Below are 63,411 nucleotides of genomic sequence, written 5' to 3' on the forward strand. Positions count from 1 at the left end.
ATAAACAACCGCATTCCAGGGATGACCAGCCCACCTCAGACGAACACCTATCAGGGGTGGAGGGCGTTCAGTGGCCCAAGAGCCGCGTGAGAGCAGGGGGGCTATTGGGCACTGGTGCAGTGGAGTGACTGATTCTCTAAAGAGAGTCTGGACTGCATAAAGCATTTGTGTTTGTTTGGAGGAGTCTGCAGGAGAACTGCACTGATCTGCTCGTAGTTAATTTCTCTGATGCGTGCGTGCCATGTTTTGTATTATTGAAACTTTACTCAAAGCAGAAAATGTTCTGAAAAGCGCCGTTTTGTTTCGACTCTGAATTGCAGATGTGAACCGTCGCGAGGTTGTTTCCTGGAGTGTTCTCTTCTTTGTCTTTGTGATGATAAATCAGAACCAAAATGAAGAACCCTCTATAAAATAAACTGATCGTCCATCGTCGCCTCATGTGGCGTCGCTGTGATGACCGGCCACGGCGAGCAGGGAGGAAAAGTGCAGCGGAACCAGACACAGTTTCTGGTTCTGGCATGAAGAGTCGAGCTGATGCCAGCGCCTAAAGGAAAACAGCTCATTTTACCTTTCTGCTTCCATCAGTTGCCCCCTGAGCACATTTGTATTTTTACTGATGTTCACTGGTCGTTAGCATGTTCAGTCTAGTGGAGTTGAATCTACAACTTTAATGCAGCGAAGGAGGCAGAAGTTTTACCCCAAGTTGATGTTTAGTCTTTCTATCCTCATTTCTCTCGCTGGAGAATCAGACTTTTGTAGTTCTGACATGATCTGCTGCTCGACTGATGCGTCACATGAAGCGTCTTGTCTTGTACTTCACCAAAAAAAGGTTTGGCTTTGGGGGTTTCTGGGTTACTGAGAATACCCCTGAATAGAGAAGATGTGGATTATGCTGTACGAAGCCCTGGGGAGCTTTTAAAGAGATCTCTTCGACTGTTTTGCTCTTATTAGCCATCAGTCACCGTTAGCTTCTAGCTAAATTTACATGGCCGGCTCCTTCTGCTTTCTGGAGGGACAGAGAATTGATGCAGCCAGGAAATAATGTCCTCATGTGCTCCAGATATTTGTGAGAGCTCAGAAGGCAAAATACGGTCTTTAATTCGGTACAGTCGTATCGTTAAAGGTACTAATTATTTATCAGAGTGAAAACAAGTTATGCAACGGGTCGTGAATCCATCGGCAGCGCAATAATTCAGATACAATCGACATGTTGGTGAAAATGTTTATGGTAGATCAAAGTAGTTGAGATAATGTGTCGACATGGTTTGACATTCTGACATTTAACTTTGTTGCCATTTAATTTCAATTGTGCAGTGCGTCTCTGTCCCTGTGCTCATTGTCCCGCTGTCAGACAGCTGGTTTTGTTCTTGTCGGCTGGTAACAATCACATTATGAACTTGCTTTGTCCATAGAAAGTTTGCAGGCTTTTGATCTCGCTCCTTGTAGTCATGGTGTATTTACGCGTCACTCCAAGTCTTATCTGTGGCAGCCTTCTAACAATGACCAGGCCCAACGGCGTAGGCCAGCTTCCTCTCACGCCCGTTGTTCTGGCTGAAGGGGAAAAGGAGTGGACCTAAAAATGATTAGAGCCTCGAGTGAAAACGATCTGCTCGGTTTGCCGCTCCTCCACGGTGCTCAGTGGTAACGGGACCGCAGGAAGGCTCTGGGAACGGTGCCTCTCCTCCGAGCACCACCGGTGTGCCACTTGTTGCAGTTTGTAGATGAAAGGCCTATTTAAGCCTGTAATAAGAGGTCCGGTGCCAAGACTAATTGCTGTTCTTTTGAAATGGTTTTCACCTCCTGACCGCAGTCTGGAGTCAGTGTCTGAAACGCTGAGGTGGAGGGCAAAAGTTCCACAGCTGTTGAGTCACGTGGCTCCGAGGCTTTAAGACAAAGACTGAAAACATCATTAGGTGTTATATTTACGCTCATAATAACTCATTATACTGCAGTCATTAGTCCGGATTTGCTGGTTGCACCATTTTTAACATGAGTCTCTAAGAGAAAAACGGAGTTAATGCTTTGGGTGTGGTGCTGCTGAGTTCACTATGAGTCAAAGCTGAGAGAAGAACATGAAATGACGAGGAAACGCTCAAATGAAATGATGCAATGATGATGAAGGTGAGGGCCTTTTTTTTTTTTATTTAAAAAAAAAAAAGGCCCTCATCATGAAAAACTCTGCCGCTGGCTGTACGTTCACTGTTTAAAACAAATGAAAATGTTCAACTAGGAAAGGCCCCCTTTTAAAGGAGAGGGTAGATTTGTAAATGAAGATCAATTTGAAACCCTGCAATGATTCATCCTGTTCATACTGGCCCGCATACTGGATCCAGTACCAACATGCTCCCAGTGCGCGTTCAGTGCTTACACTATTTCCTCCCACATTAATGCCGGGGTTAATGAGGTAGAATTTTAACGCTAAGGGAAGAACTTGCTTTTAAGACGACGCCAGTTACGAACAATGACCTACTTACTCGGTCAGCTCAGTTTCAGTCGTAGTTTAGACGGTTGGTTTTGTCCCTATCCCGTAAATTGTCCTCCTTTAAAGAGACGTCTCACACCAAACACGTCTTTTTCCTCTGGCCAGTAGGGTTGTATCACTGTCTCACTCATACAGTTACTTGTGTCCTGTGGATTATCTTTGTGGCATGATTTCAGGAAAGAGACATTGTGCTTCAGGCCATTATATTCAAGAGTAAACAGACGTTTCTGCTGCAACTGTCTCGGTTCTGGCAACTTGCAACAAAACAACCCTCAGCCATTAAAAGCAAGAAGGAGTTTCTTTTTCAATTTTTGGGGTGAGCTGTCCCTTTAAGAGTGTCCTCAGGATGGATTCAAGCTAAAACTACTTCAACCTGACTTTTGTTTTAAGACAGAAGAATGTGAGCGTCTCTTTTATCTGTAGCAGCTTCTTCTGCAAGCGACTGAATGTCATCAGTCTTTTTCTGCCTCCTCCTTTAGCGCGGCCAGGAGACGAGCTGAAAGTGGAGCAGGGTGTGAAGGACATGCGCTCTCTCAGCCTGCCCAACATGAAGCCCTCCGGAGGTCAGAGCCCCTACATTCTCACCCCAGGCAGCGAGAGGGTGGAGCACGGATCTCTGGGACGGCGTGAAAGCGTTGATCTGCTGGTGAGTTTCACCGGGGCTGAACACGATATCAGTGTCATCAGCGGACAGCTGTCGCTGCATGTGACGGCTCAAAACAGACCAGGCTGCTTCTCAGACTGGTGGAACTGAAACACACCACCCCTCCAAACCACTCCGTACACAAACACAGACACACCCTGTGACTCTCACTGTTTTGACACACCCTCTACTATTTTCCATCATTTCACCTCCAGCTCTCCACGATGCCCCGGCCGCTGCACTATCTCATTGTAATCCCATCATGATCTCATCCTATTCCATTACCTTTATCTGCCCAGCAGAACCCAGCAAATGTATTTTTGGATTTCCACCTCAGTCCACTGCCAGCTGTGTTGTGTGTCAGCCGGCTCCGTGCCGCACATTGACTGATGCGCTTTCCTAGGAACAATTTATGCCACTCGAGCAATTCCAAAAACTACAGGAAGTGCAAGAGTGGCTAGAGGATCCTGCTCGACTTGGCTCAGAGCTCGCAAATAGAACAGTCAGTCATCGGGTTCGTGGGATTAACGACTGCGACGTGCCCGGCCCAGAGTTCTACCGTAGTTCTGAAAGATGAGGAACTCTCTTCCGGCTTCCAGCATGTCAGTTAGGATTTGTTTAGTCAGGCTACAATGTTATGAGGAGGTCATGGGATCACCAGCATGTTTGTTTGATGGTTTGTTCGCAGGGTATCTGAAAAACCAAAGGATAGCTTTTGATGTTAATCGGTAGAAAGATAAATGATTTTAGAAGGTGAGTAACTTTTGTAGGTGATCATTTTGATGATACTTTGTTCATATTTTGTACCCACATTGTCTGCGTGCCGGAGGGATGTGAGTACTTTCTAGCTGCTCTTTTTATCGTCTATGATTTTATTCTAAACCTGCAGAATATCTGACATTAGTGGGGGGAAATAACTTTCTATGAGTGAGAGCAACATTTTTACCATTGACATGCATGTTTCCTTCCTCACTACTACAAGAGTACATGCATAGTGCTACTTAATTCCTCATACTTATGTGCCCTGTTTCCTGTTAAAAGGAAGCTAGGAAGGCTTAGCAGCACACAGCTAGTAGGTCAAAGGTACAAGAAGCAGCCCGGCGCAGGTCGGGTTGGTGTGGCAAAAACAAAACAGTAAAAAAGCTGGGTCCAACTCTTGACCGTTAAAGAAAGCATTTAATTGGAAGTAGAGTAAGAGGCCACCCCTGAGGGCAGGAGGAGTCATCAACTTTTTAGATTAATTTTCACTCATGATCAGAAGCGTTGGTGTGTGGTAGCTTTAGCTGCCGTGTGATTAGCATTGGGCTAGCGACTGTAGTTTAGCATCTTCTCATCATGAGCCAGCGGTGTCAGGTGTTAGCTCAGCTGGCTGGGGATTATTAGTCGGCCTTTGATGTGCCTGGAACAAGTCATTGGTTGCTGAAGCGCCTGGAGGCGAGTCTCGACCCTCTTACAGGTGAGTCTGATTATGTGTATACATGCACGCACTGTAAACAGGCCGGCGCTGATGTCATCGTGGCTCTGGGCAAGGAAACAGGTAGAGGCTGGGTTCAAGCTCTTTCCTGCCATCTGTGGTGGTGAAGTCCATCAGGTTAGTCATCATTTACAAGGCAGCAGAAACAAACACTGCAGGTTGTTGAGGAAATCAGTTTTAGTCATCCGGTGTCTGACCTCCTCCTGCTGGATAGACAGTACTTCAAACTAGTAGAAGTATTTTTTTTTTATTAAATGTATCTGGATTGCAAGCAAAGGACTCTTTTATTGAGTGTGAACATGAGCCACACCAGTGCTGACAAGTCTCAAACAGGCCTCAAGGGGGCAATAATGAGCTTCGTGTGTCGCTGCTGGTAGAAAACTGCACTGCTGAATGCTGCTGTTGTTTTGTGTACTGTTGCACTCTGGGATTAGAGAGCACACAACAACATCGGGCGGGAGGAGAAACTTCCAAACTCTGATGGGCGTTTATTTCTGGCCTCCGGTGGTTTTTAGTTTGTGGTTAGGGGCAGATGTGTTTCTTTCAGGGCCGATAACCAGCCTTGTGTGTTGATCACAAGTGTTTATGTGAGTCCATTTGTTGAAACGGGTCCATGAACTAACAAGAGTCCTTTGCCAGCGTAGCTCAATGAGGTCTCTTGATGCTTTTGTCTTGAACCGATTCAGCTGCAGAGACCTTGAGATCTGTTCTGGGTGCAGGCCCATATTTTATGAAAGCCGTCTGGAGGACAACAGTTGGACTTGGACATGGAGGACATTTGAGTTTCTATAGCAGCAGCCCTGGCACTCGCAATGAAACCCATGTGTGTCTTCTTTTGATAGAATATAAGAGCTTTTCTCATTCAGATATGTTCCCAGTGAGCAGATTTATGGCCTGGCACTGCAGTGGCTGGTGCCAGGCGTCAGAGGAAAGTCCTGTGCTCCCTGTGCAGGGTTACTCTTCAGCTACCTCTGCTCCAATGAGGTATTTCAACTTTACTATTGCATGCATGTTACATTTTATAGTCCCTGGCAACATTGTGATTGGCTTTAGGGAACTTTGATGATCTGGATTGATGATTTTACAACTGTGAGCTTGAGCCAAGCCCACTGATTGGTCAAATACACATTCCAGGCCTGCTGATAGTTCCTATAAAGCATCTGTGCCTCCCTGTTATTGCGCCATCGGGCAAATAATACGTTCTTTTACACCCTCACAATATCAGCAGTGTATCAGGTCGCCTTTCAAACTGACCTAGAATTAAAGGTCAGCTTTCGATTTACAAAACACTCATTTACAGCATCAATCAGCTTGTATTTGACATGAGGAGAATGAGCTCCTGGATCGATCTAATCATGTTTGCCTGCAGGGTTCGTGTAACTCACCGCAGTCCAACAAATACACTGAAGAGGGTTTTATCTGCCCGGCAGAGGTGGACCTCCTTTATGTTACTGCCTGTATTTACTGCATGGGACCTTCAGTTCTTTAATGAAATAAATGGAGCCAAGAGAATAGAAGAACCTGCAGGGTTTTTATTTTTTTATTTTTTAGAGGATTCCTGTCCGGCAATTCATTCCTGACTTGATAGAGAGACACCACAATCCCGGGTTCTAGTCAGACCTCGTCCCTCTGCCTCCTGCCCCTCTGTTCCAGGAGTCATGTACTGGTCACTCAATCTTTTTGACATTTCAAGCAGATCTTTATCACTAGAAGTGCAGTAGGCGAGTACACCTCCTGGTCCCGTAGCTCCCCCATGTCTTGCCGTCATCAGGCGTGACAGTATGGGTGTGGCGCTACCCGTGCCAGTGGAAGTCCCGTCAGGAAAACTTAACACCGTCATGTGAAAAGTCATTTATTGGGAGAAGCACAGGAGGTGATGCCGGGCGTGAGTTTCACAGCCAGCTCAGTGTGTCTGAAGTTCTGCTGCTTCCAACTCTTTGTGTCATTTGATTGCAGCAAGTGGATCAAAACGACGCTGGCGTTGTTGCTAGCGTGTACCAGTGTATGTGCCCAGATGCTGATGTGTACAAAGCACAAACTTATTCACCGTCGTGTCCTTCCACAAGACAAAGAGCCGGCGGCGTTTAAAATGATTGTTTTCTGAATGGAGTTTGGATTTGTAGGCACTGCAGTTTGACTGGTCTCTCCCTGACATCACTGGCGAAAAGGCTGATGACCACTGGTCCGTACTGGTTCTATACTGGTCTGCTATCAAACAGAATGCTAGCTTTATCTATCTATATATATATATATATATATAAAGATTTTAGCCTTTGTTGAATAGATTTTAAAACCTTTTAAACGCTTTCATCTATCAAATTCGTTTCTTTTTAAAAAAATTTTCAAGTGTCCAACACTGCTTCCGTTTACATACAAAAGTACGCAGAGAAACTGTGTCCGCCATACATGCCAAGCACATTCTCCAGCCTTCGCCACTTCTGTCTCCGGGGAAAACCGCCCACTCAGGCTCTGACAGAAAGCATGTCACAGCTGTCTTCCTTGCCCTGGTGCTACACTTATATCCGTGACTCATTTGACCCGTGTGCTGAGTTGATGTAATTGATCCCCGGGGTCTGGGCTCAGGATGTTGTCGCTCCATTGGTGTCGCTGGAGCGCCTCAGATTAGAGCGAAACAAGATCGAACACATGAGGGACAGGTCAGAATTGTGACACTGCTGTGCCTGAATCACGGGAACTTCTGTTGAATGTGCTGCAGGCTCTGGCTCACCTTTCCTTGAGAAGAGAAACTGCAAGTTTTACAGTTGTCATAAAGGCATTGTGATTTCCAGTAAGCACGGACTGCTCCTCGCCCTCTTCACAGTTACGGCTTTTTATAAACACCCACGTTGCCATAGCACAGTGGAAGCACCACGCCAACGCTGCTGGTCTGTCGCGCCCCAGCCACTGTCAATGAACTCATAAAACGGGGTAAAGTCTGCCGACCTGCAGCATTTGATGCAGACATTGCAAATTAGCGACTGGGGTCAGGTTGCAGGTGGCAGGTGGATGTTTTCCACCAGGGAGTTGGTGTCAGTGATGGATCCCCCACGCGTGTGTCAGGCCTCCCACGATGAGAGAAGAGCTCACGGAATTCCAGAGCTCCATCTCAAAAGTAGTAGTTTCAGCCTGTGGTTAGTTAGTGAATCTTTGTTACCGTATAAAAGCGCTTAAAGCCATCTTGCGTTTTATTTTCCCTCTCAAAACGTTCCCATAATGCAGATTAAACTCTAGTCTCTCGTAGCCCTCTACTAACCTGATGTGGATAAATCATGTAATCTTTAATTTCATCCAGAAAATCCAGAAGTGATCGAACCAACTGGATCCACATATGATAAAGAAGGGGCTGGGTCACGCTCAAAGCAGTCGGAGGATCAGAGCCGACCATGTAACCACGAGGGCCGTTGCGTACTGTCATTATTTTATTTCCGTAGTTTTTTCCTCTAAACACATTTTTCTATAAATATAGAAAAGATAAAATAATAGATTAAATACTGAATACTTTTTTTCAGAGCTACATGAAACTCATTTGTCAAATCTAAGCGTTTCAAACGTCATCAGGCCCTGTTTAAGCCTCCATGTTCTACTAACTAGTATTGTGTACTAACTAGTATTGTGTACTAACTATCATCAGTGTTGGCTCAACATTCCTGCTTCTTCATAGTTTCATGTAAAGATTAAACGATCGGTCAGCTGATTGATTGATTGATCAACAGAAATATATTTGATATTTCAACTCTGATTCATAGTTTCTGTCTGTTCAAGGTGAAAATGGCAAAGATAATCCAGCTGCCGCCTCTCAGACATGAGGATGCGCTGCCAGATGGGAAACTGAAACTGAAACGAGGTTTTCAGACAAGAATCGTGGGAGTCCCCCCCCCCCCCCCCACACACACACACACACACAATTCACTCGATTTATCCACTTGACACAAAGTTTAGAAATGAGTCCCTAATGGCAGACAGCGGCGGCGCTGCTAGATGACATCCGCACTGACCTGTCGGTCTTTGCCTCGGGGATGGAAGGCTTTTGTTATGTCATAGACAGACGCACAGGTAGATAGCGTTGTTTCATAATAGACAAGGACTGTGTGCTGGGGAAACACTGACGCTGACAAAAGCCCGGAAAACCCCTCAGGGCTGACGACTGCCGCGACGCCGTCAGCCAACGCTTCAGCTGTGACGGGAGTGGAACAGTGAAATGTTAGCACACTGAGGCAGGAACAGAGCTTGCGTTCTCTCACGTCTGCCGCTGTAGTGACACTGTATTCACGCCGCTGAATCCGGCCGCCTCAAACTGTGCACCAGCGGGGATGGTAATTGACTCTCTTGCACAACAGAGGAGATGGTCTCTCTGGTTCGCACTCCACAGCCACCACTTGTCTGACGATCTGACGCGTCACAATGGAGACGATTGTCCGTCAGAGCAGAGTCGCTTAGAATAACAATGGCTGAATCAGCAGCGAGTCAAACGGGCGCTCGTGGCTGCTTTTGTTCTGAGGAGCGTTCAAGAGGGCTAATAATTGAGTCAATAACCAAGTGAGACGAGAGACGCTCCATACAGCAGAGGAGTGTCAGTGGTGGTGAGAGCTGGGGCGTTAATATTAATGTCAGCTGGAAACCTGCGTTCTCTTCCTGCGGGGATGTGATACGAAGGTTCAGAGGACAAAACTTACTTTTTCACTGTCCAAGTTCCTTAAGAGTCAAGATGTTAGTCAGTTTCTGAGAATGTTTACATGTAGTTTTACCACAATGTACTGCACAGAGCTGGTAAATGTAAGTACTTTTTTGGTATAATTCTGTACATTTCTTCTTACTGGTGATGGTTTGGGTTCATTGGTTTCATTTTATGCTCCAGAACATCAGAAATGTTTAAAATGAACACACAAGTCACCCTCCTAATTAGGTTGTTGTGTGTGTGTGTGTGTGTGTGTGTGTTTGTGTGTGTGTGTGTGTGGGGGGGGGGGGGGCAAACTGTTGTTCAGTCTTCACATGCTGTGGGAGGAGCCAGCTTGGAAAGAGAAGGAGGTGTGCAGAGAGACAAAAGAGCTGCCCTGATGCCTGAAGGTGGAGACTGTAGGATGAACACACCTTTACGATTACTGTGTGCGTGTGTGTGTGTGTGTGTGTGTGTGTGTGTTCGTTGGCCTTCAGTGGAGTGTATCTGCAGGATCAGGTAGCAGAGGGAGCTAGAAAGCCTGAACGATGCTTCACTCTGCCCTGCACTTGAGTGGTGACCTCTGGGAAATGGAGGCTCCCTGACTCTCAGGAATAGTCTTGCGCCTTTTTCCAACTTTTCTTTTTTTTTCTCTGAGGGGATTTTATTTTCTTCTTCGGGAAAATGGTGCGATTCAGTCGTCTTTCATCCTGGCGCAGCTGGGACCTGCTGCACGTGGACTCGGAGATTCCCGAGTCGCCTCCTCCTGACACCAAATCAACAAGTGACTGTCAGGTGAGAGGTTTCCTGCGCCGCTTGCCACCAGCCCGGGTATCTTTGAGTTTGATTCATGGACGTGATCCCAGTTCAGGCTGCTTGTTTGGGAATCTTCTCAGCGGAAACATCAGACCTTTCTTCTCTTGCGTGTGATTGTTTATTTGGAGGCTGAGAGGGCGATCGTGGCTGGGATCTCATTACAGTCGCGGCTGCAGTGGTGAGGGTCACCATTGTTTCCACAACTTTCATCAGGCACCTCCGCCTGAGCGTTTCTGTTTGTGTTGCTGTTCGTCCTGATTATTGAAACAAAGTTGGCGGACTGAAGTGGCCTTGAAACGTGTGTTGACTGGCGGGAGGTTTTTTTTTTTCCTTATTTGCTGTTTCCTGGTTGTACACACGTGCTGTGTATATATGTGTATGTGTGGGGGGGCGGGCGTACGCAAACCTTCAGGAAGGTCACGCTGTTTTTCCGTCGTTAATCAACCCACCTGATCAAGGGGGGTTGTTATCAGGTGACTAACATGAAGGCAGCAGCAGGGGGTTGCTGTCATGCTTATTTCAATACAGTCCACCCCACCCGCACCCCCCACCCCTAAAGATTTTCTCCTTTTTTCCAGGCCAAGGTTAATGCCACAAACCACTGTGATTAGATAAGACCGCAGGCTGAGGCTTGATATCATTAACCAGACTGCTCCCCACTAAACCCACAACAGTAGCTCCCTCTGCGCCGTAACAAAGAGGGCCAGGGCACCTCGCTGCCCCCCGCCCGGACTGACAGGTTTACACAGGTGCACCTTTCGAAACATAGTGTGCTGGGCTGAGCTGTTAACTGAAGCTGCACTTGCTTAAATCGTGTCTGTTTTTATCATCCATTTGTGTCGCACAGCCGATTCAAAATGTCACATCAGAAAGTTGTGGGTGAAGGACGGAAGCCCTGGGATCAGATTGAGGGGACGTGCAGGAGTGGAGGAGCCAGAAACACATGACTTCAGGGCAAACTGCAGAAGAATAAGGGCTGATATCAGTCAGTATAATCTAAGCATGGCTGAAACGATCCTGTATCATTCAGTTCTAGAATCAACATGTTTTTTTACAAGTTTTCATCCCATGAAACGTCAGAATCGGCCCGGGAAATAAAAGAGCCGTCAGAATTTTTCCAACTGCCTTCAAATGGATTTTTTTTTTTTTTAGTTTCTTTAAGAAATCAGAGCTGAAAAATATCCAGTTTTCATTTCATTTCATTTATAGTGAAATAAAACATCTCAGCGTATCAGAATGGAAACAGATGAACAGCTAAACAGTTTCTGTTTGCTTTATCTGCACAAATATTCAGACTTCTCCTGCTCTGTGTGTGTGTGCGTGCGTGCGTGCGTGCTTATCTAGTAGTCATAACCAGCCTATTAAATGTGCTGAAACAAGCAAGTAAACAAAGGGAGTTTCCTGTGTGGTCGTTATTGGGGCATTCCTTCCTCCTCTTGTTTTGGCGAGCTAGCGTGGCATTGTTCACCGGTCTCCAAGCAATGATGGACGATAACAGAAAACACAACTTGTTAATCTTTTTCATCTCCAGGACCCTCAGGTTGACCCTGAATAAGCCACAGACCCCCAACCTGAAGTGATTCAGCTCCAGCGGGAGATGTTTGGCCTCACAAGTGTTTAAACGCCAGGAATCTCGGGTAGCCTCACTCAGCTGTACGGTTCGTGTTGCCAGATTTTGAAAAGGCGAGGCTTTTTTTTTCCGATTAAAATTTGGATTTTATTTCTTCCAACTTTGGCGTTAAAATGACATATTTAACGGTCACATCGGTGCGTCAGGTTCCTTGTGTTGGACTCCCGGAGAACCCCCCCCCCCCCCCCAGTAAAGAACGAAACCCTCTCATCCGTCTGGTGGCCCTTTGCTCTCTCCTGGGCAGCATGGCAGGGGTGTATTTCTACCAACTCAAAGAGACTTTGGCATCTCCACAAGCACCAGGATGTGTGTTTGATCCAGGGAGCCCCGACAAGCTGTCACCCTGACTCCACCTCCAAATATTCACATCACCCTCCCCCCCCCCACCCCTTATTTCCTGCGGCCCTGCCTCCTTTTTCCTGCCCAACACAATGAGGCAGGATCCTCCTGGTTGCTATGACTTCAGGCCAGTGTCCATATGAAATGCAAGCAGGCTGGTCTCCTCAGTGAGGAGGTTTCAGCGACCAATGTTTGGACAGCAGGACAGGACGGCGATACGAGGCTGTTCAAAGAGAAACCGTGTTCACGCGCGGCAGGACGCTGCGTTTGATGAGCGACCCTGTCAGGATCCTGTCCGTCGGACGTTTTCAAGACTGAATGAAGTTCGGCGCGAGTGTTTTTGACTCTGGATGTTTGACGTAGGGCGTGTGAGGAGAGAGGAGGTTAGAAGTTGAGAGCGCGCGGCAGCTGGCCCCTGGATGGGCTGCGATCCATGAATCCGACTGAGGGATTAGGATGGTTTTTGTTACCTTTGACATGCCGCTGGCTTCGATGGTGAGTGCTGAGAATTTACTGGGAAGCTGGCGAATTTCAATTTCAACTTGCTGGTCTTGTTGCTGTTTCCGAGAAACTAGCTCCTTGTTAGCGATTTTATAAATATTCCAGATGTTTTTACAGATGTTTGGCCGACACCTTCGCGCTCGCGTGAGCTGATTTGATCAGCAGCCAATGATAGCTTCAATTATTGGTTAATCTGCCGATTCTCTCCCTAATTATCTAACTGTTTGGTCTCTAAAACTAAAGTGTCCCAATGTTCCAAAGCTCAAGGGGACGTCATCAAATTCCTGCTTGTTTTGCTTTAACCTGTGTGAACCCCCCCCCCCCCCAAATCAATATACTGTATTTTACTGCAGGCAAACGAAATCAGCAGATTCTTTAATTTGAGACACCTTTTTTTTCCCAAAAAAAATCCCAATTAATCTGCCGGGTTAATTTTCTTTGGGTTATTCAACAGCTGGTTGCAGCGGCAAACATTTGGAAACCAGCAAAACTCCAGTATGTCACACGTTTGGTCGTACGCTTCACAATGAGGCCATCAATTGAAAATGAATTATTTAACCTGTTAATTTTTTTGTTCTGGACCCATGGATGTAAAGATTTGATTCCGTTCTGTAGGGGGGGTTTACGTTTGACTCTGGAAAATTTTCAGAATTTTTTGATTTTACTAAACGATTCAAGTCGTAAACAATAATCAGCAGATTGATTAGGAGACGGCCCTTCGTCGCAGCCCTGAGAGCTGAGCTCTCCTCTCAGTGCCATCCTCTGCTTTTCAGATGAATCAAAACTAACCGGGTTCAGTTTTCTATCTTTGGACGTTTGACCTCGCAGACCCTCCACTTCCTAACACCTGCATCCAGCTGACCCCTGTAGTCCACCAAAAAGTCCCTTGTTCTTCGTTACATTTCCTTTTATGTCTTTCACTTTCTATTTTTTCAAAGCCAGCATTTCTACAGGCGGTGACATCAGTTTTGTTGTCGGGATCCTTTGGAGGGGAAAAAAAAAACGGGGGGGGGGGGGGTTTGATTTCTGTTTATTCAGCTCGTTGCAGGCTCTCCGTCTTCCTTCGTGTTCCAGGGAGGTCGTTCTTTAGAACAACACGGTACCACCAGAGTGAAGCATGGTATTTCTTATAGTTTATTTCTCATACAAACATGTCACACACCCTGCATACGTTGACAAGGCTTTATCAAGAGTGTCCTGATGGCTGCTTTGCACACATTTGTTGGATCGGTCCGTTCGTTGATGCAGTGATACGCTCGCCGTCCTTCCGCTTCATATGTAAGTGTTTGGCTGGTTGTGTGTGTGTGCGTGTGTGTGTGCGTGTGCGTGTGAGGTGTCAGTAAAAGAATTTGGTTGGAATTGTCGGTCAGCAACAGTGTCAGTATCCAGGAATGCTGCGTTTGAAGAAGGGGGGTCAGTGGCGGGACCCTCAGTGACCCCCCACCGGCAGATTCCTCAGCACTGACACTACAACGGTAAAAACAACTGCTTCCTCCGATACTGAGGTGGCCCCTGTTTGTTTGCTTTGCTGGTGCTCGTAAAGTGGCCGGCGATGGCAGGAGTGAGGGTGCGCGGCTGGGCCTGCTGACAGGGTAACAATGGAGGGGGAACAATGGCCAGACTCGGGACGTCTGTTCTTGTGGAACAACCTCCCGCCTGCCCGCTGCCTGTGATGTAATAAGCATTCAGCGCGAGGAAGTGGCAGTCCTTCCCGCTCCTGTTTGTGTCTGGCCATCAGGATCGATGTAATTGTCCCACTGATGTCATCCCCCACGCTGAATTCCCCCCGATGATTTCCTGTTTATCCTGTCTTTGTGTATTTCTCTTTCCTCTTACATACGTCGCACTGGAAACTTTTTTTTTCTGTCCACTTGACACAGAGAAAATCCCTCCTGTCACTGTGTCCCCTTTCATTTTCTGTTTGCTGAATAAATGTCCTCTGTGCCTCGCAGGGTCAGGCGCGACGGAGGAAGAACATGACTGAGTTCCTGGGGGAGACGAATATTCCGACCCCGGACTCTTTGGCACAGATCGGCGGCTCGCTGCCCAGCGTGGGTGCCGGGCCTGACAGCTGGAAGAACCGCGCTGCCAGTCGCTTCAGCGGCTTCTTCAGCTCCAACGCTGGAGCTGGGGCCTTCGGCAAGGTAACGCTCATCACTGGCATCTGTTTGGGAGCTGAAACACAGGGGGATTTGATGGGAGCACTGAAGAGTGGGAGTATCCAGGGTGGGTCATAACGTTAGGCAAGGTCCTGACGGTGAACGGATGCGTTGGTATCCATCCAGGAGAGAGAGAGAGACACACACACACACACACACACACACACACACACACAGAGGTTACTGAAACAGGTGAAAGGCCGTGTGTCTCCTTGGAACAAACCAGTTTGAGCCAGCAGGCCTGTGACCCCTGGATTTCTGGGGAAAGAAAACAGCGTCTGAGGGGCAAAGAGCCACAGACACATGATTGATTGACAGGCAGATGTCATGATATTGTCGGTTTAAAGCGATCAGATTCTGTTCTAAAGATACAAAGAAGTTGACTCTTTTTTTTTTTTGGCACATGCTGTTAAATAGGTGAACAATGTTGAGCAGTTCTTACTCATGGTTGGACATTTTTAGCCCTCCATTTAGTCTCACAGGTAGGAACAAAGCCTGTTGGCTATTTCTAACCCCTCGCTCCTGGCATCTATTGTGTACCTCTTGTAACGGTAAAGTCCAAGTCTAGTAAAGCGAGCCTGGGTGTTTGCTCGTTACAGGAGAAACACAATGGATGTCAGGAGGACTTACAAATAGCCATCAGGCTTTGCTTCCTGTCTCTGAGACTGAATTAATGGCTAAAAATATGTGCAAGAATAAATTTCTGCATGAAAAGGAGGCCCGCTGTGACCAAGGATCTGATCCATGAAAAACTGCATTTTCCCTTCATTGTACAACAGAAACTGTAGGGTAGATTTACTGGCCAGACATATTGAGAAGTCATTAATAAAACAGTAGCAAGTGGCAGTGGGAGGAGGGTCAGAACACCATATCCCAGGAGTCCCGGTGAGGTAATTTCCCTTCAGAAGTCTCCTGACTCGTTGGCTCATGTATTTTTCCTCCCAGCAGCTCTGGAAATGGGAGGAGGGTTTAAAAAAAAAAAAGAAAGAAAAAAAAGTCTGATATGCTCAACATTTCTCTTGCTGTTATAAAAACGCACACAAAAAAAGAAGCATAACAGCTCTATCAAAGTTTTAAACAACGGTAATGAGTGCTGGTAGAGACGAGGCAGCACACGCCCACACATGAGCACACACGCGCTCCCATTGTCTCCGTCCTCCTGAGGTCACGTCCTGCATGGTGGCAGATGTCAGATAGAAGCCCTATCTGTCACTCATCTGTCAGAGCCGGGCTCATCTCTGTTCATCCTGCTCGGCCCCTTTAACCCCTTCAGGGCCAGAGATCTTCCACCCGGGCCTGGACCTCTTGCACCCTCTACATTTGGCCTGCCAGGCCCTTGTCAGAGGAAAAGAGCGCTGCTTTCCGAACCCTTGTGTGTTGTTTCTGTGGAAGTCACCAACGTGGTATCAATGAGCACGGATCTGAAGGGTTTCTGAAGCGCTCGTCCTCCTCCTCCCTGTGCATCTCTTGGCCTCTCCTCCTTTGTCTGCGTGGTCTCAATGCACAGAGCTCATTTTCATAACTACATAAAGCCTGTCAGCCCAGAGAAAAGCCTGAATAGCAGCTACTGTTGGATTTAAGAATTAAGGTGCCACTCAGGACAGGATTTATATGCTAATGCCTGCTTCCATGTTTACTTACAGTCCAAATCAAACAATAAACTGTCACACAAAAGGCAGGCATGGGCACTTACTTTCACATCTTTTCTCTCCGTCCTGACATTAACCTTGTTCAAACTAATTAGGGCTGTTTTTTTTTAACAAAATCGCTCCGGTCTCATTACAGGAGGTGGACCGTCTGGAGCAACTCCAGAGCAAGCTGCACTCCTACACGATTTTCGGCCTGCCAAAGGTGCCGCGGCAGCTCTCCTTCCACCAGGACTCCTGGGAGGAGGAGGAGGAGGAGGAAGACGAGCCCAACCTGGCTCTGGAGGACAGTTGGCAGACGCTGCTGGACAACTCAGAGGTAGAGAACACACACACACACACACACACACACACACACACACACACACACACACACACACACACACACACACACACACACACACACACACACAACTTACTCACACTGGCATTGTAAATTAAAATAAAAACAAAAATGTGAAGGATTTGACACATTAATGAGGAAGAATTGCAATGATTTCAAGTTAAAAATCAAAGAATATTCACTAAAACAACTCGGGGGTTGATGGACAGTGGAGTTAAAACTTGTGTAAAGAGGAGATGCTGAAGCATGAAGGAATGATGGCTTCCTCCTCTCTCTGGTATGCTGCTGCAGGCAACCTGGACCTGCTCATAATTCAGCAGTGTTGAACGTCCAGCCTCCTCGTCTCAAAGTCAGGAGGATTTTTTTGTTGTTGTTGTTAAATGCCTGAGATAACGTCTGTGGTTAAACCACGCGTAAGATATTTTAAAGATTTTTTTCCTAAGGAATAAATCAGTAATATTCTGTAATATTCCAACCTCAGCTGTAAAAAAAAAAAAATTTTTTAAATCCCACTGGCTCTTGGTTGAGGGAACTCGTGGCGATGCTAACCTCCAGGTTAGCCTACAAAAGTATCTGGTTGCTGCAGCAGCTGTACAGTGGGAGTGGGTGCTGCCCCCGTTTGGTTCGGAGCACCAGCTTGTTACAAAAGCACCTTTTGCCGAATACGTCACCGTATCAAGGGGAAATTTGAAATGGGTGAATAAGAAAAGGAAAAGTCACCCACCTGCTGCCTGTTCATACTTGATCAAACCTGACTCGAACAGACATGGGTTGGTAAAAATGACTGACCAGCAGGTCAGCGCCTTGCTTCCCGCTATGCGCCTGACTTTCTCTTCCTTCTCCTTCATATTTGACACACTTGCCAGCCAGCCAGCCTTCCCAGAAGGATGCTTACACAGCACGTTGTTATCGCACGGCTGGCAGGAATTCTTCATGCCTTTGCCAAACACAGGGAAGCACGAGACCGCTAACCTCCACCTGCTAACGTGGACGTGACGAATTAGGAGCCATGTCATTGCGCACCTGAGACAGTCTCTCGTTTACTGGCAGTTAGTTACACAATCCATGTGACAGCTGGCAATCCACTCATGCCTCTAGTGTAACCAGAAGATGCTGTATCCTGACATTGGTCTTTGGGTTTTTGGTGAGCATCTGACAGACGTTAGCACCGCCTGAAAAACCCCGGCTTCATTCCAGTCAAGGCTCCGGTGTTACAGTAAATTGGGTGACCTCCGTACTGAGTAATTACAACTGTAATGCCTCCATAAACATTCAAGATTGGATGCTGATATTTTTTTGGAGCATTGAGCAAAGCCCATTTTTGGTTGCTCGAATCACCAACAATCAAATGTTGTCGCCGTAGTATTTATTGCATTTGTTTAACGTTGAGCCAAAACGTGCCGAGGAACCGTGACGTTGTGGAACTGTGACGATGTGATGCTAAAGTGGCCGCAGGGGAACGTCGACGGGGCATATTTGGAAGCAGCAGTGGGACTTTCTGGGCCTCGGTTGATGTCAAACCCTGACATTTCTACCCTACTGGCTTTCTGGTTATCCATTATGAATCCATCTCAGTATTTACTGCAGATATAGTGGCATCACATAGTTTCATGTGGGAGATTAACCACAGAAATACACCAAAACTTTTTTTTTTTTAAATGATGTAATCCAAATAAAGTATAACAAATTTTGACCCCTGTCAGTAAAATCAGGTCCAGTTCAGCAGCTCCAGAAACTCCAGCCTGCGAATGAGAATAAAACTCTATAATCTTCATGACGGGAGGATTTATGGCTGGGCTCTTGTGTTATGCAACATTATGTAACATTATCCAGCGAGCAGCTACCTCCCCTCCACCCTGACAGACAGATGATTTTATTAACACCTGGTCAATGTTTAACAGATTCTACAGAGATATATGTCATTCTTAAACTGCCAAGAAGATTATGCTCATGCTGTTAATGTCATGAAGGTGTTTGTCTACCTCCAGTTACTTGATCAGCTTGTGTGTGTGTGTGTGTGTGTGTGTGTGTGTGTGTGTGTGTGCGTGTGTGTGCGTGCGTGTGTGTGCGCGCAGACTTTGACGAGAAGGCAGTTTCACCAGCAGGAAGCAATATGGGAGCTGCTGCACACGGAGGCCACCTACATAAAGAAACTGCGAGTCATCACCGATGTAAGTGCAAACACGTCTCTGACATCCTGCTGACACGCAGGTGGGGAGATCAGACTCATCCACTGTTGTGTAAGACGACGCAGCCTTTGTACTCTCTCAGATGAACACACAATGGACCCCAGATAAGGTTCAGCAATAGAACACAGACTTGATCACCGTCCAGGGTGATGCGCGCTGAGGAAGGCAAATGTTTGTAAAATGTTGACGCTCATAATCTTTGCTGTCACTTCTTCCAGCTGTTCCTGTGTGGGCTGCTGAACCTGCAGGACAGTGGTCTCCTGACCGAGGTGGAGCCCCCCAAGCTGTTCAGTAACATCCAGGAGATCGTCCGGCTACACACTTCCCTCTGGAACCAGGTCATGCTGCCGGTCCTGGATAAGGCCAGGCAGGCCCGGGCTCTGCTGGACCCCACCGAGCTGCACCAGGGCTTCCGGACGGTCAGTTTTAGTGACGCCATGACCTCTAAAGACGAGAGCCACGGATGTGAAAATACTGCTCCGTGTTTGCAGGTCCTCATCTGCCACCTCGGTTGAGGCTAAAAACTACAACCAAGTCAAACTGCCCTTGATTCAACCCTCCTCAGACAAAGCCCTTAAACAGACTAAACAGACAAAAGGAAAAATACTGAAAAAATACTCTGAAATCTACAGCTTCATACATTTACCCCACTTCCGCTCATTTTGAAAAAAGACAAAGTGATGAAGTTGAGATTATTTAACTTCTCTATTCATCTCTCAGTAGCTGGGTTTGTTTTCTGCACAGGACTCATGAATCTGTGTGTATGCAGACACAAGCACATGTTCTTTTCATCCAAGACCATCATGGAAATAAGTCTTGGACACCAGACGGGGTTTTTATCCCCTTCTCACCATGTCAAACTGAATTTAAGTTAATTTAACCACATGCTAAAACTTAACTTTCTTTCAACAAATGAAAAAAACAAAAGCATTACAAAGAGTCTTTTTCTTTTAACAGTTGATTCTAATTATTTAGCCAAATGTTTTATTCATTTTTGACTCATCTGGTACCCTTCTGTGCAGGAGAACATTAACATTACAACATTTGCGAGGCACAAACACTCGAGTTGAATCATCGTGTTTACATGAACGGTGTAGAAAAGCTGAAGTCCTGTCTGCATCTGTTTTGCATCTATAAAGAGAAATCTGTGCAGCAATGCAAGAATTCAGTTCTTGAACGTTGCGAATTACGTCGGTGCGTCAAAATACCGATTCACCTTAAATCAGCTGGCGCCAAACATCAGTACCAGGAGGCGTCAGAGCGAGGAAGTCAAGCGTATTACGTGTTGCAGTCTGGTTGTTAGTCAGGTTTCCATCATCATCTTTTGTTGCACATTTACTGTTTAAACTGTTGCATTAGATAAAGTTCATTGAAATTGAAAACTTAAAAAAAAAAAACAACCCTAAACTCTGGGGGGAAAAAAGAAAAAAACAAACTCTTATGCTTGCTGGAGGTGGTTTTTCGCCTAAAAATATTCCCAAAAAAAGAGTAAATGTGCAAAATGGGAGATGAAATCGTCTCCTCTCTCCATGTCATTGTGCTCGACACCGGCTGGCACCAAAGAACTGCTGAAAAGTTCAACTTGAACCGCTAAACGGGAACGAATGCCTGCAGTTCCGAGCTCCTCTTCTTCTACTCTGTTAATCCAGGTGCATTACAGACCAGTCGATGGAAAGACACTGAGAGCACATTCCCTTTAAGTTGACGTTTCCACAGTTTGCTTCCAATTAACTTGAAACTGAAATACAATATAACAACAGTAGTAAGGTTACAGTTTTGGCACACACAAAGAGTGAAGTACCAGGGTAGACATAGTTCTGGCCAGCAGCACCAGTACCGTCACCCAGCCCTGTTGGCAGCAGTAAATAAGTTAGTGTTTGTAATATCTCTGACGCATGTGTGTGTGTGTGTTTGTGTGTTCAGTTTGGCTCCAGGTTCCAGCCCTACATCCGTTACTGCATGGAGGAGGAGGGCTGCATGGAGTACATGCGCACGCTTCTCAGGGACAATGAGCTCTTCAGGACCTACGTCACGGTGAGTGTGGCGTTTTCTCGTCTGAATCACCAACACCGATACTCAGAGCTGCGGTGCGGCGGCGTTCAAGTTTCTGGCTCCTTAAATGTTTGATTTCCTGTTATTGTTTGCCTCGATTCAGTGGGCAGAGACCAACAAGCAGTGTAACCGTCTGAAGTTGGCTGACATGTTGGCAAAGCCTCATCAGAGACTGACTAAATATCCGCTCCTGCTGAAGAGCGTTCTCAAAAAGACGGATGAGCAGTCGGCGCGGGACATCGTCAACAGCATGGTACGATGAGTCAGACGAGCCGCGTGTCCGTGAGAAACTGATGTTAGAACATCTGTGGGTGACTGAGTTGTTCTGCCTCCAGGTGGCCACTGTGGAGGGCTTCATCAACAGCGTGGACTCCCAGATGCGACAGCGTCAGGAGCAACAGAAGCTCGCCACCATTTCTGCCCGCATAGACTCATACGAGGCTGTAGAGGGCAGCAGCGAGGAGGTGGAGAAGGTGAGGGATCCCCCAGTGTTACACTTTGAAATGTTCTGTAGTTTTCTTCAGACTTCATGTGAGATCTGCCGTCTTTCAGATCCTCAAGGACTACAACCGCTTCGACCTCATGGCTCCCATGAGAGGCATATCACCCGAGGAGACTCGACAGCTGCATCTGGAGGGAGCTCTGAGGATGAAGGAGGGCAAAGACAGTAGGGTGAGTCTTCATCTCGACAGGTCTCACCTGGTTTTTCACGTTTGCGTCACTGTCACCTCTGATAGCTCATAAAACAGCCGTCATGAGCTGGCGTTATCAACGCTGAAGTGAGCTTATTTCCCTTCCAGATGGACGTCTATTGTTTCTTGTTCACTGACCTGCTGCTAATTACCAAGCCAGTGAAGAGAGTGGAGAAGGTCAAGATCATCCGCCAGCCTCTCCTCATCCACAACGTCATCTGTAAGGAGCTCAAAGACCCTGGTGAGTCCGTAATGACCAATGACGAGCCTCCGGACGAACAGAAAACATACTGAGCTGACAACAGGAGAGCACAGTTGTTCCATTTTACAGGCTACAACCTGTTTAACATCATTCTTGATCAGCTGAGTTCTAATCAACCACAGGATAACAAAAATTGTTCTTGCGTGAATGTAAAACCACAAAAAAAATAAAATAAAACAATACTTCCCCCTGGAAGTGTAATTTTCAATGACTCACTGTTAGCTGTCTTGAACAGGCAAAGATGTTTTCCCCTCCTGCATGATTTCTTGTTGACTTCAGAATGCAGGAACACCAGCCACGTATATTTAGCCTGAAGCTAATGGAGACTAGCAGCTAACAACAAGTCAAGACAAGTTGTCGGCCTCCTTTAGCTTCAAGCTTCAAAAATGTGGCTGGTGTTTTCTAACTTCAGCCTGGTGGAGAGACACTGAACTGTAGGTCACTGGGAGACGTAGGAAGCCACTTGGTTGAACTAAGGCTCTAAACACAACCTGCTACTGAGAGGCTCACGCCGTGACGCTCAAATGTGACTGGGCTTTGTTGTCTCTACAGGCTCCTTCATCCTCATCTACCTCAACGAGTTCAAGAGTGCAGTAGCAGCCTACACTTTCCAAGCCAACAGCGCCACCCAGGGGCGAAGCTGGATAGATGCAATCTGCAATGTCCAGGTTAACGTCCGATTCGATCTGTAGCCTCAGGGACAATATTCCCTTCATAGTTGCATTGAAACTGAAAAGGAGCACTCTTGTTGCTGTGCTGCAGAACCAGCTCCAGAGGCTTCGCACCGAGGAGGTCATCCGACAGCAGAACAGTCTGAAGAGATGTATGGAGGTCGAGGAAGAGGAGGAGGAAGAAGACGAGAGCAGCAACTCCACCACAAGTTCTCCATGTTTGAGGCTCAAGGACCCTCAGAACTCAAGGTACCAGAGTTCATGCTGAAGTGGAGAGAAACTGGACAGAACTGCTTCCCTGCAGGTGTAATTTTGAAATTAGCAGGTTTTAGAACACCTTAATGGCAAATACCACTGAATACACAATTCTGATACTCGTAGTTGTGTTTTGGTTGTAATATTTTATTCATGGTGGTAACATGTCAAGAGTAGTTAGATGTTTTTGAAGATGAAGTTTCGACCTGAATGGAATCAAAGGAAAAACTTAAAAGGTAATACCCAGAAAAAAATACCAAAATAAGAATGTGTGTGGTCACTGCTCCAAATAAAACTCCCATTAACCACAAATGTGACTGGTTGGTGCTAAGCTAAGCCAAGCTAATATCCTTACAGATATAAGGCTGGTTGTAGCCGTCCTGTGTAACTCGTAGCAGGAAATCTTGGAGCGTATTTGTCTCAAAGTGCTTTAAAAACTGAGGAGGCTGTGTTAAAGTTGGTTTCTGTGAGTGTAACCATCCACCTCATCTCTGCCTCCAGCCAATCAGACGGCTCCACTGAGACGCTGTCAGTGATGGACATCGATGAAGCAGGCGAACAACCACCAGCGTCTCCTGCAGCCAACGTGAACCTCGAGGGAACTACGGATAGAGACTCTGACGTTTCCACCCTGTCAGAACGATCAGAGGAGCAGGAGACCATGAGCCCGCACAGAGTCTCAGCCAGTATTTATTCTGAGCAGGATCAGGAGGCGGAGCCTGACGGCGAGGAGCTGGACCCTCAGTGTCGCTCACTCTCTATGGACAGTGCCTACGGTACCCTCTCCCCTGAGTCCCTCCTGAGAGAACTCCAGCCACAGCCTGGCCAAAGTGAAGGAGAGGAGACTGAGGAGGAGGAGGAGGAAGAGGAAGGGGAGGAAGTGGGCAACCAGGAAATGGAACAGGAAGAGGTGGAGGAGGAGCAGGAGGAAGAGGAGGAGGAAGACTCTGCCTCACTGGGATCGCAGCTGTCTGTGGTGCAGCAGTGTAAACCCCGGCGGCGACCTCACGTGCAGCCGAGGCTCCACTGCCTTCAGAAGCTGTCGTCTCTGACCTTATCGCGCTCGGAGGACAACCTCCTGCAACGCCTCCACGCTAAAACTCCCGCCTCCCACACACACTCGCTCAGCTCCGAGGAGCAGGACCAATCAGAATGTAGAGACATGGACACGTCGTCACTGGCTCACAGCAAGAGCCTGTCGGAGCTGGGCCAGAGCTACATGGAGCTGTTCTCCAGTGACCTGGACCAGTCTGACGACTTCCTGAGCATGAGCGAGCCCTCGGAAAAACTGTGTGCCACCCTGAGGAGGGCCGAGGCCAAGTTCAGCCACAGGGTGCCTGCTGGGCCCCCGGAGGGCGAGGGGTCCCACAGTGGCAGCTCAGACGGGGAAATGGCTCCACCTGGCTGCATAGACAGGAAATGCGAGTCAACAGCCTCTGGTGATTCAGGGGAAACGTCACCCAGCAAGAGGAAGTCACCCGCCCAGAAGCACAAAAAGCTGACCCTGGCTCAGCTGTACAGGATACGCACCACTCTGGTCCTCAACTCCACACTCACTGCATCGTAAGTCTTCAGTCCTGCACGGCGTTAGCCACAGTCAAACACATCAACCTTGTTGTTGTTGAGGTGGATGACGAGATGACCAGCAGTTAGAGAACAACGTGAAGCTGCCAGCACTTCCGAGGCTCACTAAGTAACACATTATATTCTGGAAAAGGCTCAAGTAGAAAGAAAATAGAGCCAACAACTTGTGTTTTTACTCTTTTATGCACGTATGCAGTGAAGTCAAGTCAGATTCAGTCATTTAACTCTTTGAAAACAACTCAGACTGAACGAAACCTGTCAATGAAGTCACCAGCATGATAAAACTATCACTACAAATATCACGCACACCTGGAGACTACAGAGACTGATACATAGAGTGGACGTGGAGTTTGGAGGGGAGCAGTAAAGGTGGGCAACATAGATGAAGAACAGGTTCCCTCAACAGGAGGAGCAATGGGGAACTTGGTATGTGTGGGCAGAGCTAGGCTAACCAGCTAACGGCAATAGCGTCATTTTTAAGAGTGTGTTATACGTTACAGGCGCACATGAGGGTGGATATGTGGAGGAGCGCTCACACACACACACACACACACACACACACACACACACACACACACACTCTTGCCTTGCTTTCTGTTTTGTTCTCCTTGTTCTTGTCTCAGAATGTTGCAGACACAAAAAGTGAAGCGGCTCTTCTTCTCTGAATGTGCCGAATCTCTTTAAGTGTAGAAGCTGATCTACTTTGTATGTTCCTTCTTCCAGGCAACAGCGAGTAGAATAATTGTGTAGTAGTAGTAGTAGTAGTAGTAGTAGTAGTAATGTAGTATAATATGCAATACTACACAGCTGTTTATGTGTGCACCAGTTTAGAAGTATTACGCAGGTCTTAGCTGAGTATTTCTTCAACGTTCGTTTGAATTTGTATTAACGCTGGATTCTCTCTCTCTATCTCTCTGCCTTCAGGGAGGTATAACCACTCCTCCAGCCAGCTGAGCAGTGGCGTGTGGGGGGGGCACACTGAGGAACTCTTGTCTTGCATGGACGGACTGACCTTCCTGAGACACAAATGCACTCTCTCTTACTGCCCTCTCCCTCCCCGTCATTATTCTTGGACACTGACCGTTTTTGCATTTTAACAATAACGATCCTTATTTTTGCTGTTGCATTGGTTTCTGAATTTCTTGAGTGGAAGGGGGAGGGGCAGAGAGACACTAACTGCTTGCACTTTGCAATGGAAGTAGCATTACGGGGGCTGGAACCTTGAAGTGGACCCCCGACGAGACCTTCAGGCAGAGGTCTCATCTTCATCCCTCTCTGCGGCGGAGAGGAAGCGGCGTGAATCCTGCTCCTGCTCTCCGTCTCTGTTACCAGAGCGGACGGAGACATCCGGTCTTGAAAACGCTCTCTAGGACGTCCTGATACTTGTGCTACTCCTGATTTACTTCAACAAAAGAGGAAAAAAAAAAGAAAGAAAAAGAATTAAAATTGCACAGTTATCTTTGTTAAGTAGAAGAATCACTAAGGGGTGAAATTTACAGTCACATGACGAATTTGAATTGTTTGCTGTTTGTGTCTGCTCGTGCGTGTGTGTGTGTGTGTGTGTGTGTGTGTGTGTGTGTGTGTGAATGATCCCTGGCCCTCCATTTCCTGACTGAACCAAAAACTGAGTCCCACCTCCTGTGAGCACGCTAACACCCCCAAAGACGCCAGCAGTTTGCTGATTTTGAAAAGCGTCCCTCCAAAGAAGATCCTCCTTAAAGCCTCTGACTTCCTTCCTCACTGTTGAATTGTTTGACGAGCTAACGAGAAGTTTCAGTTGAAACGGTGACTGAATATGCGTGATGAAAGCTGTTTGGAGGAATTTCCTGCACTAAAAAAAAAGAAAAAGAAAAAAAAAAGAGAGTATGTATCCCAGCTTGTGTGTCACACTCCTCGCGGAGGCCTAAATGTATCGAACACGCGGAGCGAGAGCTTGGTCGTGGCCTGTGTCGGAGCACCTTTCTTCACCTTTAATTTCTTGTGTTTCTTTGTGCTGGCAACATTAATAAGAGATTGAACAAAGGTTTGGGGTGGATATTCTGTAACGAGTGAATCTGACGAGCTGGCTTGAGTTTCTGTCCAGGAGATTTAAAAAAAAAAACAACAACAACAAAAGAAAACAACCAAAAAAAAAACGACATCGACCACCAGAGACACTTTAACATTCACACCAGCTTTTTTCCAAACATTTCCTAAACCAAATAGGTTAACTTTGTTTACTTCTAGTTTTGTTTATGTGTCATATTTATTATGCCTGCTATGTTTTATATATAAGATATTGTTTATATTGTGTGCTTCCATGATTTGTACATTATTTTTGTTGACGTAGTCTTAATATTTTTTTTTTTTTTCTTGCCAGGCATGAATGTGCTATGAACCAAAATCATGTGTTTCCTCTTTCAGGAATGACTTTAAAAAAGTGTCTTACGGAATAAAAATGCTAAAATACTTTCCAATCCCTCGGTTAATGGTTTAATCCATTGTAATGGAGTGATTTGAGGGCTGAATCTGAACGACGTATTAAAGAACCACATCAACCGGTCGTGCTGAGCTCATGTTTTTTAATCACAGACGGCAGGTGGCGAAAGACGGGAGGAATGTTTGGGGAGGAGAAGAAGAGTCACACCGAAGCGGTCCCGGCCACGGGGCAGCTGGTTATTACGTCACTTTTGCGTAAAGCTGCACCTGATGCTTCGGGTTTGATCTGCGAGGATCAGCCCGTTTGTATTTTTCTGACTTCTTGTCACTCTTGTGCACAACCCTGAACTACAGGAGAAACCCAATAACAGCGAAACGACGATCAATTCAAGATATCAGGAGTCAAAAATAACTTGTGAAACTTGGCTTCGCTTCCTTGAGAACTGACGCATTGGTCGGGAAAGTTGCGGGAATGATCATTGGCCGCAGCTCCTGAGGCGTCGAGCATGTTTGACGTGTAAAATCGTGACGTGTGCAACACTTCCCTCTGAAACAGACTGGAGGTAGCGGCGCAGAGCGCAGGCACAGTTGCAATAAATGTACTTCCTCCTTTTCCAAACACAGACTTTTCTACAAATGTATGATGATTGATACTTCTAATCAACTATATTAAGAGGTGTTTTTTGTTTGTTTTTTACTCCGTCGCAAAACAGCACAGAGTTTAACCTTTTAATTATTCATGACAGCTCCAATAGCAGTACGTAATATTCCTCCCAGACATCCTGATTCGGGACTGCTCGGTTCAACATGGAACCGAGTGTTTTTGCGGAGCTGATTTGCTGCCTGCAGGATCCTGCAGGTTTGAGGTCACAGATGTGTGAAGCTGACATGTATAAATGTGCTCGGGCTCGACAGCGTCTCCCTAAAAACTGAGCCTCAGCGCGGCGGCGTGTCTGGCCCTGTGTTATCTGGGGTTATCTAGAGTTAAACTGCCTTCATCTGTTCTCTTTACTTTCTGGGAACTCAGTCAGGTCACATATCATACACAGCTGTCTGTCTGGGTCCACCGTCTGCTGCTGCTGCCGCCGCCGCTGCTTCCCAGAAAGTTCAGATGAGTCAAATCTGATCCGCCTGGACAACAAAGTGTCCGACACACATGTGGAACATCCGCGCAGGCCTGCTGGCCCAAGGTAACACCACGGCCAAGATGTATTTACAGGTGATTATATCAGCTAATCGGGGGATTACAGCATGTCGAGTCCACACAAGCCCCGATAAACTGCAGCGAAAAGACAGCGCGGCCCCCTGGGATTTTCTGTCTAATCTGGCCCCAGAATGCAGCGGCCCCTCCCCTTCTCACATCTGGCCTGCTGGGATTTAACGTTGTAATCCTTGATTTTGAAACAATTTTATTATGCTTCACCGTTGATACGCGGGACTTTAATCATTAAAATGCAGCTTTCTCTTTTAGCAATGAAGTAATTACAGATCCTGGTTCTATTAGCCAGGGCTAAGTGATTAACGAGGCTGTGGCGGTCAGCTGGAGTCCTCCTCCGTGTCCTATGTTCGCTTCAGGTGTGGCATGAACACAGGTAGGCGATCACTTTTCCACATTTTTAGTGAACCCACAGCGAGTGAAGGACCGCTAGTGGTAACAAAAAGAGTCTTATCAAACCAGCGCTTCACTGCACTGAGGATTTCACTTTAAATACGCACACTTTTCATTTAATAAAAAGAAATAAAAGCAAAATGTTTGTTTTGGCAGAAGACTTTCAGGAGAGGAGATGAAAAATTACGCCGTGTTTGGCAGCAGTTCATGACGTCATAGCTGGATGCAAATTTCCCCCCAGTCAGAGAGGAAAAAAAGATAGAAATGTTGTCCTTGATGGTCAAATGTAAAGCCGTAGAATTCAGCGATGGATGTCACGGGGTTTTGACTTTTTAATCTGGGGATTTCAGTGTTTTATTTCACAGTTATTTAACTTTATATCACATTATTATGACTTTTATCTCATTTGTTCTCTTCTACTTCTTTTGAAATGTGCTGGATTAATAGAATTTATCTTAATTTAAATCTCATAATGGAGGCCTTTTCTTCCCCGTGTACCTGAAGCTTTAACTATGATCAATGGGCCAGTTTATCACCCACAGTACTGCTAAACTAAAACTCCAGATGTTACTGCACACATGTATATGTATATTTATACACATATATGTTTTTTTTTTATTTCTGGTCATATTAAAGCAGAACTAAACACAGAATCTGGAAAGAAAATGACTCAATGCTGCCTAAGTGATCAATCAAGAGCCTGTCTTTGCTTGTGACGAGTCAAAGATCTCCTGGATCTGGTGAAGATGTGCTGGTTACAGGTGGCTTTTCTCCTCCATGTTGTGTCTCTGACTTGCTGGTCATGCTTGCACTGTGCTTCAGTTGTTCAGACAAAAGTAACTGGTGACATCTGAGGAGTTTGCAGTGAAGTGCATCACAAGGCAGCGGCAGGCGGCGAAGGGTCCAGTCTCGTTCACACACGGTTGCTCCAGGTTCCGCGTCTGCCTCTGTGAGCCTGAGTTGCCGTGGAAACGCAGCCCGCATGCAGCCGGGCGATGGAGGGGTTAACACCACTTGCTGTGGCAGATGTCAAAAACCATGCTGTAAAAAATGTCCGATTAACACAAAGGGGCACTTTAGCAAATCCTGATTATAGGAGCACTTTCATTTATTAAACTCCGCCAATCCCCTGAACTCTTTCTGAGCAGGGATTAAAACCAGGTAGACACCATTGTCTATCCAAACAATCCCTCTTTAAGCTCTGGCTGCTTCCTGGTGCCCTGAGCCCTGGCTGGGCCCGGCGGGCCGGTCGCCTGCCTGTAATCTCAGCGGGGGCTTATAGGTCACTACTACCACTACACATTCCCATTCATCAGCATCATCCCCTTTAGTCAGACTAGGTGATTGGATTTAGGACGTGTTTTACAGGGGCAGAAAAAAAAAAAAGAGAGAACAGCAAACTAAAGCGTGTTTACAAGAGCTGTTGCTGTGAAAAGGCTCGCGGACGAGTGGCCGCCATATGGACCGGATCACCCTGAGAACATCTGCCCTCCATCAGTACCACGCAGCGCCATTAGACCGGCGACCTTCACATGGAGCTCCAGAACATCTGGCCCCTGCTGCTCACAGGAGCCCGCAGAAGACGAGCCCACAGGAATCCGTGTGTCCCTTTACACCAGATTTGCATGAATTGTTTTGACTCAGAGTGACTTCACCTCGCACAGGAAATCCTTCCAGAGGGTGTAGCGAAAGGTGTCCCGCCTAAGCAAACGTTGACTGTGACTGTAATTGACGACAACTGTGAGATGTTCATATTTCACGCTTCATTACGTCGCATTTCAGAGGGAAATCTCTGAGAAATTTATTTTCTTGATGTTTAGATGAGGTTTTCCACATAACGATGTGTGTGGTGCTACGTGGTGAAATTTGATGTGACACAATATGAAGCAAAAAAGATGGAATATGATGTGATGACAGTGCGATATGATGGGATATGTTTTGATGCGACGTGCTGTACGATGCTGTACGATGCTGTACGATGCTGTACGATACTGTACGATACTGTACGATGCTGTACGATGCTGTACGATACTGTACGGTACTGTACAATACTGTACGATGCTGTACGATGCTGTACGATGCTGTACGATACTGTAAGGTACTGTATGATACTGTACGATGCTGTACGATGCTGTACGATGCTGTACGATACTGTAAGGTACTGTACGATACTGTACGATGCTGTACGATGCTGTACGATACTGTACGATGCTGTACGATGCTGTACGGTACTGTACGATACTGTACGATGCTGTACGATGCTGTACGATGCTGTACGATGCTGTACGGTACTGTACGATGCTGTACGATGCTGTACGATGCTGTACGATGCTGTACGATACTGTACGATGCTGTACGATGCTGTACGATACTGTACGATGCTGTACGATACTGTACGATGCTGTACGATGCTGTACGATGCTGTACGATACTGTACGATACTGTACGGTGCTGTACGATACTGTACGATGCTGTATGATGCTGTACGATGCTGTACGATGCTGTACGCAACTGTATGATGCTGTACGATGCTGTACGATACTGTACGATGCTGTACGATACTGTACGATACTGTACGGTGCTGTACGATACTGTACGATACTGTACGATACTGTACGGTGCTGTACGATACTGTACGATACTGTACGATGCTGTACGATACTGTACGATGCTGTACGATACTGTACGATGCTGTACGATGCTGTACGATACTGTACGATGCTGTACGATGCTGTACGATATTGTACGATGCTGTACAATACTGTACGATACTGTACGATGCTGTACGATGCTGTACAATACTGTACGATGCTGTACGATGCTGTACGATACTGTACGATACGATAGACACAATATGATATCATAGATACAATATTATAGATATGACACAATATGATACAAAAGATAAAATAAAATACTCTATGACGCATATGATGTAGTATGATTTAATAGGACGTCACAGGACGCTTTGCACCCGTTTTGTTGTTGTTGTTGTTGTTGTTTTGATTTGTCAAAGATCAGACAGATGAACACCGTGATAGCAGTTCCACTTAGTCCACTCAGACACTTCTGGACTAGAACTGGACCAAATATGATGGATAAACCACAAAGCACATAGATTCTACAAAGCTTTATGTGAAGATAGGAGCAGAACAACTCAGCATTTAGCCCACTTGGATTCCCAGGAGGTTTTGGTCCTTTAATTTATACAGTTTTTCTAGACCCATGGATGTGTCTGTTGGGATTAAAAGGATGAGGGAAATTACGCCTTATTTCTATCTGTCATATATGTCAGTTATAAGGTCCAGTTTCCTGTAGAAAGCCTTGCACGGGTCTCTATTTTTTAACAACTCCTGGATGCTTCTTTGTTTTATGTTTTGAACCAAGCTAAGGTGATGACTCATTGCCAGCTGCTCTCTGGCATAAATTCATTCCACAAAGACGCGACATATGCTACAGGATCAAACATCTCATAAAAGTTGTGTTGTTTCCTAAATTGAAAGAGCATAAGGTCCCTCTTTCACACGACAATATAAACTCCTCACCTCAATAATTGTATCAGCAGATAAGAAGCTTACTGTAATTACAATATTGTCGTCTCAGGGCCTAAAACACCAAGTACAAATCACTCATTTCTAAATTAAATGGAAACTCGTTCAAAGAGAACCTATACACGGGGAGGACAGACGGATTAACATGTAAGTCTGGTACATTTAATATTTACAGTGCAATCACACAATTAATCTGACAATGTGTTCTGTGTCTAATACCTGGCTGGCAGCACTGCAGAGCAGCGGGGGAGTACGGGACAGTTGTTACTGTGACCCAAATGCAACCCAGCGTCAAGTATCTGTACGTTAATAACAGCCCAGCTGCATTTGTCTCCTGGGCCGCTGCAGTCACTGCTGTTTAAAGGCCTTCAACTCAGGGTTCACGGGGGCCAATCAAGGCATTTCCAACTCATCTGCATCAGATCATCGTATTTATTGTCAACTGCTGCATAGTGCCGCGACAATTATTAAAAAAAAAAAAAAAACTACAGCCAACTATTTTGAGAAACATCTTCTATGTCGAGCAAAAAATGTCAAACAGTTGCTTGGATTTATAATATTATTTGAATATGAAGAATAAGAAAGATTTACATTTTGACAAAAGCTTATCGTGGAAGATTGGCTCTACTAAAGTCAGAGTACTGCCCACGCCCCACCCCAGAGAAGAGAAATCCGGCCCTGCACGGGTCAGCCTGCTTTACAAGAAGAAGAAGATGACGTTTTTAGTGTCACATTGACGTACGGAATTTTAACAATTAAACATTTCTCATGAAACATCTCCAAGAAGCAATCAGTCTGTCTGTCCCTTATCTGAGAGCACTGACGCTGGGCCACACTCCCGTCCAAAAGGTGGCGGTAGTGCGCCGTAGGGCTATATTAGAAGCGCCATTGAGGCCACCGAAGAAGAAGAGGGAACGCGGGTGGCTTCAAAACATTATGGCGTCGAGGAGGAGAACCGTGGCTGGTCATTTGAATAATGGCGAGGCCAAAGGGTAACATTAGTTCTCTTATCTAAATTTTCTGAAGAGCTCTTGTTTTATTCTTCGTGGTTTTGTGGCCGGCTTAGTGACAGGTCGATCTGGTGTAGTTGGAATGGTTCTTTACCACAGTCGCCCCCGCAGAATTGGTTTAGTTAACTCCTTAACAGTATAAACAACTTTATTAATCACTGACACGTCACTGTCGCTGTCCTGATAGACTGAATCTAACGGATTTTATGTCTAGAAAGTTGTTATTAGTAGAGAAGGCGTTGCAAACATAATGCTAAGTTAGCTAACTATGAAGTAGCATCTCCACTCATGTCACTCTTTCGGGTTTAGCTCGTTTTCTCATGAAATCATGAAATCATGACATTGAGCTTGAGAACTGCCGCTCCGGTGTTGACAAAACTACAAAAGATCTTCTTTTCTTTCTTTTTTTTGTAAATTTCCAGCACGAAAACTGGTAATAAAGATGTCAACAGTGGGACAGGGAAGAAACCCGCTAACGCTCCAGCTAAATGTAAGTTTCTAATGTTGTTGTTGCTTTTTCCTCTTCTTCTTAACAACCTGAAGCGACAGGTGACCGTGCTGTCCATCCCTGTACTTGTTAGAGAATACATGCTCTGATTTATCTAGCTATCAATTCATCCAAAACTAATATCATTATTTTACATTTTTGAAACCAATCTTCAGCCAGCGGGAGTATTGTCAGGTCTCGGTACCTGCAGTCTGCTGAGAAATCCTCTCTGTCAAAGGTAACGCAACATTCTACACGTTTCCAGCCTTCATGTGACGTGTGAATGTTCACCTGTGGTGATATGACTACCACAGGTGCGTACGCTTGGTTATGATGGGAACTATTCAAATGTTACCTTCATATCTTCCTTTCATGGTATTACAGAGTAACTCGTCAACAAATGAATCCGTCTCTGGGTCACTGAGACCCTCCTCGCCCAGACCCAGCGGTGTCAAACCCAGAGTGGGGACCCCACCAAGGCGCTCACTGGCCCCACAGGCTCTCAGAATGTGTAAGTTCCTCTGCTGCGATCGGAGCCAGTATGTCTTTACGAGACTGAACTGTGATCCCATTGTTCCCAGTTTAATTCACGTTTGCTGCCATGTTTGTCCTCTGTCCCTCTCCTCTCTCACTTCCGGCCACTCGATGTCTCTGAATAGAAAAAAAATTGTTTATGTTCTTTTACTTGCAGCAATGATGTCAAATGAAATGGAGACTCTGTCTATGATCGGGAGAAGTGTGCTGCAGTCCACTTTCTCAGACGAACACTGCTCTCGTCCGGACTTTGATTTATCTGTCATCAAAGGTAAACTCTCTCACCTACCTGAAGTGTTGGGATTTCATCAGAAGTGTTGTTATCCTATAACAGTTTCTTCTTCTTCTTCTTCTTCTTCTTCAAGATAAAACGGTGTTAGAAAATCCAGAAGGCCCAGAAGCTGAGAGCAACCCAGGATTGGACAAGAGCGAGATCGAGATGCAGACATTCCTCCTGGCGTACCTGGCGGCGAAGGTCAGCTGCACCTGCTGACTTTGATGACTGTGGCTGCGCAGTATTGGTTTTTTTTTCCTGATGTACTGTTTTGACTGATTTTGACAGATGTTTACTTTCGTTGATATAACTGGTTAAAAAAAAAAAGTTTATATTGACATTTACATTTTTTTTTTAAAGACTGGAAAATAACAAAATAGATTGTAAATTTTTAAATGGGATTTTTTTTTCTCAATATTTAGTAAAGCCAATAACTCATAATAATTTGTTTACTCATCACTGATGATGATTGAAGAGGAAGAGATCTGAGTAAATCTGAGCTAATAGAAATATTGGCCATTGGATCAACGCTAATACAATAAATAGCACGAGTCATCGCTGCCGTTTCTGATGAGTCAGCACATTGTCGTGCTCCCCCACCGACCGCGTGTGGCCGCGACTGTTCCACCGTCAGGAGTGATCTGGTTCTATCTCTGCCGTGTTTGACTGAAGATGGAGAACAACACTGCCAAGCTGAAGAAGGAGGCGGAGGCCAGGTTACTGGAAGCCATGGAGAGGGAGGAGGTGCTGTGGAAGGAGGTCCAGGAGAAGAAGCGCCAGTACCTCCTCATGGAGAAGAAGCGGCAAATGAACGAGTTGCTGGATTTGCAGGTCAGGTTTTATTTATTTATTTATGTTTGGTCGTCGTTGCTGCTGACCTTTCAAGTTTGTGCGCGTAATTTTTAAACCACAGCAGTTATTTTACCACGTGACATCATCACGGCGAACAAACCAAACTGATATCAGTCGCTCCAGCTGCAGTGACCATGGATATTAAAACCGAACACGACACCAAAACCTCTTTTTTTTTTAAATATCAGCATATTGGACATCCACAAAAAAAAATCACATTTTGTGTTTGACTGCAGGAAAAAATTATGTTATAGCAGTTATTTTGACAGATCCGGTGATGTGCAGGGAATCTGAATTTTCTAAATCACGATTCTCATTTTTATGAAGGGAGCCATTAACATGATTATGGTATGACTCTGCCAAAGGAGGAGGTTCATTCTATCAGGACGGCGGCGGGAGGCGGGACGTCTCTGCAGCGCCACAACACGTCATTTAAATCAGTGTTTTTACCCACTTAGCCTGAAACAACCACTGCAAGCTCCTGCCATATTAAAATTACATTCGGTCGCACTGTAATTAATTTAGAATTATTTTGCAACCCTGCTGTCAAGTACCAGTCCGGGTGTTGCAGGACAAAATCCAGGATCGGTCAGACTGTGGCGGCTCGGTTGATGTCACCTCCTCGCCTCCTTGGCGAATGTTGAACCCAGCAAAGAAATGTCGTCTACGTAGAAATCGCACTTTTCACACTCTGACGCTGAGTGATGATGAAGTCTCCTCAAAACACTGTTTTGGAATCATTTTGAGGTTGTAAATCCATGTGTTGTGTGTTTGTGTGTATCAGAACTTGCTTGTCATCCTCCCGCTGTCACGGTGTTCCTCCAGATTTCTGTTCTTGCTCCCGTCGCTGAAACCGCAGAGGAGTTCACCAAGAATTACAAGTCCTTCGCCGCGGCGGTCGACTCAACCCGACACGAGCTGCCTGTGCAGAACTTCTACATTGACGGGGACAGACGGGAGTTTCTAGGTTGTTGACCGGTTCTCAAAGTAACATCCCTCATTTGTAGCCTAACAGCGGATTAGCGTCATCGGCGTGTACACGTTTTGATGCTGTGAAACAGAAACGTCGCTGTCAGCGTAGGAACTTGTGTTCGTCTGTTTCAGAGAAAGCAGAAGCTTGTCTGAGGGAGAGCGAGGGGCTGCTGCAGGACTGCACCGAGGGAGGCCATGAGGACAACTGTGCTGCTCTCCAGTGTCTGAAGGACATTAAGAAGACCTCCAGGGACGCCAGTCAGCAGCTCTCAGGGTGGGCGCATGTTGGCGTTGATGATGTTGACCTCTGCTCACTGTAAAGTCGGCGCCGGCGTTCATTAGCGCTCGAATATGCGAGTTGACCGGCGGTGTTTTTCACCTCTCAGGGTGTGTTCGGAGCTGCTGGAGCTGACGCCGCTGCTGTGCCGGCAGACCATCCAAGTCCAGCAGGCTGCAGAGGAGGGTCAGCTTGGCGCCGCACGCACCCGGGAGCTCTTCGTCCTCAAACCCTGAGGAGGACCACACCGCATGGGTTGCACCACACATGCACTTTTGGGACACCCCCCCCCCCCAACCCCCACCCGAATTGTTCATTTCTGTGTTTGTCTTTGTTTCCGTCTCATTTGTGTGTGTTTTTGTTTTTCTCGCTTTGCTGTTTTTTAGTGGAAACTTTATAATAAACTTCAGAAAATGGATATATTTTGAAATGTATTTAATCCACTGTGGATAACCAGGCTATTATTGAGGATCTATTTAATCAGTGATGGGTGGGGTGAATGTTGACACCCCCCCCACTCACCGGTCAAGAAAAGTGAGGGCTTTTCATGAATTACAAAAGTAAAAAAAAAACAAAAAAAAGAAACTCTGACTGTACAGGAAGTAGAGGAATAAAAAGTACCTGACAAGTACTTTTTAACAACCTGATACAAGGATTTGGAAAAAAGTAAATTGCATTTTTATGAATGAGACCCAAGAATGACAAGTGTGAGTGAATCAAATCATTTAGGCAACACCAATACAACCTGAAGTATTTGCTGTAGTAACACGACAACACTTGTTGCGTTGTATACCACATAATTGTGTATTATTGTGCAAACAAAAACAGAAATCCAGAGACACCACTATTCAAAATACAACTACAAAATGTTGTATTTTACTCACTGTAACAATTCACTGCTTTACGATAGAAACGTTCTAAAGTGAATTCAAGCAAAACCACAGAGCATACCTACAGTATACTTTAGTCATACGTTTTAAAGTAATCTAGGAATACTACAAATATAGATAGATGGTACTACTACATGAAGTTTTCAACATGACTGCAGCAATAAAAGTAGTATTCCAAAGACAAAGTACACTAGACACCGTAATAATAGCACTACATTACTATTTAAATACTCTGAACTGCTTTCAAGCATACTACTGAAAGTACTCAATACTGTACCGTAGAAATACGTTTTAAAGTAATACTACACCTAGTTTATAGGACTACTAGAGCTAATTAAAGACAGGAATATTGTAATAACAACTGATAAAACGAAGAAAACTTAAACGTGTACTACAATACTTCTCTCGTGCGTGTTTTCTCTGTGTGTGTGTGTGTGTGTGTGTGTGTGAGTGTAACGGTCGCAGCAAACAGGAGCGCGAGGGCGCCTCGCGTGGAGGCGGCGGCGGCGGCGGCGAAAGGGTTAACCGGAGGAGGCGCAGCCGCGTCTGGGTGGAGTAACATTTGGACATTTGGAGTAACAAATTAGCCAGGAGGAGCGGCGGTATGATGGCTGAGTGGAAGAAATACCGCTAAAGAGGTTTAAAAAAACAAAACAGCCGACAACAACCTCCTTTAGCGCGGAAACGGCGGCGAACGGACGGCTAACATGAGTGACGTGAGCGAGGAGTCGCTGCTGGATTATTTCTACTCCACCGGAGCCAGCTCAGGCAAAGTCAAAAACGCAGACATTCTGAAGACATTTAAGCCTTTTATTGGCCACAGTGACCCACAGCTGCGTGGTAAGTAGCACTGCTCGTTAGCTGGACGACTTTATTAGCATGAAAGGAGTGAAAACCGGCCTTTGTACTCAGAAACACTTCTCATATATTTGGGTGAACTTGCTTTAACACGACATGTCCATTGTTTTGCCCCTTCATTGTTTTAAAGCAGACATCTGGTTCGCATTAAAAAGCCCCTCCAAAGATCCAGAGTTCCAGCAGGAGCGGTGTCACTTCCTCCCCTGTAGCGGAGGTCCTGAACCAATCCATCACCCAAATATGCAGCTTGCAGTCACATGGATGCCCTCAGATCGAGCAGTAAAAGAGGGAGAATCACCATGTGTCTGCCCCTCACCAGGCTGGAGATTAACTCTGCAAATATAGTCCAATTTGAGGGGGAGTGTGTGTGTGTGTGTGTGTGTGTGTGTGTGTGTGTTCTCCACCCACCGAGACACACTCCTGCCCTGACTCACAGCAACTCAGCTCTGCCTGTGCTTGTGTGGGTTGGAGCTCAGTTGCTGGACTCCCTTGTGTTCTTGTGCTCACATCATAGTGGAACTGCAACAAACTGTGGGACGAAAATAACCAGTGACAGTTGCAGTAATTCATCTATAATTCCGAGTAACTTTAATGGCAGCGTGGCAAAAGTCCAGCGTCAAATGTGTACAAGATCCTCGTCCACTTGAGACATAGAAACAGACAGAAATATCAGTTCCTGACGTGACTTATGTTGGGAGCGCGTACCTCCACCAAGGAAAACTTTTGTCTCCTGGCTCTTTTCCATCCAAAGCTGAAGGCCGTGATGAGCCCCCCTGCACACAAATGAGGGGAAACCTGACAACACCGGGATCTTAATTGATGCTATAACCTAGGGTGCAGGTACGTGTTGTCACATCCCCCTTGGAAACCTGCAGGGACCACAGCAGATGTGGCTGGTCCACCTCGTAACAGCTCCTCCTCTGGTCTGAGCTCGCTTCTGCAACACATTTATTTCAGTAAATTAAAACGCTGAATGATCATTAACGCAAACCAAAAAAGAAAAAAAACAAACAAACCCTATTTGCTCCATTTCAACCACCATTGTTAAAGGTACATAAAGAAACTGCACACAGAACGATCCATCTGGTGTTTTGGAGCTGTACTTGCAGTGCGACCCAGCCAGACCGCTGCCCAAGTATAAACTTTGGTGCAAATAGCACTTCCGGAGTGCACTAGATGGCGCTAGAGAGCACAGCACACAGTTTAATCTTGATATCATCCAATGACCGGTGTTACATCAGGCTTACTTCCTGTCATCGGGCCACTATGTGTGTATGTGTGATGACTGTGACTTGTCGATGTCTTCAGGTGGGGACTTCTTCCTCGACCCCGACCCCGCTAACAGAAACACAGACGCCACAGACAACACCAGCTCCTTGGAGGAGGTGACAAAGACAGACCCGAACACCTCACAGACAGAGCGAGTAGAGGCTGTTCTACGAACCAGACCACGGAAGGCTGTATCAACGGAACCCAACATTTTAGTTGCAACACAACCGGATATTTACCATTAAAATCTTACAGCCCACACCAGAGTACCAGCAGTTTTCACGGGCCGACAGCAGGTCTGTGTCAGGGCCTTTACCTTTGGCACACTCTGAAATACAAACATATCTCAACCTCTCCAGCAGCGATTATCCAGAGTGACCTTGTACTGGGCTTGTCAGCGTGTTCTGTCCAGATGCTAAGTCAGCACTGCAGTTGTTGACAGAAGTGAAGCAAGCTGCCTTGATTCTCCGCCATCTGACATGGCAGTCCAATTAGAAAAGTGCTTCCCACATGTTTAAAGTCCAGCCTAGCATGTGGTTGCAGCTTTTCATGTTGTAATTGTGATGATAGTGTTTTAATCATAATTAAGTCCACATGCATGACTGAATTTAGAGCTCTGATGGGGGGGGGGGGGGTGTTCATTAGATCCCAGAACTGGGGCATGGTGGGAAATGCACCGGTGCAGCGGGGATTCATGCCTGCGTGTTCGTGCAGACTTCTAGTTAACAGATAATTTGCGATGTTACAATGTTACTTGCTGCAGCACGCGAGGAATTATTTTGTTAAGATAGATGTAAGTGGCCGCTTCCTTTGGATTTCCTGTTGTTGTGAGTGTGAGCTGTGTCTCACTACAAATGTTCTCTCCGCCCTCATCAGGAAAAGGAAACACTTCAATTGTCCAGGGCTGCATGCCTCTGTTCACCTAGCCATGAAAGGAATACCTCTGCACCTTTTGTGCTGGTGGAGAGTCAGCTGTTCATCCCACAGTAGTGTGCTGGTGGGGTATCTGCTCACTGGTGTAAACAAGCTCACTCAGCTTTATCTGATGAACTCCATCAGCTTGGCTGCTGCGGTTCCCTGGCTCCCTCATGAGAGGTTTACAATGGGTCGAAGGTGAGCCGGTGTTCAGCCTGTGGGGATGCTCCAGGATCAGTTATGAGTTGTGTCTGGAACTCCTTTTTCACCGGCTGAAAAACCTCGCTAATATTTGGCGTCTGTCTGCAGACGGAAAGGGTTTGATCAGCATTCCGGGTCAAATGTGGTAGAAACGTGTGTTTATCTGCTCCCCTAGTTGGGACAAACACAAAACCCTGGTGAGCCATCAAAAGACAACAAGCAATCAGGGCTCCGCTGTCAACAATATATAGCATGGATAGAAGCTGGTGGCCTCCCCCTGGAACTTCGTCTCGTTCAAGCAGCCTTCTGAAGCTGGATATATAGTTGTGTATTCACAGTGGTGTGTGTAGCTTCATATTATGATGTGTAACTCCCTGGAAATGTAACCACATATTGCGTTGTTGTGTAACTCATAACATCACACTTCCTGCTACGCTCTCCCACACACCATCTCCTCCTTCGGTCTGTATTCATTTCACTAAATGTGACTGTTGGTTACTGACTCAGACTCCAAAGATATTTGCTCCAATGAAGCTGCCACCGGTGGACGTACGCGCCGTGCCATAGAAGCACTGCTGCCAAATAGTGATTCGTGTAGCCTCCCATCACGCCTGCAGCAGCCGATTATGATCAGCAAATGCTGATCAGAGGAGATAAATACTTACTCTGTGTGTGTGTGTGTGTGTGTGTGTGTGTGTGTGTGTGTGTGTGTGTGTGTGTGTGTGTGTCGGCTGCAGGGTTAACTGACCAGGAAATCAACACTGATGAAACCTTTACCCTCTGAGGACAAAGCCAGATGTTAGCAGGTTTTCGAGTCAGTGTAAAAGGGGCTTCTTGATAGATACACAGAAACCAGCATGCAGGTCACATCCCACTGGTCAGTACATCACGTTCCAGACATGTCCTCCTAGTACTTCATCTTTTAGCCCTGCCACCTACATTAAAAAGCAGGGTTTAGTTTGTGCAATTTTATTTTGATATAGTGGGTTGTGGAAGCTCTAAACCTGTGAGTGAATATGAGAAACGAGTTGCTATGTTTGGTTTTCGGTTTTTCATGCCAAGTATTTGTCCTTGCAGCTAAATACAGAGAGGAATTCAAGCTCATCATTGACCGAATTGCTGTGGTGAAGTCAGAGAATGTGAGTAAACTCCAGAAACATTTCAGCCCTCTTTGGAAAAAGCTCTGTAATCGCTTCATGTTACCAAATCAAGGTATAACTATGTCATCACTGTGATGACACGCTTTTGCTGAACTTCAACTATTTTCCAGGTTGTATTTTTTGTTTTGAACTTCTTGTACCCGTCAGTTTGCCCAGGGGACTGCAGCTGCAGCTCTCATTTCCCACAAACCGTTTTTCACAACTATTTTCATAGATAATTTCAATACCAGTCAGCCCAGATTCAGTTGAGTTTTTATTAGACTGGATTTATTTTGGGGTTTTATTGTATCACTCTTTCCTTTCATGGAAAAATGTAACATTTTGGCAAACACCTGTATTTATGAGGTATTTGTGATACTTGAATCAGATTTGGAGCAACTCAGCTGTGAAGTGTAAAGCTGGAACCAGGACTCTAAAGGACCTCTAAAGCTACTTATTAGCACATTAAATGTCTGTTTAATTACACTTTTAAAAGTTGTGCTTTATGTAGCGATTAACGCATTATAAGAAGCTTGCTTCCACATGTTGATGTAGTTTCTGAATCCTGAAGCTAGGAGGGGTCGCACACATCTCGATGTACATGTCATGCACCCCCTGCATGATAGTGCAGGCACACTAAAGACTCACTCCTGCCGCGTTAGCTACTTCCACTATAAACTGTTTAATCTTGCAACTCTTCCAGACCTTGTGAGAATGAAATGTGTCAGCAAATAACAAGAGGTAAAGGAACAACTCACCCTCATTAAGATGGAGGGTTTTTATTCCACAAAACACTTCTGAGTTTCACAGGAAAGATGTTGCACTAATCTCCCACATAACTGGAGTGAATGCAGACCAATTCTGAAACCAAACATTCACAACAAAACGATAAAATGCATCGGAGCTGCTCGTCTGAAGTAAACTGTGTCCTGAGGCCTCGAAATGCCAAGTTGTGTTTAAAAATGGTCTCTGACACCAAGTTGTATTGTATTTCTTGCCCTCACGGGTTTTCTGATTAGACTACATTATTACAGCTTCATTGTTCATAGAGTGGAAAATTGTCTTTGGCTTCACTACTCTCATCATGGAGTACAAGGCAGAAACAATGAAAATATGTACAATTCCATTAGGAGATAAGAACGAGCTGCCATCGAAGCACAGATGTACTGACCTGCCACAGAACACACAATGCGACCCATTAACATCATTTAAAGGGCTGATTTGTCTACATGTCAACTTCAGATTACAGCTAGAATGTGGAGACATGATTGACTGCATGTTTGACTGTCCATCGCAGGGTGAGAGGTTCCTTTTTCTGAAGAAGAAATACAGGCAGTTGTTGCAAGAGCGAGACACTAAACCTCACAGCACCGATGTGGATGGACAGCGACCTTCGAGTCCGACGAGAACAACAGCCACTGCGCAGTGGGAGGTGACGGACACCACAACTTGTCCTGCTCAGCAGAAGGAACGTTCAGATGAGCTGATGTCATGTGGAGAGCCAGAAAGTGCTGCAGAGGTAAATATAAAGCTAGCGGAGCAGGACTGAGCCAAAAAAACAGGAAATATGGGAACACTGTTGAATATCCAGCTCTACGGCAGAAAACGCTTTACACAATAGCAGTTAGCACAATACTAGTAGTGGTTGCTAGGAAGTAGCTGGTGCTGTTAAACATCATCACACTGAACACACAAGAGGCATGCTAGTTGTGGTGTTGTGAGGTAATTCATCTTCAGTCTAGGAACAACAGTTGAATTTCCACCTAAGAATCAGAACCGTTGTGTTCATTGTGAAGATTAAAACAAAAATCTCACAAAACTTTGTCTGGCACAGAGCTAATTTTTTGAGCAATAACACAAAATTGGCTTTTGGTTGAGGGAAATAAACACACACACACACACACACACACACACACACACACACATCCCTTAGAGAGTGCTGGACCCAAAACTCTGTGTGTGTGTGTGTGTGTGTGTGTGTGTGTGTGTGTGTGTGTGTGTGTGTGTAAAAGCACCCGTCTAAGGATTTATTATGCAGAAGGGACATCTCAAACCAACGAGCTCTTCCTCAGGCTTTTAAAGTGTAGTTGTGAGTCACCGTATTTAATCTGCAATCAGATACACTTGAGCAAGCAACAGCAGCATCTAACATGGTACCCAAATACAGTATTCACTCATCAAATAACTCTCATGGGGGGGGTCCTGCCTCAGGTGGACGAGTTTCAGTATCTCGAGATCTTGTTCACGGGTGAGGGTAAGATGGAGCGGGAGATTGGGGTGGTGTCTGCAGTGATGCGGGTGCTAAACCTGTCTGTTGTGGTGAAGAGGGAGCTTAGCCAAAAGGCGTAGCTCTCAATTTACAGGTCACTCTACGTTCCAACTCTCACCTATGGTCATGATCTCTGGGTAATGACCAAAAGAACAAGATCGCGAATACAAGCGGAGCCACCTTGCAGGGTTTCCTCTGCAGGGTGGCTGGGCTCTCCCTCAGAGACAGGGTGAGAAGCTCAGTCAGTCGGGAGGGACTCAGAGTAGAGCCGCCTCTCCTCCATGTGGACAGGAGTCAGTTTAGGTGGTTTGGACATCTGTTGAGGACGCCTCCTGGACGCTTCCATCGGGAGGTTTTCTTGGCATGTCCGACCAGGGGGGAGGCCTCGGGGCCGACCCAGGACACACAGGAGGGATTATATCTCTCGGCTGGCCTGGGAACGCCTCGGGATCCCGCCAGAAGTGCTGGTGGAAGTGGCTGGGGGGAGGACAGCCTGGGCTTCCTGGCTGAGGCGGCTGCCCCCGCGACCTGGACCCACCAGATAAGTGGACAACGAAGACGAAGACGAACTTTGATAAATAACAGTGCGCCTGTACATAGCTACACAGCTAGAGTATATACACAGTGACATCAGGTGCTAGGACACTACATCGGTCTGTGAATGAGGCCTCTATTTGTACACAAGCCTGTCTTTGTTTGTGTCGTCTGTCTTGTTCCTCTCAGTGTGGTTCAGTGATGCTCTGCTGTGCTGCTGTTTACTCAGAGGAACTCTGCTGCACAGAATGACACACTCTCACTGGGGGAAGTTAGTTGCTACGGAGAGAAAGTGAAGGTCAAAAGGCTTTATGTCTTTGTGTAAATCTAATGCATTGAAGTACTTAACTGTTGTGAAAAACACAATGTGTGCTGGTTAAATGCACAATAATCCTCTGGAAGAACCTTTACATATTGTCCATGCAATGAACTTGAGCACTTAATCATAGATTTGAAAGATTAATGTGTTTTATGCTAGCGGTTGAATATCCTCATGATGAGAATGATTTTTTTCCCAAACAGGCTGTAAAGCAAACATTATCTGTCCACACCCAGATGGTGACGGGATGAAGAGAGCAAACAAAGTGCTAATGCTGGCTTGTAACCCTCTTGGCAGCGTGTTTGGCCTGTAAACTCCGACATCACACGTTTGGATTAGAGAAAGTTTATGTCACATTACGTGTGTGTAGGACCAGCAGACACGTAGCACACTCTGGAGCAATAAACAGAATCGAGGAACACGCGGAACAAAGCAGCGGGGAGAATGAGGGAGGCAAAGGTGACAGTTTGGCTGAGCGAGAAGCAAAATGTAGCACAGCCACTCTTTTCACACCCATGTTATCATAATTCTGCTGACTGGTGAGTAAAAGCAGGTGTGTTTGTGGTACTTTTGTGTGTTATGTCCCATCTAGGGGCATTTGAAACACGAGGATGCCCCGGGCCTTCTCAGGCAGCCCCACTGACAGATTTATGAATGTATGACAGAAATTATTTAAAATATTAGATAAACCTGTTGAGCTTGACTTGAAGGAACATGCCCACTTTTTAAGAGAAATATGCTTATTGTCCATCATCCCAGAGTCAGACAAGAAGGACCCACAGAGACTGGCTGACTGCTACTTAGTTTAGCACAATGAACAGTAGTGGGTGGGCAAGTTAGCGTACATCTGTCAAATGTCATCCAGTTTACTTTCCAACAAAACTGTCTGCATTAAAATAATTAGGTTTGCATGTGTGACGCAGCCCCTCAAAACTTTAGCCAACAACTAGAAGAGCAACTCCTTCTACTCATCATGGCTGACTTTGTAAGAGAGGATGAGGAGGATTACTACTGTTGGATTACTACAAGATCCTGGACCTGATCTAGTTGAACCAGAATACACAGAGAGGGACCAACAGGTTTTTGAAATTTAGCGGGAGAGACGGGGGTACGCTAACCTGCCCATCCACTGGCATTCATTGTGTTGAGCCAACTGGCAGGTCTTAGCTCCCTAATGCACAACTAGACTTGAAGTGAGTAACCTGCAACATAGAGATGACATGAATAAAGAGTACGGGTCAAAACACTTTACTGCCACTGCTAAAGAAGTAGCTGAATTAGCGAACCTGTTGCTGTTACAACAAAAATTGCAGGGAGGGTTTTGTGTGACCTCAGCTCACCGTCACCTATCATAGACACCACTCTCACCTGGATCTGCTCCCTGTTTAGCACTGATCGATGGAGCGGTGCTCAGTAGCACTGGCTTACTAACCTTAATGTACCTTTAGTAATAAGACATTATTAGGCTGCTGAAACTTCAGAGACCACCGAGACACATGCTCACTATCCTAAAGCGCTAAAAGGTCTCAAATACAAAAATGTTTGTCTTCACTGTGGGAGTGTGAAAAATGTAAGTGGATTAAAAAGCAGCAAATGTTTCAGTCTTTGATTATCATTTGTGCTGATGGTGTTGCTGTTTTCTTGACGGTCTTTTACTAGGAAAGGAAATGATTTCAAGTGTCACATACGTCTAAAGTTACGCACTTCGGTGTTTCTCCCTTTAACGTCAATCGTTGTCTGTGTGTTGTTGGTGACGCAGCGGCCGTTCATCAGCCAAAGTCAAAAAAACAATTCCATTATCAAGGTGCTGATTCAGAGAACTGGCACACTGATTCCCTGGACCATTTCATTATGAATGAAATATTTTACTACATTTCAGTGCATTTGTCCTGCGGAAGGACAGAACTGGAGGGTGCAGTGCTCACTCTCCTGTTGTTCCTCCATCACCCACCAGGTGGTGCTAAATAAATTACCTGGATTTGTAACCTGCAGTATGTTGAGTTTAGTAGGAGGAGGACCAGCGGGGGGGCAGAGGGGGAGAATCTGCATTTGGATTAAGCTCTCTGTTATTATGTTAAGCAGCAACATGTTGGAACTCATTAGAAAGATAATAATCATTTGTGCCCATTAAAGAGATTGAGATTCATGGCTGAGAAAGGTATACAGCTTCCCTTGATGGGCGGCCGCCACAATAGACAGATGAAATATGTTGGAGTGTGTTAATATGGAGCTGCAATCACATTAGGTGTTTTCTGAAGGTATTAGTCACACCCGTGAACTTTCCATGCTGCACAGCTGCTTATCCTTCATCACAACAACTGAGGACAAAACACTTCTAGTATGCATCCAAAGAGTGATCGGTGGGGGGGGGGGGGGGGGGGTTCAGCTTCTTTAAATTTATTTCGCCCTTCTGGGTTTCTGAGTCAGTCATTTGTGCAGAAATTCATGGGCTTTTCAAAATGTTTTGGAAAGAGGGAAAATGTAGTTTAAGATTCACATTGTTTATATGTGTTTTTCAGCGCGTAAATATCATATAAACTCACTTTTATACAGATAATATCAGTGAATATCGGCTATCAGCCAGATCAGTTTTATAAATATTGGCATATTATATCGGCAAATGATCAAATATCGTGCATCCCAAATTCCCAGAGGTTTAGTGTGTTAGTTGTTTTCTACTCATAGCCTGGAGGAGATGGAGATCTGATGGAAAACAGTTGTACTCAGAGAAGCTCAGCCGTGGTCCGTTTGATGTAGGTAGTTTTCATTTTCCCAGTGGAGAGGAAGTACAAATGGCCGGTGGAGGAGAGATCTCAGTGGTTTATTCTTTTATTTTATTTATGGAAACTTGTTACCTCTGAAAACCGAACTAAATCAAAGTGACAGCAGCTGAGGATGATGGCAGGAGGGCTGGTAGTAACCCCTCTCTGGGTTTGAATGGTGGTCCCCAGGGTACAGACCATGCACAGTTACCACAGCGTCAAAGAGCCAGACCCGTTGGTATGACAACCGGAGTGGAAACTCAACTGCACTTCTCAAGTCCCAGGGTGCTTCACCCACCCCTGCTGTCCCTCCAACACGGGTCCACCTGAGCCAGCGAGACACTATTTTACCAGTCTACCCACAGCGCGCTATGCTGTCTCACAGGCCCGCTACATTTTAAAATCATAGCTTTAGGGCCTTCATCCACAAACTTTTTTTCTTTTTTTATGAGATAGTTACAGCGAAGAAATGACGGGAGAGGGGAGGGAGACAAGGGATGACATGCAGAATAGGACCCGGGGCCGGAATCCAATAAAACACATGTTCATCTCAGTTGTTTTTTCTGAAATGGACATGAAAAGTGTTCTAAGATGTCTGTGTGTGAACAGATTTTTACTGTCACAGAGTCAAAGAAGAAGGGAAAACACTCCCTCTAACTTAAAACAGCCAAACTCTTTCATATTCAAGTGTCTCTGTCCTAATAGTGACATTTTTTTTTCCACAAAACTTCTATCATTTTTTTTGCGTAGGCTTGTTGTTGATGGTATAATAAACAGTTAAAGTTAATTAAGCTTTTGACAAAAATGATTTAAAAGGCCAACGACACAAATTCCCAGAATTAAATACCAGAAAACAAAGCAGAAGAAGAAAGGGAAAATCAAATTAACTGATCGGTGGCTGCCATATTTTCATGAAGCTGCAGCAAGTATTTGGGTTCGTCTCTTGGTGCTTTCACATCAACCTGATGGCAGAAACACGTGGTGTCCCTGCAGGCCTGTTGTTTTTGATAGATTGTTAATTGGATTGTTATTCATGACCCCTCACCTGTGAAAGTGTCACCTCTGTCTCATCACCTCTCGATCTGTCTGACACCCTTTGGTCACATCTCAGCAGCAGAAAAACTTCCAGCAGCGTGACTTTGTCTGTGTGTGTGTGTGTGTGTGTGTGTGTGTGTGTGTGTGTGTGTGTGCGCGCGCGCGCGCTACCTCAGACTGTCATTCTTCCTTTTTTCTGTCCCAGTCGGAGTCGGAGCAGGACGAGGAGTCTACTGGCAGCATGGGCTCTGCTGCTGTTGCTGTGAGTTCTTTTCCTTACCCCTGTTTTTTTTCTTATTTTTCTCGTAACATAAAACATGATCGCTTCTCAATGACAAAGGTCAATGAAAGTAATTAATGCACACCCTCTCCTCCCCTGGGTTCGTCTTCCCTTTAATCCTCTGAAGCCCAAAATGCACCAAGAGGTTGGAAACGCGCATCCTGAAATGACAGCATTTGTCACAGCTGGACACTTGAAAAACCCAAAGCATTCATGTTCAACTTTCCAACAGTTCTTGAATGAAGGACGAAAACTTTGCTCTAGAGGTTTCATTTCAAATCAAGCCAAAAGTAAAGGTTGAACCTGAGCAGTAAAGGTTTGAGATCTTCACGGTTTGAGATCTGTGCCACTGTGTACTCTGTTCCATAATGATAATTATCAGTTACTGTGACCCTTCATGGAATTGATAGCAGATGTTCTTTTTGGCTGGGCAAATGCTCAGCTACAACTGGAAGTTTTCTAATGGATGGAAATAGAAAGAAGATGTGGTTCTGTCCTTTTCACAACTGGGAAGTCAGGATTGACTCAGCTGAGACAAAACCAACAGTCATGACAGACGTTCAGAGAATCTCTCTTGAAATGCAGGCTGCAAGTTTTGTTGCTATGAGGTTCTAAAGATGAATGAAAGGTTGTATTTTTGTCAGTACAGGCACCAACTATAGGCATGTGTTTTTTTCCAAGCCTTCTAGATGTTTTTGAAGTTATTTTTTAAGTCCCCCCACTTGTGGCCATGCTTGAGCTTTTGATTGTGCAACTATTTGAGTAATTTTAGCCACACCACAGCGCAGATGCACATACATCTCACACACACTATAAATATTCGTATGTTTCGTTCACATTTTCACATTCAGCTTCACAAATCTGATCTTCTACCTAACTGAAAGTCTCCAAAGTATCTCACAATGTACTCATTTTCCAGTCTCATTTTCATTTGAGTCTCATGTAATAAGCATTTGTGTCAATTAGGGGTCTTTCTACCCAAAGCTGGATGACTTCCTACTGCCAGTGTAAACACAACAGACGCAAAACACTCCCAGAAACTGTTTGGAGTTGAGAGTTAAAGAGAGAGTTCAAGAGAGAGAGAGTAAGAGAAGTAAAAGTAGAAGTGTTCACGGGCGTCTCCGTCCGTTGGCCCTGAGTCAGTTAGTCGTTCGTAGCAAATGGATGAGAGGGTTGAAACTTCAGCACTATCAAAAGAGCCCACAACAGGATGTGGACAGCAGGGTGTGTGTGTGTGTGTGTGTGTGTGTGTGTGTGTGTGTGTGACATCTAACCTCTCCCCTCTCTGATCTAGCTGGACCCTCTGGAGAAGGAGTGGATCTACTTTGCTGCTGGCGCTCGAGTTCCTGACCTCTCTCAGCTGCTCACTCAGGATCCATCACTGGCCAACAAGAAGGTAGCGCCTTGCAAATGTCCGTCTCCTTTTCTATAATTTGCCATCAGCTCTGTTGGTCGTCGTTCCCCTGGAATGTGGCAACATCACTTAAAAACAGTCGAATGATGCAAGAAACTCAAGCAGCCAGATGTTCAGCCAACCAACACCCAACTTAACCGACCTGCTGTACTGAGCACCACCACTGAACTGGTGACTGGATCTGTCATACACAAGGCAGCTCTTGAAAGGTCACAACCAGTAAGAGTTGAGAGTTCATTTGTGTTGGTCTCAGTAGCCGCTCAGGTTGTCCACCAGCACCATGGGTCACGGTCCAAAACCGTCACTGAAACAAGCCGAACTAGGTTTTGATGCAAGCCCGCTCACAAAGCTAAGAAGCTCAAGCATCTTTGTGAACACAGCCAGTATGGTCTGAGCTTCTAATAACAGCGTGTACACAGCCTTACCTCATAATAAGGTTTAGATATTCAACCTGCCAGCCTGTTTTTAACCTTCCTGATTGTTTCAGACTCGTGTTTCTCGTACCTGTCGGACTATTTTGTGGCGGTGTGCTGGTGTTCTCACTGACAAGGCTGAATTTATCTTTAAAGTAGCTTGAACAACAGACAAGAAAACTGGAGAGCACTTGCAGGCGGTTGGAATTTCTTTATGGTTTTGCTAATATCTCCTCTTGTGTTTTGTGTCTCTTTGTGGTGGCTCAAACCAGGACTTCACATCAGTGAGTACTTAACACACCTAACATTCTGCTCTACCTAAGTCACATGTCGTCACGTACCAAGACGGAATGTTGTTAATTAGTTTTTTCTGACTTGAAGTCTCTTTATTTTCTAATTTTCACACCCAACTGTGATCACGGCCATGGCTCTCAGGGGGTAAGTACGTTTCATCAGTCATTCATTCTGTTCTCGAGTTTTGTGTCATAAAGTTTAACGCCAGCGTTGTGAGCATCAGTTGCCCTCAGCAGCTGATGTAGCGTTCTCATCGTCCAGCCTCCCGCCCATCAGTTAAACAGTAAAATGTCAGAGCTCACAAAATCCATCAAAAAAAAGCAAAACAAAAGCTTATAGGATATAAACTAATCACAGCTCCTCTAACGAGGTTTATTGAGAGTTTTACATGAATATTTAGAAATGTCTCTCTTGCCTCGAGGCTCTGTCTGTCCAGGGTTCAGCACGGAAAATAAAATGTGGCTTTACCTTCAGACTGATGATCATGTTTAGCTTTTTTCAACACTCCTTTGTAGGAGGGGATGGTGTATCAGACCAAAAGATATGATGTGAATTAATAATACACATGCCAGATATTAAGAATCCAATATGGCAAGGTAGCAGTACATGTGGCGGTTATAGAGAGGCGAAAAACGTATTATCTCCAAATACACATTTCTTAAATGAGGCGTTCAGTGAGCTAATACATTAAAGCATGTATATATAGATGAGATATGTGCGCAATGGTGTAAAAGCCAGTTATCCAACGTGCTGGCCACAGAATGTCAGCGAAAGTTAGGAACAGCAACCAAAATTAGACACAGGCCGGATTTGGTGGAACAGTTGTTGAGCTTTGGTGAGCTGCGGTGGAATCGTGGCAGATAAAAGACAAAAACATAGTAACTACGGTAGTAAACATGGTGATAGCGTTGGTTACCGGGCAAAGAGATAATTTCCCCAAAAATGTTTCAGTGTATTCCATCACTTACAACTTAAAAACCCTAAAAAAATAAGTTCCCTCTGTGTCTTGTTGTGTCAGCTGTGATTGTTCAGAGCACGACACTGAATTCGAGATGCCTCACCCTCAGACTTGCGATTCGCTTGTGTAACTTTCACAAGCTCATTCTGTCGAGATTTTCTCCCTAATACTTTTCGGAGAACCCTGTGTTAAAACATCCAGATCATGCATTTCAAAGGTCCACTATCAAAAGGATTATGAAAGATAGCTTTTTAGCTCCTGTGCCCCCCCTGACAACCCAAATCCTTTTATTTGTCTCCCTGTGCGCTTAAGAGATTTGAGCTCATGTTTGTTGTCCCTCCCCTGTGTCACAGTTCTCACACTGTCCTGTGGCCGTGGCGGACCACCTTCTAAGAATGGCCCTAAGCCCCAGCCATCCCCACCCGGACAAGATAGCACAGCCGCCATTGAAGTGTAGGGAGATGGAGGGGGGAGATTAAGGAGAGTCTTAATTCCCCACAAAGACTTCACCTACTTAAAGATAATCTCAAAGTAATAGAGCAGGCTGGGATTAATTGTAGAACAATGCTGGTTGTGTCCCTGGGAAGGTGCTAAGTCCCCCTCAGGTCTCTTTGATGTTCAGCCTTCCCCTGTTCCGCTGAGGGAGATGCTGTTCCACAGATAGCAAACAGAAACACCTTTACCAGGAGTCAGAAAGGTCATGAGGCTCGTGAGAACCAGATTAGACCAGGAGTTATAGTATCTGAGCTGCATTTTTCATGTTCTGACTTTGCTAAACACGTAGAAGGCATGTAAAGTGCTTTGACTGCCGGCCTCTAAATCACATGTTTGACCAGGACTGAAGGGATTACTCCTCATCCTGGGAGGACTTAAGTGTTTCCTGTTCTGACCAAATATTTGTTAGGATCAGATGGCTTTATAGATATGCTTTACAAACACAGGTTTAAAGGTGAACTTGTTTGAAAGTGAAGTAGTAAATCAAGCTCTCTGTTTCTCCTGCTGCTCTCATGCTAACCTGGTCCTCCCTCCCTGCTGTGACCGTCCTCCTCCGCCACACAGTTTGTAAGTACATTATTAGCTCGTCAGTCCCCTCTGTCTTCCTCCCCATCCAGGAAAGTGCCAAACACACTGGCCATTGTGTCTTCTGTTGATGTGAGGTCTATTTAGTCACCACTTCCCTCACTGGGGAGCGCGTGGCTTGATACATAGCTGTCCCTGAGTGATCGCTCAGGTGGGGGGGGGCCACCCACCCACCCCAGCGGGCAGGAACAGAAACGAGAGACGCTGGAAAGGAAGGCACTGCATCCTGTTTAGCCTCGTCCATCACTTCTGCCCACCGGGAGACCTGCCGAGCCCCCGTCAAACAACCCCTTGGCCAATCTGTCTTCAGATGTGACAGGAGACAGACAATAGCGATGGAGACACTCGAGTCAGACAGCATCCATCACAATCTGTCTCCCAGATGCTGGACGCATCGGAGAACCTGCGATCACTCCTCAGTCCCCTTGGTGGTAGAGACAGTTTTTCTGCTGTTAGATAGACTTGTTGCACCATGATTATCAGAGCTTGATGTCAGGACTTGAACTCTTTTCCTGCCATTGACAAGTTTTTCTGTCAATCTGGGTTTTGGGTCTTGTGGTAGAGGGCGCTATTTCACACCTTGTGACAGAATACTGCACGGTGAGGTCCAAAAGTAAGCAAACGAGAGGCCCAGGAAACCAGAAACCACAGATGTATGAATGTTGTAGTTCTCCAGGAGGCCTGTGGAGCTGCACGTTGTTCTAAAACACAAGAAAAACATCAACACATTATTTTGAATGAAAATATGAAAGTAAAATGATCAAATCTATATATTAAAAATCACTTCTGACTAAAACTTCTATACAAACCCCTGCAGTCCTCCCTCCCTCCACCTTTTACTCTACCCAGCACTTTACCAGAATCCTGGAGGCATTGATTTCTTCCTGGGTAATAGAACTATGCTCAATGAGCTGCAGTTATCAAGCGCTCGCTAGCCTCTTAGTGAGCCAGTGTGATATCTTCAGCAGCTAATGCAAACCCAGAGGAGGGAAGAGTCACAGGTTGTTAACCCTTATTACCTACGACCTGCTGCCAGGTTGTCCAGTGAGCCGAGGTCATGTCAGCTTGACACACATTAAAGTAGGCTTAAGTCAACTGGGAAAATCTACATTTGCTCACATGAAGGTCACATTCATATTTATACTGGGACATCTTAGCTTGATTCAACAAGCATACCAAAGCTGATGAAATCCAAACTCCATTCAGGAAACAAGCATTTTAAGAGTTACTCCCTCGCAGTTTTATGGTGAGCACAGCATGGATTCATAATTTGAACAACTAATTTGTATTCCATGATTAATTCTGCATTATTTTTGATGGGTTTATTGCTATGACGTCAGATCAAATCAAAGTTGGAAGCAGCCATCATTCAGGTGCAGTTCCTCGTCTCCACTGCTGTTCACATCTGGCTCATCACTTTAACAGATCCAGACGTGGCGGTGTTTAGTTTTCCAAAGAGATTTCAACCGTTAAAGAGCAGCCATATTATTTTGGTCATGGTTGAGGACAAAAAGAACGCGATGTGTCTTGGATACATATTGGACCTCATACTCTTAAAATGGTCCTCGTATCGATCAGCGGGCTGCTGCTGCTGTAGCTCCAAGCGTCGTCTGTGACGAGCGGCGGACAGCTATGGCGTGCTGCCGTCGCACAGTAACGCTATCTTCAACTGGTTTCCTTTTTCCAACTGGTCACCTGAAGTGTTACAGCTTTCTGTTGAAAACATCCACGAGTTTTCAGGAGCTAAAAAAAAAAAAAAAAAGTAGTTTCCATTTGGTCCCGCCTTTCTGCCCCTCTAGCAGCAGTCAACAGAGGTTAAGACATGAAAATGTTTAAAAGTTTAGGTTATTTTCATCTGTCCAGAGTTCATAAGTCACTGTGAAATGGTTCCCGTTTGATTTACCGTGTCGAGGGTCAGGACGTGGTCATTTAGCTGACATCTGCCTGGCTCTCACCTGTTGATAGCCCATAATTATGCAGCTTAAAGTGTGTAGAAAAACACAGATGACAGTGGGACAGGTGGATGTGGTTTGACTGGTGCTCTCAGCTCCGTACATGTGTCTATTATTTTCACACTAACACAAACAGCGAGTATCTTTGCAGGGTGACATGCAGGTGTATCTTTAAGGGCCGTGTGTGTTTCCCCTTCTTGACGTGTGCTGACAGTAGTGTGGTGATGTCTGGGTGGGTCTCCCCTCTACGGGTCACACTAACATCATCAATCTTCTCTCTGGTGACAGGCAGTCGGACCCCCCAACTGTGGGCACAGTGCTGTGTTGTTTTGTAATTAGGCTCTGTTAGATGGCAGGAAACCATCTCTTCACCACTCCTTCTCACCATTCCTCCGTGCGCCCGCTCTCCTCTGAGCACAGCTGGTTGTCCAATAAGAAGCTGTCCAGCGCGGCGTGGACGACTTCTAATGGTGCTGCTCAACCGGCCACGGCTGACAATGGTTACGGACCGTGGGGCAGGATTTTTGGCTCAGATACTTGTGTGACCTCCACTTCTAACTTGAGCGTAGTTGACCTCCAAAATCCTCCAGATAGAAACACAATAAGTCTTGTGTTCCAGCTTGTTCCTCATTGGGTTGTTGAGTGTATGAAATTTGTTGTGGAACGAATCTGTGCAAACGTGCATGATAATGTTGTCTTTTCTTCTGTTTTCACACAAATGATTAGAGTTGTTTTGTAAATGCAGAACAAATGAAGCTAATGAGAAATGCACCAATATGTTGTATCCTGATGCAGCATGAAATTGAAACTTATCTGTTTATTAGTTTTTGCTCCATTCATGAGACTGCAATAAGTCAAAATTGTAATTATCTTGTACGGTTTTCATCCTTTCATTAAAGGTGTAAAAGGCTGTATTTGTCCTGCTGTATCGCTGCTGGTGTTCCACGAGTAACTCGTCTGTTCTTCCTACACAGACGGCGCTGCACTGGGCTGCCAAACATGGCAACGAGGACATGGCCTCTCTGGTAGCTAACGCTGGCGCTGATGTCAACACCAAATCTGTGAGTGCATCAGTCTTGTTCAGTTTTCAATATTTAAAGGGGAGCTGCAGCTGTTTAGCACTGCGCATTAATGTAGTCATGAGATTTATGTCTCAAAAGAGCAACTTGAAAAAGTCAGTACTGACGCGGCGGAGGCAGAGACGTCCTCCAGGGAGAGCTGAAGTCCTGACGCCATGGCCAGACTTGCTTCTCTCCCTCTTATTACCTGAAACAACAGGTTTCAAACAGACAGGATTTCTACTCAATTCGAGCAGTTTGAGCAACATACAAATAAATATAAACTGTAGCCACTGTAATTACAAACCATCTCAGTCAGGGTAAAAAAGGGCAACTGAGATAATGTAATGTGATGTAATGATTACACTGACCTGTACGCTTGTTACCAGGTGTCTGTGCAGTAGTACTCCTCATGGTGAACTGTAGTATTACCTTTGATTTACTGATACATGGCAGGTTGCTTTTCTGTAACATCCCTGTTTTATCCTCTCTGCTCTGTCCTGCAGCATGTGAGTATCCAGGCTTCTCTTTGACACGGTACCAGCAGGACAGCAACATGGCTGCTGGTCGCTCCTGTTGTGCCCCTCAGTGGTGATGTCATGTTCCTAAATGATCTGTGTGAAGATCCAGCTGTGTAAATGTACCACAGAAGCACGTGTTGTGGGGCCGCTAATAAATCATGTCATGTCATGTTAATTGTGCCTCAGAACACTGCGTCTATGTGCCAGCATGCTCAACTTTAAAACTATGCAATTTTCAGCGAATTACCAGGCAATTATGTTTTTATCATTATCTGGTGTTTCCATAACCTTTTCTAATTTGTATATTCTTTCCGTGCTGTTTTCATTGGCTGCCTGTGGGCCTGGGAACTCAAGGGGGTAGGTACTAAAACCTTCCAGAACTTCACTCACACACCGCAGCTATTACCTAAAACTCTGCACCAAATAAAAATATCAAAGGTGTCATTCAAAGATCTGAAAGCAGCTCAGCCCCGCACGTATCAGCGTGTGTTTGCAGGCCTGGACGCTCCATCCCTGATGTACCTGAGAAAGCTCCTGAATGCAGTTTTTACATTTCTTACTGCATGTTTTTATTCTTCAGGGATACACACCTTTACACATCGCAGCGCTACACGGTCACCGGCACATCCTGGACCTGCTCGTGGGGACATACGGTAAACACTTCTTTCATTGAAACTGCTGCTACAGAATGCTTGTACTGATAGAGTCCACAGCCACAGTGCTGCACAGCTTGGAAGACCCATGAAGGTCTGTGATTAAATCGATGAAAATCAACAAATTCTTGTTCCTCGTTTTTCTGAAGTTCACCAAGAATTTTTAAATTATCGATGATACTACATTCCATCAAACGATGCACCGATATATCAGGTGTGTAAACAGTTACACAAAAGGAGAATTAAGTCCCACTAAAAGACAAGTAAACACACATACTGGCAACAACATAAAAACCCACTGGGACCGAAGTCGGCTATCAGCCAAATCATTACTTTAAGTACAGGCATAAATATCGGCTCAGAATTATCAATCGGTGCTTGATAATCATGTAGCAAGAGAGCGGCGTCCCTCCTCCTGCACTGCAGTGGTTTTTGTTTACAGTCGGATCAGGAGTTGTTTCTTCGGTTTGCAGCTCCAGGGTTTTACCTGCTGCTCCCATGATCAATGTCAGCTTTCAGGGATTTACTCTTTCTCTTATCAGGCGCTAAAGAAAACTTGAGGGACTACAGTGGCCATCTTGCCTGCCAGTATCTGAACATGAACGACGGAGAGGGTCCTGAGGAGGAGTGTGAGCTGCGTGAGTGCCTGTCAAAAAACAAGCAAAAAGGAGCTCTCTATTTGCTCTGAAAATAAACAAAAAACGCCCAGAACATCATTTTGTTACCAAGAATATAAAAACCATGAAACTGAAATCCCAAAACTCCTACTTGTTGTCTTTACCTGATTTCTTATGAATCCAGAGTTTCAAGTGACTCAGGCCAGAGAGCGGAACAGGAACAGGAAGCTGGTGTCGTTGTTCCAGTCTAAGAAGAGATGGGGCTCAGCGGAGGAGCTGGCGGCCATCGAGGAGGAGAAGACGCCGTCGCATCAGCTCGTCCTTCCTGCGTTCAGACCCAGGAAATTCTCTCGCTGAGTCACAAAGGCAGACGGCACCGAGGACTCTGATGCTGTAAGCTCTGTAACCAACACGATCCCTCATGTTTACTGAAGTACTGAACACATTATCTATACATATATTCAGACCATAAAAGTATTGATTGCAGCTTTCATGTTGCTAAATGTTACACGTGTTTTACTATTTCTAATGAGCTCAGGCTGCGTGGAAGTTTTAACGTTTGAGGTCGTGAGCATGTCAGACACGTTAACAACTGGACTGTAAACGTGTCCAGATGTTCTTGACTCACTTTCACTCTTCAAAGGAAACAGTTGTGGTTTAGTTATTGTGCACCTTTCCAATCAAACGACCAAAGTCAACAATGGATTATTCCGTTGCTACTTTTCCGACGCCCACGTTCATCGGTTCCTTTTCACGCTGCGTTGTCACGACAGTTCCACTGGTCGACGGGTTTTTGAGCTCACGGAAGAAAGTTAGGGACGAGACCGGGGGTGAATGAGTGAATGATGAAACGTCGTCCACACATTCCACACCACCTCACACACGGTTTGGACCCGTGTCATCTTCTTCTTCTTTGTCCTCTTTTCTCACATTCTGCAATCGGCACATTTGGATCATTTGTTTCTCTTTCGAACAAAATGTCGTTTTTTGATTTCTTTTCTTTTATAATTTCTTTGGTTATTTTCATGACAATTCATAGTTTGGAGTCCAGACCAACTTCTGTGGGTCCCCAGTGGTCCTTGTCATGTGTGTCCTTCAGTCACTGTGTGTGAGGACCATGACACCACCTGGAGACTTGAGATGGTCAGTTGTGTTGTGGAGACTTGGGATGAAATGATCAAGTTGTTCTGCTTCTGATCTGAGTCTAATCCCATCAAGATACTTGCCCAAAGTAACACAGCGGCCCGGGTCCCCTCCCAGGGGCAGGACTGCTATCAGTCCACTGTGCATGTGTCACAGTAGAAGAACCACAGCAGTCCAGCAGCTTCTGGGTGTCCAAACCCAAAGATTCTTCAGCTTCTGTCACAAACGAAAAACAAGCAGCAAATCCTGATGTTCAAGAGTCTGGGCCCTGCAAATGTTTGGCAGTTACCCGATGAACTAATTACTAAAATAGTTGGAGGTTATTTACAATTGATGAATCAGTAATTACGTTAAGCTTTATGGGACAGCTGATGTTAGATAAATGATCAGATTCTGATCAGTTTAAAATGTCTGGGCCGCTCCAGAATCCGATCTTTAGGACTGGTTCAGGTCGTCCAAGCGTGAGCAACTACGATGGTTGAAAGTCCTGTCGTGTGAACTTGGCTTCAAAGGTTTCATTTATAAAGGCTTCTTTAGAAGATGGTTTCATAAAAAAAACCACCTAAATAATGACCCCTAGTCCATGGGATCATATATCTGTATTATTCCTCAGTTTTAGGGCATTTTCAAGGACTTCATGTGTTTGTGAGTGACCTGCAGAGAGGAGTTGTGAGACGGAGCACGTCTTTGCTGGGTTTATGTTTCTTATCATTTTTAAGATATTATTCAGAGGATTTTGTTTTTGCTGGTTTCCATTTTCCCTAACAACACACACTGTTGCTCTTAAAAACATTCCAAATGTTCATTATCTTCTGAACTAATTAGCTTAAGTGCCATGTTACAGTGGGACTGGACAGAAAGGTTTCCTGGTGCGTTCGAGTGGAAGAGGGAAAAGCCAACTTTTGTATGCCCTCATCAATGAGTGTGTGTGTGTGTGTGTGTGTGTGTGCTGTTTTTTTTTTTTTTAGCTTTTGACAACATTGTGATTGCTGCTTTCAAACCGCTGCGCTGTCGTTTTCCAATAATTGACAATGCCACGAATGCACCGGCGCAACTTTCAGCTACATGACTGAAACAATAATGTAACTTGAACGGACAACCATATAAATGCAAAAGTGGTTCGATTCTTGCTGCGTCTGTGTTTGGAAGTTGATGTTGGCGCTTCGTGAAATAGACCAGAGAAAGTAGCTTGATGCAAGTTCAGAGATGTTAGAACACCAGGAGGGTCGAGTCGTTTCGGTTCATCAAACAAACAACGTTCCTCGCCTGTTGTTTTCGTTTGTTGTGGATCATTGCGACTATTTGTATATAATCTTGTTGCCTCCAATCCATTTTTTGCACATTATTTATGTAATTCTGGTATTAAACTGTTATTTGACATCAAACTATACGTCTGTCACGTGGTTTGTGTAGCTGGTGTTGTTCTGGTGGAGCACTGGTGTCACCTCGGCTGCTCACACCTCAGGTTCTCCTCCACCGAACAGATGAACGACTTGTGATAACGCCTTTTTCTCCCCTCTCTCTCTCTCTCTCTCTCGCTCTCTCTCTCTCTTCCAACACAATAACTCTGCTTTTTAAGCTGCCTTTGATCTCACTTTAACTACCTGACTTTGCCGGCTACAGATGGAGTAAATATGGGCCCTGCTAACTCTCAATACGGCTTTAGCTCTTAATTCCTGATTAGCTGAAAAGGGCAGCACTTGCTTTTGGGTCTTGGATATCAGACGACACAGAGGGGGACACAGGCAAGTGTTTTTGTGCTTCATTTTTGAAGCGGGGATGTTGGTGGGGGGATAAGAGGGAGTTTCTGTAATAGATACTTATCTTACTGCCCTCAAGCCCCTCAAACAAAGTCCCCCTCTGAAGAGATTATAACCCAGGGAGGGCACATTAACTCTAATCCCATGCTTTGAGGCCTTGCACCCCCATACCACCCTCTGCCCCACTTATTTCACCCCTTCTGTTGTTGGGGGGCTACCTTGTATCCAGTGCATGTATGTGTAAGGCCTGTGGCTACTCTGGGTTTGTGTGTGTGTGTGTGTGTGTGTGTGTGTGTGTGTGTGTGTGTTTGCGTGAGTCAGGGGGTGGAGAGGCTGCTTCAATAGCACACTGACTCTAATGAAAAGTACCGAGGGCTGCATACTGCTGTGTAACTGATTCCGCTCTCTGAAGAGATTAGGCGCTACATTGTTGGTGCGGTTGCTCATTTCCATGAGAGCACAGCCTCCCACCAGCCGCCGCTCGCCTTTGTTATTTTGAGTTGGAAAACACAGAGCCCAATGTCCCGGGCTTCCCTGTTACTATTGTTTCACAAAATAGGCCAAAATGTAGATGTCACGTCACAGATGCCCAATAACCTCATTAGCTGCTCTCTGTGAGCCCATAGAGAGAAAATAACAGGCGCATGAACTTCACTTTGTTCACACGGCGCTCGCTAATATCCAGACTGAGTTTTCTCAGGAAAAGGAATGAAGTTACCCCATTCTGGTTGTTTCACTCAGAGTATCATTCTGCTGGGAATCGTGCCTGTCAGAAAGCGGCTGCAGCACACAAACGGGAACCAGAGGAAAACCTAGATTTTAGGAGGAAGAATCAGTTCATTGTGTGTTAATCTTTATGGATGAAAACTGATCAAATCTGGCAAGAAAACCGCTGTAAGACGCTTCTTCAGCTGGCTGAATATGGTGAGATTCTGAAACTCACTGACTGCGTTCATGCATGGGCAGATGGCCTTGTCGGGGTCCTGCGTCCTTCTTTACAACTTTATTCTTCTCCACCAAAGTGCAGCGTCGTCAGGGTTTGGCGTTGCAAGCGACTTCTCCGCCGAGACACAGTGTCGCTGCCTCTGTTCCACTCAGAGACAGGAGGAACTGTGCAGGGAAAAGTGACACGTGTGCACAACAGCTGCAGAGAGGAAAAAAATTATTTTATCAAGACGGTTAATAAATGTGGTATTAATCATTCTTAATGAAAACACAGAGTCTTTGATGCTGTTCCCCTCAGAAGTAATCAGCCACGAGTGCAGGGAGGAAACCTGCACGTCGGACAGGAAGAGCTGGGTTTGGATCACTTATTCAACCTGCCAGTGTCACGCTGTCAGACGAGTGCAGGGAGAGGTCCCATCTGAAGGAACAAGTGGGCTCCCTGCACAGACCGGCTCTAGCTGTGGGATCCTGGGGGCCCGGCGCCCACCAGGGCCCCGACACAGGGAGCCACCAGCAGCAGCACCAGCTGTCACGCCAGCCACTGCAACTGAACCAATGCTGCCTGTCAGTCACTCAGCGGAGGGCCGTCAATCAGCCCGCACCCAGGAGGGAGCTGGGGGGCGGGCCCCTGCCCGGCCCTAAACAAAGACATACTTACATTTGCAAGCGGTTTCAACGCCACTACTATTTTGAAAGAATGATAGAGTGGTGCTGATAAGAGTAATGACAAAGGACAAAGAGTGGAAGGGGGTCTGGGAAGAGGGGCTGAGATAGTAAAGAGGTGGGAGAGCTTGATAACATTCACACTTTGCTTACATCTCTTCATTTGTGTTGGTGCCCCAGGGAAATCCCATTAGGGAGGAAAATGGGAGTTCTGCTCGCAGACCCATCACGCATTTGCAGTGAATCAGTTGTTTTTTTCATGTAAATTATTTCCACGATACCGATTTGTTGGAGATTTGGATTCTTGATTCTATGTGGTGAACAAAAGCAGTGGAGGATTTCCCCTCCTCCAGCTCGACTCTCTCCCCTCTCTGTTTCTAGCGCTGTAAAAATAAACTAACAAGGCCGAGGCGTCGAGGACTCTGTGGATTCTCGGTGGGCTTTTGTCGGTGTTTTCACGCCTGCCTATGAGCTATTCTAATGACATGCTTAGCCCCTTTGTCAGCTCGCAGGTAGGGGACGACCTGTAATTGAGCTCACACCTTCACCTATTGTCCCGGCTGCTTCATTAGCTCCTTCTCCTGTCATCCTGCGCTTGGATCCGAACCCACAACTCTTACTTAACAGCCTGTTCAGCCGGCGCAAATGTGGAAAATGCAGATGCTGAGATCACGGAGGATGTAACAGGCCTCCCCTCAGACGGCTCACTCCATCCTCTCTTCTGTCTTGTGTTTTTATCACATCTGGGATGGAGAACAATCAGATTCCATTTGGTCACTTTTTCTCTCCTGTAAACGAGCGACATCCTCACAGCAAACAGCGCCGGCTCGACCTGTCAGAGCAGCGCCGACACCTGCATTGTGCCGCAGCTGCTGAGAGGGGAAGAGAATGAAAGGAGCTGCTGGAGGAGAGACAAAGGCTGCCACTCGGAGCCGTTTGTGTTGGGAGACGTGCGCTCCCGATGCCTTGAGTCTCCTTCTCCTCACCCTCTAGTCGGACCTTTGTTAACGCTGTACAAATTTGCTCTAGGCTTTTTGGACCCCACCCAAACCCCCAACCCCCCCGGCGACCCGCGGCATCTTGTCCGGGTCTG

At 45.7% G+C, this 63,411-nt stretch overlaps 3 protein-coding genes across 12 annotated transcripts in view; all 3 read left to right on the forward strand.

Annotated features, from left to right (window-relative positions):
• plekhg5b (pleckstrin homology domain containing, family G (with RhoGef domain) member 5b) overlaps positions 1-25,868 on the forward strand; it is a 76,279-nt gene extending 50,411 nt beyond the window's left edge. For all 10 annotated transcript variants that reach the window (XM_086213156.1, XM_086213153.1, XM_086213155.1 and 7 more), the window contains 14 exons: positions 2,962-3,128; positions 14,492-14,683; positions 16,484-16,663; positions 18,763-18,858; positions 19,095-19,295; positions 20,800-20,910; positions 21,032-21,181; positions 21,264-21,401; positions 21,481-21,600; positions 21,729-21,861; positions 22,435-22,550; positions 22,645-22,802; positions 23,310-24,371; positions 25,317-25,868. In XM_086213156.1, coding sequence (XP_086069282.1) covers positions 2,962-3,128; positions 14,492-14,683; positions 16,484-16,663; positions 18,763-18,858; positions 19,095-19,295; positions 20,800-20,910; positions 21,032-21,181; positions 21,264-21,401; positions 21,481-21,600; positions 21,729-21,861; positions 22,435-22,550; positions 22,645-22,802; positions 23,310-24,371; positions 25,317-25,326 — 2,834 coding nt within the window. In that variant the 3' untranslated portion in view covers positions 25,327-25,868. The remainder of the gene's footprint in view (positions 1-2,961; positions 3,129-14,491; positions 14,684-16,483; positions 16,664-18,762; positions 18,859-19,094; positions 19,296-20,799; positions 20,911-21,031; positions 21,182-21,263; positions 21,402-21,480; positions 21,601-21,728; positions 21,862-22,434; positions 22,551-22,644; positions 22,803-23,309; positions 24,372-25,316) is intronic.
• Positions 25,869-32,835: 6,967 nt separating this feature from the next.
• haus8 (HAUS augmin like complex subunit 8) lies at positions 32,836-36,794 on the forward strand. The gene is made up of 10 exons (XM_086212539.1): positions 32,836-32,962; positions 33,403-33,470; positions 33,644-33,705; positions 33,852-33,978; positions 34,159-34,272; positions 34,367-34,476; positions 34,948-35,106; positions 35,953-36,094; positions 36,232-36,373; positions 36,486-36,794. Exons 1-10 carry the CDS (start codon positions 32,907-32,909, stop codon positions 36,610-36,612), a joined length of 1,107 nt encoding a protein of 368 aa, XP_086068665.1. The 5' UTR covers positions 32,836-32,906; the 3' UTR covers positions 36,613-36,794.
• A 941-nt stretch (positions 36,795-37,735) lies between these two features.
• LOC147255447 (uncharacterized) lies at positions 37,736-60,332 on the forward strand. The gene is made up of 9 exons (XM_086213174.1): positions 37,736-38,106; positions 41,587-41,648; positions 42,946-43,167; positions 48,773-48,829; positions 50,142-50,243; positions 55,933-56,019; positions 57,118-57,190; positions 57,733-57,828; positions 57,992-60,332. The coding sequence occupies exons 1-9, from the start codon at positions 37,974-37,976 to the stop codon at positions 58,162-58,164; spliced, it is 1,005 nt and encodes a 334-aa protein (XP_086069300.1). The 5' UTR covers positions 37,736-37,973; the 3' UTR covers positions 58,165-60,332.
• Positions 60,333-63,411: the final 3,079 nt, after the last annotated feature.

The sequence above is a fragment of the Aulostomus chinensis genome, chromosome 9 (assembly GCF_037954235.1).
Source record: "Aulostomus chinensis isolate RoL2024-O1b breed Wild chromosome 9, RoL_Achi_v1.0, whole genome shotgun sequence".
In the NCBI taxonomy this organism is placed as follows: domain Eukaryota; kingdom Metazoa; phylum Chordata; class Actinopteri; order Syngnathiformes; family Aulostomidae; genus Aulostomus; species Aulostomus chinensis.

What these genes read in the sequence shown, in the direction of transcription:
- haus8 (XM_086212539.1), top strand. Translation starts at nt 32,907, where the DNA reads ATGGCGTCGAGGAGGAGAACCGTGGCTGGTCATTTGAATAATGGCGAG. An exon ending in CCCACAGGCTCTCAGAATGT is followed by an intron (nt 33,979 to 34,158) that starts GTAAGTTCCTCT and finishes TTTTACTTGCAG; the next exon opens with CAATGATGTCAAATGAAATG. An exon ending in GGACAGACGGGAGTTTCTAG is followed by an intron (nt 36,095 to 36,231) that starts GTTGTTGACCGG and finishes CGTCTGTTTCAG; the next exon opens with AGAAAGCAGAAGCTTGTCTG.
- LOC147255447 (XM_086213174.1), top strand. Translation starts at nt 37,974, where the DNA reads ATGAGTGACGTGAGCGAGGAGTCGCTGCTGGATTATTTCTACTCCACC. An exon ending in TGGGCTCTGCTGCTGTTGCT is followed by an intron (nt 48,830 to 50,141) that starts GTGAGTTCTTTT and finishes TCTCTGATCTAG; the next exon opens with CTGGACCCTCTGGAGAAGGA. An exon ending in CTGATGTCAACACCAAATCT is followed by an intron (nt 56,020 to 57,117) that starts GTGAGTGCATCA and finishes TTTATTCTTCAG; the next exon opens with GGATACACACCTTTACACAT.